General features: G+C 38.9%; 4 protein-coding genes across 6 annotated transcripts; 2 read left to right on the forward strand and 2 right to left on the reverse strand.

Moving 5' to 3' along the window:
• Positions 1–5,205: 5,205 nt before the first annotated feature.
• On the reverse strand, positions 5,206–6,036 carry LOC133727144 (auxin-responsive protein SAUR76-like). The gene has a single exon (XM_062154767.1). It carries the CDS (start codon positions 5,927–5,929, stop codon positions 5,558–5,560), a length of 372 nt encoding a protein of 123 aa, XP_062010751.1. The 5' UTR covers positions 5,930–6,036; the 3' UTR covers positions 5,206–5,557.
• A 22,041-nt stretch (positions 6,037–28,077) lies between these two features.
• LOC133714523 (uncharacterized) lies at positions 28,078–36,594 on the forward strand. Of its 3 annotated transcripts, none has more exons than XM_062140647.1 (11): positions 28,078–29,028; positions 29,157–29,433; positions 29,619–29,804; positions 29,893–30,045; positions 30,181–30,663; positions 30,994–33,186; positions 33,589–33,791; positions 33,882–34,037; positions 34,339–34,573; positions 35,325–35,632; positions 35,720–36,594. In XM_062140647.1, the coding sequence occupies exons 1-11, from the start codon at positions 28,268–28,270 to the stop codon at positions 36,018–36,020; spliced, it is 5,256 nt and encodes a 1,751-aa protein (XP_061996631.1). In that variant the 5' UTR covers positions 28,078–28,267; the 3' UTR covers positions 36,021–36,594. The 3 variants fall into 3 exon arrangements, with proteins under 3 accessions (XP_061996631.1, XP_061996638.1, XP_061996646.1); XM_062140654.1 differs by having other exon boundaries at positions 28,890–29,028; positions 29,203–29,433; XM_062140662.1 differs by lacking the exon at positions 28,078–29,028 and having other exon boundaries at positions 29,294–29,433; positions 29,619–29,763.
• A 1,775-nt stretch (positions 36,595–38,369) lies between these two features.
• On the reverse strand, positions 38,370–42,748 carry LOC133714537 (sucrose synthase). The gene is made up of 11 exons (XM_062140676.1): positions 42,602–42,748; positions 41,815–41,948; positions 41,569–41,695; positions 41,304–41,455; positions 41,012–41,204; positions 40,589–40,924; positions 40,396–40,491; positions 40,125–40,298; positions 38,964–40,036; positions 38,732–38,870; positions 38,370–38,634 (listed from the first exon to the last, which is right to left on the reverse strand). Exons 2-11 carry the CDS (start codon positions 41,913–41,915, stop codon positions 38,605–38,607), a joined length of 2,421 nt encoding a protein of 806 aa, XP_061996660.1. The 5' UTR covers positions 41,916–41,948; positions 42,602–42,748; the 3' UTR covers positions 38,370–38,604.
• A 9,372-nt stretch (positions 42,749–52,120) lies between these two features.
• On the forward strand, positions 52,121–52,879 carry LOC133711291 (NDR1/HIN1-like protein 1). Its single transcript, XM_062137437.1, has one exon. The coding sequence runs from the start codon at positions 52,235–52,237 to the stop codon at positions 52,877–52,879; it is 645 nt and encodes a 214-aa protein (XP_061993421.1). The 5' UTR covers positions 52,121–52,234.
• The last annotated feature ends 2,092 nt before the right edge of the window (positions 52,880–54,971 follow it).

Consider the following 54,971-nt stretch of genomic DNA (forward strand, 5'->3'; position numbering starts at 1 on the left):
TTAACAATATTTTTGGTTCGATCAACTGAATTATGAATCAAATCTTAGCAACTAAAATTAATTAACAGCCATATTAATTAATCATCGCTCACGATCACGAGCCTGATTCATTTTTGGAAATACATACAGATGAAGAGGGCCTCTCTATCACAATGAATTCCCATGCAGATTATGTCGTGACTCTTAGTGTGCATGATACTGACAACCACTGCAGCAAATTAACTCGGCTCTATACACATATTTTGACGTTTCCTGGTGTTCTCTGGCCTCCAATGGAATTAATAATACCACGAAAAGCTTTCTATGGCGAACCCTACCCGCACGTACTTTCCACTAGACCTCGCGATCGATAATATATTTGCTACCCTCTGAGTCTCCCATTCAACTCACTTTGATCATCATCTCCCTTCCACATTGATCTGATTCCGTTACCTTTCTGGGTCGCGCCAAACACATTCCTCCAAGAAAGATTAATCACGGAATGATAACCTGCATTTCCGTTTGTTATATGTATTGGCGAGGGCCGAGGTTCCAAGACTTTCTCCTATGTGAGGTTGGAATAAATTAAACACTTCTCTACGAGGCATTTCAACTTTTAATAGGTTTCAGCTTTTAAAGCAAGATAGATGGTCAAAACCCTAAATTCTTTGGGACAATTAAAATACGTACAAGCTAGTAAATCGGGTGAAGCTACCACCTTAGGCACAAGCTAGATAGTTGGGCATGTGCTATGATATAGATGGTTTTCAGCATCTTGCTTATAAATATTATGGTATACGCATTATCTTTAGCGCTTTAGATAGGAGGAGATAGGTTTATAATATGACGCTCAACGCCCAATTAATATCATCATCACATATTGACATATTGTCAAATATGTGATAATCAAAGACATGAAATACGTATGTGTGTGTGTCTATAATATTTTATAGACACACACACATACGTATTTCATGTCTTTGATTACAATATGTCAATATGTGATGATGATATTAATTGGGCGTTGAGCGTCATATTATAAACCTATCTCCTCCTATCTAAAGCGCTAAAGATAATGCGTATACCATAATATTTATAAGCAAGATGCTGAAAACCATCTATATCATAGCACATGCCCAACTGACAGGATCAAGAGAGGATGTCCTTAAACTCTTAAAGTGAGGATGTTTTTATTTTTAGCATGTATTTTAATAATCACACCATTCATTCTCTAGTTACATACACACATATGAATCCTACAAAAAATTAACCAAATCGGAAAACGTTTAACCATTTGATTAGCACAATGTTCGTTTTAATTTTATCTAACGGATTACAGTTGTTTACAAACTTTTGAGTGACCAAATGATCATGGATTTGGTTGATTTTTTGTAGACACAATTCTTGCATAGAAATCTAAAGGGTAAACGGTTGAAATTATTGAATTAGATCATATACTAGTGTAAAATAGTAAAAATCCTCAAATATTTAAAGTAAGGATGTCCTCTCTTCATCCTCCCTCTACCCACACACACAGTAGTGTTGTCACAATGTTTATGATAACAGTCAAACAGGGTAAACATTGAGAATAAATTGATAGAACAAATCTTACTAGTCATTATAGTATTGTGCTTATGAAAAGTATTATCAAATATTTCATTGCGATTACAAAGCTCAAACTCATGACTTATCTTAATCTTCACTTATCCTCATTCTCTCTTCTAGTCTACTTACATAACCTAATTTCAAAGACTTAAAAAGTCTTACAAAGACTTAAAAAGTCTTACGAGGATTCAAATCTCACAGGGGCAACATCTCCAAATGAGCTTCATTGGTACTAGATGTCTACTTAGAGCAGATGCACCAATTGGAGAAGAGGGCCAGTTTTTTTTTTTGGTCATAAAGAAGAGGGCCAGTGACCAGTCTTAGCCATGCAGCCGGAAAAGATTGTCAGGCAATCAATGGGGGCCACCTGGGGACCACTTGCCCAAACAATTGGTTTGCTAATCCTCAATCACAAAATTGCCTGACCTTTGGTGGTGGGCTAGCTCCACAAGTACGTGGGTCTGCTACCAACAAGTCTTTTTTCTTTCTTTTTCTTTTTCTAACCCGTACTTTTTGTGTAATGTTATTTAATCGTAGTCGTTGGATCCTTCGATCCAATGGCTGTGATTAAATAATAATAGTAATTTTGATTTTTCCCTAAAAAATAATTCGGAAGGTAAAAAAAAATCTTAAAATTATTTTGTTCAAAAATTCTATAAATACCTATTGTGTACAAATTTAAAGTGTGAATAGTAGATGAGCGGATACATTGTCTTTCATTAATGCATTGTGTAAGCTAGAGACAATTAACAATTTGAGATAAATAGTAAATTGGTTAAATTGATAGTACCAATTTAATTGACAAATCAGCAATGACCCTTATTTCCAAAATTAATATCAGTCGTCTCTTTCTTTCTTAACTGACATATCAAGTTCGGAAAAGAGTTTCGGAGACAAAAATTCCATGCGTCACATGGAGGAGTCGTGGAGGGAGGGACCTGAACAAACAACTTCAGGAGGCCCAAGTCGATTTGACGAGCCTCTACCCACGTGGGCTGGTTTGTCACTCTGGCTATCTGACATGGACGAAATGACGTAAATACCCTTTCCGTCTCTCAGATGCTGCATGTCCGTCCACCAAAAGAGTGAAAGACAACAAAATCAATGCAGGGATGATTGGGATTATGGGGGCATCCAATATCATGAAAAAAAGCCGCGAATAGCGGCCGTCTTCTTCTGCGACAGTAGCTTTGTCTTCTTCCATCACGACAGTTCGGTGGCTACGGTGGCATTTTTGTCTTTCATTCTCCCCGCCCCGGTCTTGCGTGGAGTCCGATCACTCTGAATATATATGCTGCCGGAATCCTAGATATAAATAAGAAGAGTACTGAGGCAAAGTCGTGTAGCGTGAAACAAAGCATTAAAATTGATTAGTTATACTAGGTGATTTAGGTATGGTAATCTCAATTTCTATCACTATATATACATGCTCGATAATCTTTTGAATTAGTGGAAAATCACTTGCCCAATAATCAATTAGTTTGTAAACGAGCAAAAACACTCACCATTAACGCTGGTATATATATACGTACATATTAATCTTCTCCATAAATTGTCTTCCCTACATACCTTTATAATCATGAAAGACATATATAATGGCGTAGCAGTATCATATACGAAAATAAGCGTAAACGAATTAAGTTTATCGTACTAGTATCAATATCCTCGATCACCTTTAATTTGACAGAGGTGTATGGAAGTAATGGAACTATCGAAGCAAGCTCAGAGTGTGGTATCATATATATGTCCTTTTGAGAGCTTTAGGGTTGGCAATCACAGGTTGGCGATAGACGCGTTACTGGTACTACCTAATTATGTATTGAACAGACAAAGTCGATCGATCTGTGTCTTCCACTTAATTTGAAGCATAAAGTCTTCGATCACTTCTCAATTAAAACCTCTTCTTCTTCTTTTTTTTCTTTTTTTTTTCCTGCAAAAACCCAACACATGCAAACAAGAAGCTTCACTAATTAAGCGTGTGGGTGTGTATGGACATATCGATGGGTCGCAATTCTCAAAGGCATCTCCAACTACCCCATCATTAGCTTCCTGTACTATAATTAAGAACAATATTTCTGACTTTATATGCTGAAGAATATTGTAAATCAAATGTAATATTACTTAATTTATCCGAAAAAAGTTTAATATTACTTAATATCAAAGCAAACTTTGATATGGATGGAACTAAGTATTAATAATTTGTTTTGCCGAAAGGAATGCCTACTGTAAAGTTGCTGACTTCTTCTTGCGGTTTCATAATACGACATTTTTCTTCATGCTACCAACTTAATTGTACATTCAATTTTTATATATTACTTTCTAATTAGGTAGACCTAGCTTTCTTATAGTTAGTTACAAGGGGAGGTTACAAGGGTGTATTAACTACTTATTAAACCTTTAAATATATCAAGTCATGGTGATTGACTTCTTAGTCCAAAAGAAAACAAAACCCCAAATTTCTAACCTTTATAAACCCTAAAACTTTATATTAAGCACTGTTGGCATTTAAAAGAGATATTCTTGTGTGATATGTGTCAAGCTCTCCCGATTCAAGACACTGTGAAACTCACCACAAGGTCCATAATCAACGAATCTGAGAATAATTAATTTTTGAATAGAAAATTGGCTTGCTGGTAGCTAGGCTTTATTTATTATTTTAATTATAAATTTCTGGGAATAAAATAGTGATCGATATCAATTTGAGTATAGACAACTCCGACGTGCTACACTGTTACCTAGTTTTCAATTAGCTAGTCTGCATTACCACTTAATTAATTAAGGCTACAAGGTTTGTGGTCTTATTGAACGATTTGCAACCCTTTTATCTCAAGTAAATGTTGGTGATGTTAAAAACAGTTAATTACTTGGCATGTTCACCAGCTGATCCATGGTATTGTGCTGTTTCTCTTCAATAAGGAAAACTCAAAGAGAATTCACAAAGGTACGTAGTAGCAATTGGAGAAACTAGACAATCACTTGTAAAAACTAAAGGCCTGGCTTGTTCTACTTTGGATAATGTACGTCTAAACTGCTTCGGTTATAATGATCTGCGCGACCGGGGACTTGGAACCAGAGCACTATTAGTAGTACTGCAAAATGGTTACATTACTTTGGACGGACACATTACCTTGTACTCATGCAGAGACATATTATGGTTAAAACATGCACCATACTTTGGTGCACTCCTAAAGTTGGATCCCACACATTCACATAATTGAATCTCGATCTCCTAAAAATGTGGTACAGAGTTAGGCCGGCACAAAAATTATTACTTGGAGGCGTTAAAATATGGACAGTTTTAAATAGTAGTCGTAAAACGAATTCGACGGTTCATTACCAAGGCACTCTAATAATGCTGGCGATATTCAATTTTGACAGAGACTAATTCGTGCTCGGGAGATCTTGTCAGAACGCTTCCTCCCCCTGGCCACTAAGAATATATTGGGATTTAATCCCAATAAGCGTCGGCGGGATTCGAACCCGGGTGTGGGGGTTCCACACCTGGAGGCTCTTACCAACTCGACCACCTGTGATGGTTGAGAAATAGTGAATCTGAATATATATATACCAATCAGGTAACTAATATGAAATTAATTAAAAAAAAAAAAAAACATGTACATATACATAATGTGATCAACCCATAAATATCAGACCAAAGAGAGAAAATGTATTAGAAATATAGATTAATACATATCTTTAAGAACAATGGTAAAGATTGAGCTGACGAATGTCGACCAGCTCGATCAGAGCCTCAGATGGATGTGAAATATTGGGTTAAATCATCCTCAACCGTGCAACCAAATCACACTCTTAATCTCTTACCTACAATAATTTTTAAAATTAAGAAAAAAAAGAATGTACAATCCTCCTCATCCTCTTCCTTCCTTATTCTTCTTAATTTCTCAGTCACTTTCAGCTTTCACCTAGTAGTAATAGTAGTTACCATGCATATACATTCCTTCTTCTTTCTCGATCAGCAAGCGTAGAACTCGACGAGTTCGTCCATCGATTCCGGCTGAGGATCGGCGTTTTCGAGCATCCAGAGCAGGTGCTCGAATAGCACCACCTCACATGCGACATTGATTGTGTCGTCGTCTGAGGATCTCTCCGCCAGTTCCTTGAAGAGGGGGTGGTGGACGACGTCGGGGCCCACGAGGTAGCGTCTTCGGGACTTGCCGACGTAGACGGCTTGGATGTCTCTGGAGGAGACGACGTCGTTGGAGGAAGAGTAGCTGTCGTCGTCGGCGGAGGCTACAGAGTTGATGCTGTGGCGGTTGCTTTTGCTGAATGAGTTCCACTTCTTGAGGACCGACTTGAGCTTCAGTAGCTTTCCACCTTTCGCCATTTTTAGAGATACTGTAAAGAAGCTTAGTTTTCTATGAGAGAGAGAGAGAGTTTGAGGAGGTGTTGATGGGTTGTGTGTGTTTCTTGGTGAGGGATTTGGAAATGGGAAGGAAGGTTCGTATATAAAGGAGGGACTTGGGGAAGGGACAGGGGCGAAATGGTAAGTTAGGAATATGGGGGTTGAATGAAGCGCATTGAGGGGATGTGTTAGTGGCGGCGATTTATTATTGTTAGTTTGTAGGCTCAAAACACCGCCATCTCATTACTAAAGTTTTTATTTATTGTTGCTAATTCTTTCTCAAACCATATTTTGGGAAGCTGTTACAATCCCAAAATTTGTTGATTGTACTTTTTTTGTTTTTTGAAAGAAAAGAATTCATGCCCCCAAGAGGATATGAACCAAGGTCACAAGGGAAATAACACATCACTTTGCCAACTGACCCATTTCATGACTTTTCTTGTCTAGATTGATTGTATTATTACAATAAATTTTTTTGAATACACACCTCTAATTACTTAATACATATTCTATATTCAAGTTTTAATGTTAGTTAAAAATTAAGAAAGGTCGGAATAAAAAGCGTCTCAAATGACAGTTCGACTCATAATAATTTAATTGTTGTATATGAGTTGTTTATTTGATTCCTAAACCTTAAAGAAAAAGAAAAAAAAGTCTAAAATGAGTATTCGGGTTCATGCGCCTGAGGCAGAAATTAGTCTGGCTTTGATGGAATACTATCGCAGACTTTGATTTGAATACTAACTGAGTGGATATATTGTTAACTCGCTATTCGCTAATGTAACCGAAGTGGCTTACTACTTCATCTCCGATAAAAAAATGTCTATAATTAAGCAAGTCAAAATATTATCACTTTATTCTAGGATGATGTAAAAATGCTTGCGAATTAACTTAACTGCCGTTTTGATAAGTAAATGAGTAGATTCTATGTACCTTCATTTCCAAGAGTTTGAAGCAAACAAATTAAAATCACAATGACGGCAGGCGGCAGGGATTGAGGGGTAAAACAGCTGCACTCTTCGGTTGCTTTTGGACTTGGAAAATGATTTGTGGCCTCAATGAGGCCTAGAATTTGTAGCCTCAATTCTAGATGTCATGTCATGTCACCTAAACACATCACATATTTGCCAAATCATGTCATGTAATTCTTGAGTAAAAATACTATCTTATCATTCCAATATCTAATGGCTCTAAATTATTTTGGTTTTTTTTTTTTTTGATCGGGTTAGTTGTTAGTAACAATTATTTTTGTTTTCATCTAAAAATAAAATATTTTATTTTAGTTTTTTTCTTTTTCTTTTTTTCATTATATATATAATTATATATATATATATATATATATATATAATTCGGCCAAAAAAAATTATATACAAATATGTGTTTGTGTGTATAAATATATATATATATATATATATATATATATATATAATTATAGGATTTTTCTCAGGTAAGGATGTCCTTACCTATATATGTATATATATATAATTCGTACAGAAAAATTTATATATATATATATATATATTCGATGTAGAAATAATATGGTATAAATATATATATATATATATATATATATATATATATATATATATATTAATGTCATAATTCTAACCCACAAAATTAAAAAAAAAAATTGATTAGAAAAAAAATCAAATTTAAAATTGATTCCACAAAAATGGAAAGAAAATATATTAATATCTTAATTATAACCATCAAATTTGGTAAATTGAAGTAATATTCAACTCTTTTAATAAATGAATTTAATAAAATTAATGGAAGATTAGTTACCTTACACTAACAAGTTAATTAGAAAAGTCAAAAATTAAATTGGATCCACAAAAATGGAAAGAAAATGTATTGAAATCGTAATTAAAACCTATGAAATTTGGTAATTGAAGAGGTAAGAAAATATCATTAATAAATTGAATTGATAAAATTCTAGATTCCATCATTTCAAAATTTCTCGATAATTTAATATTATCTCATCCAAACGCAACGTTAGGAAGTGTTCCTTAAAGGTCAAGTGAGACTTCAATAATACAACTGTTCGTTTATTTTTACATGAAAAAACAATTATAATGTTATTAATACTATGTAGAAATTCAATGAACAATAGGTGTATAACATAGCAATAATCAAAGAAAAAGTGCAATTAAGGAAGGTGTAAAATAGAAGTCATCGTCCACATTAACATTAAAGTCAGCTAACATGTCTTACACGAACAAATAAGTAGCTAATAATGAGCCAGTAAAGTTTACTGGGGACTTTTCCTTAATGGCATATTTACACTGAAATAGAAATCATCATCCACACTAAAATTTAAAGTCAGCTAACATGTCTTACAGTAACAAAGAAGTACTAAGTAGCCAATGATAAGCTAGTAGAATTCACTGGAGACCTTTACCTAATGGCATATTCACACTTAAATAGAAGCCATCATCTACTGAAACTGAAAGAGCTAACATGTCTTGCACGAACAAGCAAGTATTAAGTAGCCAATGATGAGCTAGTAGAGTTCACTGGAGACCTTTACCTAATGGCATATTCACACTTAAATAGAAGCCATCATTTACTGAAACTGAAAGAGCTAACATGTCTTGCACGAACAAGTAAGTATTAAGTAGCCAATGATGAGCTAGTAAAGTTTACTGTGGATCTTTTCCTAATGTCATAATTACACTAAAATAGAAGTCATCATCCATATTGTCTTACAGTAACAAATAAGTACTAAGTAGCCAATAATGAGCTAGTAAAGTTCATTGGGGACATTTTCCTAATGACATAATTACACTAAAATAGAAGTCATCATCCACACTGAAATTTAAAGTTAGCTAGCATGTCTTACACGAAAAATAAGTACTAAGTAGCTAATAATGAGCGAGTAAAATTTACTGGAGACCTTTCCCGAATGGCATATTCACAATAAAATAGAATCCATCATCCATTGAAACTTAAAATAAGCTAGTGTGTCTTGCACGAACAAGTAAGTACTAAGTAGCCAATAGTAAAGTTCAACGGGGAATCTTTCCCTAATAACATATTCACACTAAAATTGAAGCCATATATCATTCACATTGAAATTGAAAGTCAGCTAAGTACTAACATGTCTTATACGAACAAAAAAGTACTAAGTAGCTAATAATGAACAAGTAGAGTTCACTGGGAACTTTTTTCTAATGAGATATTTACACTAAAATACAAGCTATCATTCACATTTAAAAATCATTATTGTCTATTGAAAAAGTTGGGATCAACAAAACCAGTATACTTTCAAAAATTAATTTCCTCATGTGCAATATATTGTATTCCATATTAAGCAATTTCTTTTCAGATATCAACTTCCCAATCAATTTAGATATCTAGGTTTTCAATCACCAGATTTTATGAGTTAAAATTACGATTTGAATACATTTTCTTTCCATTTTTGTGAATACAATTTAATTTTTGACTTTTCAAATTAACTTGTTAATGTAAGGTAACTAATCTTCCATTAATTTTATTAAATTTATTTATTAAAAGATTTAAATATTATTTCAATTTACCAGATTTCATGAATTATAATTATGATATAACATCGTATCTCTCACAATAAAAAATTGTACGCGCCTCACGCGCCCGTCGAATTTTTCTCCAGAACCCTAGATCGGGCTTCCGCCCTTTGAGCGTTGCGACTCTGGCGGTCTCTTTGACTCCGGTTCAGCGACTCCTTTCCGGCGGCGTTCGCTGTCCGTGACACCATATCCACTCTACGAGTGCGATCAATTCGGGTCGTCGTTTTACGTCGTGCCTTTTACTGTTCGTCTGTGTTGTTCATCGGCGATTGTCAGAGATGGAAATTCTGGCCTGGAATTGTCGTGGCATCGGCAATGAAGCTGCGGTGCAGGGTTTACTGAAGCTGATTCATCAACATCATCCATCTTTCATCTTCCTGAGTGAGACGAAAGTTTCGGATCCTTCGTATATGAGAGACTTGCGATTGGAGATAGGGTATCTCAACTGTGAAGCGGTGTTCAGCCGGGGGCAAGCAGGTGGTTTGGCTTTATTCTGGAGAGATGGTATTGACGTTCGCTTCCGGTCGAAGTCGAACCATCATATTGACGTGGAAGTCCGAGAAGATGATGGCTCTGGGATTGCATGGAGGTTGACTGGTTTTTACGGTCACCCTACCCTTTCTGAACGTCACCGGACATGGTCTCTTCTCCGGGAGCTTTGCGAGCAGTCGGCCCTCCCATGGACTGTCATCGGCGATTTCAACGAAATTCTCCATTCCTCTGAGAAGGAAGGAGGTTGTGTACGCAGAGAGGGTCAAATGCAACAGTTTAGAGATGTGTTGACGTTTTGTGAGCTGTTTGATTTTGGATATTTTGGATCGCCCTTCACCTGGAGTCGAGCTGGAGTTAAATGTAGGCTGGATCGGGCTGTAGGTTCAGCATCCTGGACGGATATTTTTCCATCAGCTAGGGTTTCAAACCTGAAACCAATTCATGGCGATCACGTTCCTGTTCTTCTTGGTGCGTATCGTTCTCATCCTCCTCCTGCTGGTCAACGTCGGAGGCCTCGTTTTCGTTTTGAGAGTTTTTGGGTGCGTCACGAGGCCTGTGCAGAAGTGATCAAGGCAGGGTGGGTTAGTGATAGCTGGAACCAACCTATGTTTCAGGTATCCCAGAAAATAATGCATACTCGGTTTGCTCTTAATGATTGGCAGAGGTATACATTTGGACATAGGGGTAGGGAGATTGAATTCCTTCGAGGTAGATTACAATCTCTTCTTGCACTACCTATTTCGACTGTTAATCAGCAGGAAAGCCTGGAGTTGTCCTCAAAATTGGATGGTTTGCTAGCGGAGGAACACGAGTACTGGAAGCAAAGGTCAAAAATTACTTGACTTGCTGAAGGTGATCGTAATACTAAATTTTTCCACAGGAAAGCATCTAATCGACGATCCAAAAATAGATTGATCGGGTTGTTTGATAATCAGGGGGTCTGGCAGTCCACAGAGAAGGGTTTGGAAGCTGTGGTTATTGATTATTTTGGTTCGATGTTCAGTGCAGGGGATGTAGATATCTCTCATATGAATTCCGTAGTGGATTTAATTCAGCCAAAGGTTACCACTGAAATGAACTCTATGCTTTGTGCTCCTTATACGGCTGTGGAAATTAGAGCTGCTCTTTTTCAGATGTACCCAACCAAGTCACCTGGACCGGATGGCATGCCTCCTTTATTTTTTCAGCAGTATTGGGACACCATCGGTACTGATGTAGTGGCGGCAGTTCAGAGTTTTCTCCATTCTGGTCAGCTGCTTGCTGCCATTAATTACACTCATGTGTGTTTGATCCCAAAGGTGCAAAATCCTACCTGTATGTCAGAATTGCGTCCCATTGCACTGTGTAATGTCATTTACAAGATCTGCTCTAAGGTGATTGCTAATAGATTGAAGAGTATTCTGTCCCAGATTATATCTCCTTTTCAGAGTGCCTTCATCCCTGGACGTCTGATTACAGATAATACTCTTTTCGCTAATGAGGTATCACACTTTATTCATAATAATCGGTCGTCTGATGGAGTTATGTCTCTTAAACTAGATATGAGTAAGGCCTATGATAGAATGGAGTGGGTTTTCTTAGAGGCTGTGTTGACTCGTCTGGGTTTTGATGAGAGTTGGATACATGTTATCATGCAGTGTGTTAAGACTGTTCGTTATTCTTTTTTGATTAATGGACAGCCTAGTGGCTATTTGACACCTACTAGGGGCTTGAGACAGGGCGATCCCTTATCACCATATCTGTTCCTGCTCGGTACTGAGGTGTTTTCAGCTCTTCTAGAGCATAAGGTTTCTCAAGGGCAACTTCAGGGAGTTCAGATTTGCGTCGAGGCTCCTACTATCCACCACCTTTTGTTTGCAGATGATAGCCTTCTGTTTGGTAAGGCTAGTTTGGAGGAAAGTTCTCAGATCCAGGATGTCTTGTTGGATTATGAGTTAGCATCAGGTCAGAAGGTAAACTTTTCCAAGAGCAATATTGTTTTTAGTAAAAAAGTGTGCACTTCTTTACAGCAACAGATTGCAGACTCACTGGGTGTGGCTATTGTGGATAAGCATGAAAAATACTTGGGCTTACCTACTTATATAGGGAGGAACAAGACTGAAACCTTTGCTTATTTACAGGAAAGTTTAAATAAGAAACTTGAGGGTTGGCAAGGCAAGTTACTAAGTAGTGCAGGGAAGGACCTTCTCATACGGGTAGTGGCTCAGGCTCTTCCTTCTTATACTATGAGTTGCTTCTTATTACCTAAGAATTTTTGTGATTCATTGCATCAGATATGTGCCAAGTTTTGGTGGGGCAGTAAGGGTGAAAACCGCAAGATTCATTGGCTATCTTGGGATCGACTATGTCAACCTAAAGAGGTTGGTGGCATGGGTTTTCGTGACTTATATGCACATAATTTGGCTCTCTTGGCTAAGCAGGGATGGAGGATAGTGTGTAATCCAGGCTCTCTTTTGGCTCGTCTATATCAGGCCAAGTACTTCCCCGATGGGGATTTCTGGTCTAGTGGGCTTTCTTCATCTCCATCTGCATGTTGGCGGGGTATCCATGCGGCTAAATCTATGCTAAGTAGGGGTGTTCGCTGGCAGGTGGGGAATGGACGGCGAATAAGGATTTGGGAGGATCCATGGATCCCGAGACCTTCTTCTTTTCTACCTATTATCCGGCATAGGGATGGGCCGGAGCGAGTTTCTGACTTGTTACTCCCAGGTTTTTCTTGGAATCTGGATCTTCTTAATCAATATTTTATGACTGATGATGTTGAGTTGATTTTATCTATACCTCTTAGTCAGAGGGATGTCCCTGATCGTCTTATCTGGCATTATGATAAGAAAGGTAGATTTTCTACCAAGAGTGCTTATGTATTAGCTTTTGAGGAGTTTCATAACTATGGAGACGTTGCTACTAGTTCGGAGAATCTCTCTTCTTTCTGGAAAAGGATTTGGTTTGCTCAAATACCGGGCAAGGTTAAAGTTCATTGGTGGAAAGTGTGCTCTTCTATCCTTCCCACATCTGCTTTATTGCGTACTAATAGGGTTTCTGTTCAGGATGGTTGTTGGTTTTGTAATGATCATGATGAGTCTATTACTCACATAACAAGGGATTGCCAGTTTGTTCGGGACTTGCTCTCTCTTTTCCCTGAGCTGCATGGGGTGCTTCAGTTTGCTTGTATTGAAGGTATGTCAATCATTACTTGGTTGGCCTCTTGTTTTGATATTCTATCTAAAAAGAGTGTGGCTCTCTTATTTATAGTTGGATGGTTTGTTTGGAAAGAGCGAAATCTGAGAGTGTGGTCAAATAAGTTTGTTTCCTTGACTCACCTACAGTTTCAAATTAGATCATTTGTTATGTTGTTTCAATCTACTTTGGCTGCACCTCGTACTGCATTAAAGGGTAGGGCAGTTTGGTCACCACCTCCTTCCGGCTGGCTTAAGGCCAATTGTGATGGAGCCTTTGATTTCTCTTCCAAATCTGGTGGATTAGGAGTGGTTTTTCGAGATGCCATGGGTGATATTATTGGTGGAGTTTGTATTAAGGTCAACTCTGTTGTCTCACCAGATATTGTTGAGACCATGGCTTGTAGGGCTGCTTGTTCCCTAGCAGTACAGTTACATCTTTCTCCTATTATATTCGAGTCAGATTGTCAAAGTTTAGTTTCTGCTATTGAGGCTGAGGGGGAGGAGACTTCATCCTTGGGTCGTATTATTGAGGACATCAACTTTTCTCTTGGGATGTTAGCTGGCTCTTCTTTGAGACATGTGTATCGTGAAGCTAATATGGCGGCCCATAATTTAGCTAAACTTGCTTTACACTCTTCTGTCAATCTTTCATGGAGTGGGCTTGTCCCTCCTGATATTAGAAGCTTTGTGGCTTCTCATTGTACTCTTTGATTAAGTAATATAATTTGGTCGTTTTTCCCCTCAAAAAAAATGAATTATAATTATGATATATATATATATACACACCACATTAATTCTCCATCGAAAATATATAAATTTTTTGGACGAATTATATATATATATACCCATACTTTTTTTTGAATATGTATAATGAAAAAAAATCCAAAATAATGAAAAAAAAGAAAGGAAAAAAAACCGAACAATATTTTTTTTAGAAGAAAGTCAAAATAATTTAGAGCCGTTATATATTCAACAACATATATATATATATATATATATATATATATATATATATATATATATATATATATATTGACTAATTATAGATAAATATATATATATATATATATATATTCACAAAAATATATAAATATAAATTTTTTTTAGACGAATTATATATATATATAATAAAAAAAGAAAAAGAAAAAAATAAAATAATATATCTTTTCGAGAAGAAAGCTAAAATAATTTAGAGCCTTTAGATTTTGAAAGGATAAGATAGTCTTTTTATTCAAGAATGACATGACATGATTTGACAAATTAGTGAGGTGTATAGGTGACATGGCTTGACACCTAGGATTGATGCCACAAATCTTAGGCCTCATTGAGGCCCTATATCATTGCCCTTTGGACTTTTGAGTTTTAAAATAAATCATTTCTTTTTCTTTTACAAGTTTTTTATGGTTAAGGTCCCCCTTACCTCCTTTAGATTTTCGTGCATATTCTTCTGGCCTCCTAATTCTTGTAGTTTTCCGCACCTCTTCAAGATTGTAAAATTGTAATCTTGTATATGTTGTAGAGAAACTGAATTTGAGAGAAATTTGCTGTCTATTCTTATTGATAATAGGGGCCTCTTTATATAGAGGATTACAATGCATAGAATCTTAATCATACAAGGAAAGTAATCGTACATTGAATAGGAATCTAGATCCTTCTAATTTAACCCTATTACCACTAGGTCAAGTAACCTAGGGTTTGGGCCAAACACAAATTAGGGTTTACTTGAACACTTTCCCTTGTGTTGCCCAAACGCGGTGCTTCTCTCGTTGCCTCGTTAAAAACCTTGCCGAGTAACAAAAACCCAGTGGGACAAAAATAACCTAGGTCGAAGGGGAAAAAGAGCACAACACACCCTTCACGTTTCGAGACGAACATGTAGACATCTCCCCCTGATGTCTACGCCTCCCCCTGATGACTACGATCATGGGAGTTCAGATAATTTTCGCAAGCCAATTCTTGCCACATGTTTCTCGAACGTGGATTTGGGCAATGACTTAGTAAACAAGTCTGCCACATTGTCCTCAGATCGAACCTGGTTCACTTTGATCTTGAGGAGCTTCTGTTGTTGTTGATTGTAGAATAATTTAGGCGATATGTGCTTGGTATTGTCGCCTTTGATGTAGCCTTGCTTCATTTGTTCAATGCAAGCAGCATTATCCTCATAAATGCTTGTTGGCTCATCTGTGGTAGACTTCAAACCACAATTGCTTCGAACATGCGTAACTATGGACCGAAGCCATATACATTCACGAACTGCTTCGTGAAGAGCAATAATCTCTGCATGATTCGAAGAGGTAGCGACTAAGGTCTGCTTTGTAGACCTCCAAGATATCGCGGTCTTTCCCATGGTGAAAACATAACCAGTTTGGGAGCGACCTTTGTGTGGGTCAGAGAGGTACCCAGCATCAGCAAAACCTTCCAAAACACTTATATCGTTTTGGGATGGGGAGAGGGAACGCAATCCACCATGTGTGGCGTCCCTGGCACTTGATGGGTCCGAATCCATCTTCTCTCTGTAGGGATAGAACAAGCCCATATCGATCGTACCACTTAGGTATCGAAAGATATCTTTAACACCAGTCCAATGGCGACGTGTTGGTGCAGAGCTATATCTAGCTAGCAAGTTCACAGCGAATGAGATATCCGGTCTTGTGCATTGTGCTAAGTACAATAATGCTCCTATTGCACTTAGGTAGGGCACTTCTGCCTCTAGCACTTCTTCATCGTCATCTTTTGGACGAAATTGATCCTTCCTTGGATCAAGACTACGGACGACCATTGGGGTGCTTGAAGGCTTAATCTTGTCAGTGTTGAAACGCCTAAGCATCTTTTAGGTATAAGCTGATTGATGAATCAGGATACCATCTCTACGGTGCTCAAGTTCTAAACCGAGGCAAAACCGTGTTTTCCCAAGATCTTTCATCTCAAACTCGGATTTCAAGTGTTCAGCGGTTTCCCGTAACTCTTTAAGGGTGCCAATTATGTTCATGTCATCGACATAAACCGCTACTATTGCAAATCCGGAACTTGTCCTTTTTATGAACACACATGGGCATAGTTCATTGTTGACATATCCATTTCCAATCAAGTAGTCACTTAGACGGTTATACCACATCCGTCCGGATTGTTTCAATCCATATAGTGAGCGTTCAATCTAATCGCAAACGCGCTCCGTGGTTTAGAGCCACTTGATTTGGGTAACTGAATTCCGTCTGGAATCTTCATGTATATCTCTATATCTAGATCCTCATATAGATACGCAGTAACCACATCCATAAGCTGCATGTTCAGTTTTTCGGAAACTACCAAACTGACAAGATAGCGGAACGTTATGACGTCCATTACGGGAGAATAGGTCTCCTCGTAGTCGATTCCAGGGCGTTGTGAGAAACCTTGCGCCACAAGGCGAGCTTTGTACCTTACAATCTCGTTTTTCTCATTACGCTTTCTAACGAATACCCATTTGTGACCAACTGGTTTGGTGTTGGGCGGTATTGGCACAACTGGTCCGAATACCTTTCTTTTCGTTAGAGAATCAAGTTCTGCCTGGATCGCATCTTTCCACTTTGGCCAATCAGCTCTACGTTGGCATTCATCAACGGAGCGTGGTTCGATGTCATCGGTCTCAATAATCTCACGCGCCACTGAATACGTGAATACATCATCAATGATGATGGAGTTTCTTTCCCACGTCCCATGTACACTAGTGTAATTAACAGAGATCTCTACGTTCTCAGGGATAGGTTCTGACATTGAGGCGTCCCCCAATGATGTCTCTTGGACATAACCATAATCCGGAACATTCTCATGGGACAGATTTTGAGTATCGATGATCAAAGGATTTGTTTGTGCCTCATTCGCTCTCTTTCTAGGGCGAGTATCCTTCGAACCAATCGGTCTACCGCGCTTTCTTGCGGGACCTGCGGCCATAGATGCCACATCATTGCCATGTTGGGCAATGGCGCCATCTCCTGGTGTCACAGGAGTGGCTTGGTGTCTAGTATTTGGGACATCGATCCTTGCAGGCACGTTTGCAGCAGGTATGTGTGATCTCGTCACTTTGGCAACATCAGAAAACGCATCCGGCAGAGTGTCTGCTACGTTCTGGAGCTCGATTATTCTTCGCACTTCAAGTTCGGACTGTGCGGTACGGGGATCGAGATGAGACATAGTGGGGACAGACCACGACAATTCCTGTCGTTCCTGTTGAACATATGTGTTCTTATCTCCCCCTAACGATGGGAAGACTGTCTCATCAAAGTGACAATTCGCAAATCTAGCGGTAAAGAGATCGCCTGTCAAGGGTTCAAGGTAGCGGACGATCGTTGGAGATTCATATCCAACATAAATGCCCATTCGTCATTGTGGACCCATCTTAGTACGCTGTGGCGGCGTAATAGGCACATAAATGGCACACCCAAAAATGCGTAAGTGCGAGATATCAGGCTCGTACCCAGTCACTAGCTGTAACGCAGAGTAAGATTGGGTGGCAGTGGGTCGTAGACGAATTAGCGTCGCTGCATGCAATATTGCATATCCCCAAGCAGAAACAGGGAGATTGGTGCGCATAACCAATGTCCGTGCTATCATCTGTAGTCGTTTGATAGCGGCTTCTGCGAGACCATTTTGGGTATGAACATGGGGAACTGGATGCTCTACATCAATCCCCAGTGACATGCAATAGTCATCGAACGTTTTCGATGTAAACTCCCCAGCATTATCAAGTTGAATTGACTTAATAGGATGGTCAGGGTAGTGAGCCCGTAGACGGATAATCTGGGCGAGGAGTTTAGCATAAGCAGCATTTCGAGTGGACAATAGCGCGACATGTGACCAACGTGTCGACGCATCAACCAATATCATAAAGTATTTAAAAGGTCCGCATGATGGTTGAATTGGTCCACAGATATCCCCTTGGATTCTCTGTAAGAACGGAATGAGTATTTTGGGATCCTTTGCGTAGGACAGTCTCGGTCCTAATTTCCCGAATGAACAAGCTTTGCAGAAAGAGCGAGGGGCCATAGAAGCAACCAAGGAGGATTTTGGTTGGGCCTGAGCGACTGTAGCGCTATTAGAAGCAAAATGTGTGACTACATCTCCCATCATGGCATTCGAGCCATGGGAATTTTTGTTTATGGCGTCATGGTCATTGGGAGGAACAACCATGGCGTCATGCTCATGGTTGGCGCCATTGATGGCGTCATCACATGGGACTTGGGCGGCTCTATGGCGCCCCAAGACGGCTGCAGCGCCAGATGCTGCAATTGTTGCGGTCTTGCTAAGTCCTGGAATCAATTTTCGATTCTTGCTTCTTCTCACTCTGAAGAATGGATGTCCGTGTGAAGTCTTTAGTATACGGAGCATCATATCACGACCAGGATGTCCTAGTCGGTCATGCCAAAGCCAATATGTGTCTGAATCCAAGAGATCTTCTCTTATGACATTATTGGATTCAATAGGTCGAATTGTAGTGACATAAAGTCCACTAGATTGACACATAAGCTTCTCTAAGATGCGCTTTCTTCCGCAATCATTAGAGGTAATGCAAAGGAATTCTATTCCGTTCTCACTATGCGTTTCCGCATGGAATCCGTTGGCTCTAATATCTTTAAAGCTCAATAAGGTTCAATTTGCCTTAGGAGCGTAGAGAGCTTCAGTGACTTTAATCAAGGTGCCATTAGGCAAAAGGAATTGGGCCATTCCATGTCCTTGAACTAAACCTGATGGCACAGCCATCGTAGTCACAGATGAATATGTAGGCAACATCTCCAAGAATAATTGCCTATGTCGTAGAATGGTGTGTGTAGTCGCATTATCCGCAAGACATTGAAGTTCATCCATTCAAAGAAAATCTCGTAATTAAAAAGGAGTCATAAAGAAAAGAACTCAACTTTTATTAATAAGCCAAACGGAATTACATCATCGTTTCTTTAACCAATATGGCAATTGCCTACATCTCTTGGAAAATAAAAAGACTTAATCAAAATCGCCAGTTTCTGGGTCTTGATCCTTGTAGTCTTCCACCCTTAGATCGAGATCACCATCTTGATCTTCTTGTTCCATGTAATTTGCCTCCCTTGCTTCACGATACATCTTGTATGCGTTTGCAACGTTCTGGGATGCAGTACACTTCTTTGCCCAATGTCCACTTGATCCACATCTGAGACAAGCATCATTATGGTCAGGTTCCCTTGATCGAGGCGCTCTGGGAGCATTTTGAGGACGGTTATTGCCTTTGGTGGCGTTACCACCATAACCGGAGGCTTGGCCTCTCTCTCTCTTCACACGTTTACCTCCACGGTACCGTGCACGCCTATCTTGGCGGTTTCCTTCCTCTTTTGGGCGAGAATATGGACCAGAACGTCCAGAATTATCCCTATTCTTAGGGTTTCGCTCCTTGCGTCCTCCCTTGGAGGCGCGACTATAATTAGACTCCGGATTTGACTTGGTTCCCACGGGTCTAGAGTTATAGTTCTTCACAAGTATGTTGTCGTGTTTTTCAGCTACGTTCAAGGCACCAATTAGCTCATGAAATCTTGTGATGCGTCTAGCATTGACATCAATCCGATAGTTTTTGGCTATCATCAATGCAGAGACGGGGAAGGTGGAGAGAGTTTTCTCGATCAACATCGTATCAGTGATGTTCTGTCCACAGAATTCCATCATAGACTTGATACGAAGTGCTTCTGAATTGTAGTCAAGTACAGACTTGAAATCACAGAAGCGGAGGCTATGCCATCTCACTTCTAAGTCTGGAAGCAGGGAATCACGGACGTTGCCAAAACGCTGCTCGAGTTCTACCCATAGTCTTCTTGGGTCTTCCTCATTGAGGTACTCATTTTGGAGCGCGTCATTCATGTGCCTTGTCATGAAAATGATGGCTTTAGCTTCATTCGCCTCTCTCGTAGCTCTATTTGCTTCAAAAACAGCAGCTTGTTGAGGAGTACGCACGTCCTGACTTGGCTCTTGGATCGTACTCAGGATCCCATCAGCCTTAAGATGCTGGCGCACATCACGGACCCACTTGTGGTATCCAGCGCCTGTTGTCTCTAGTGGAGCGAAGCTCAACTTGTTCAGGTTACTCATCCTGAAAAACAACAAGAAAATAGGGTTAGTTTCGGAGCGAAGAAGGCTACCACGAAAAACTATAAAATTTCTGAGCGGAGTCGCTTCCAAGAAATTAGGGATTTTCTGAGCGTAGTCGCTTCCAAGAAAATCGGATTCCAAGAGGGGTTTTTGGATTAGATGGAAACGACGATGTATGTGGTCGATCGTTTTCTTCTCAACAAACTCTAAGTTTGGAGGACTCTACAAGATCCAAGCTTGGAGTGAGCACGAACCCCCACAGTTCGGCTATTGGTCTCCCCTATGAAGAAGAAAGGGGGGTAGAAGAAGGGATGTTGGAAGTCCTCGAGAAAAAGAAGAAGAAATTGAAAAACTTCAAAAACGGGAACTTTTAGAAAAGTTTACCTTGAAAAGATGCCGGAATTCTTGACCGGAAAAGATGTTGGTTGGGCTGTGCAGTGATACTGCAGGGTCGCTGCGAGGATGTCGCGAGGACGCTACGGAGATGCCGCGAGGACTGTTTCGGGGATGCGACTGTTGCGGGGATGTCGCGAGGACAGTTGCGGGGCTGCGGGGATGCGACTGCTGCGGGGATGTCGCGAGGCCGCGAGGACAGTTGCGGGGATGTCGCGAGGCCGCGAGGACAGTTGCGGGGATGCTGTGGGGATGTGACTGCTGCGGGGATGTCGCGAGGCCGCGAGGGCAGGCGAGCGCGCGCGAAGGTAGAAGGCAAGCAGTGCTTGCGGGCGCTACAGGGGCAGCGAGGCTAACCTGGTATGGTTAGCGATGAGTTGCGACGCGGGGGCTGCGGGGGCAATAGTAGCGCAGGCAAGGCAATTCTGGTGGAGCTTGATCAATTTCTGGGGTTTTGGTTTCTAAAGCTAGGGTTAGGGCTCGTGCTGATAACGTGTTGTAGAGAAACTGAATTTGAGAGAAATTTGCTGTCTATTCTTATTGATAATATGGGCCTCTTTATATAGAGGATTACAATGCATAGAATCTTAATCATACAAGGAAAGTAATCGTACATTGAATAGGAATCTAGATCCTTCTAATTTAACCCTATTACCACTAGGTCAAGTAAGCTAGGGTTTGGGCCAAACACAAATTAGGGTTTACTTGAAACAGTATAATCTTTTTGGAACATTTTGTTCCCTTAATTTATTCTTGTGAAGAGTTAAAATAATTAACAGTGTTGGAATGATTTTTTTTATACGTAATCAAGGCTAGGGTTTCTTGCAATCTAGTGCCCTTTGTATAAATTGACTTGCGCACCAATCTTTTTCATTATATTTCCATATCACTAAAGTTATTGTTCTTCATCATCGATTCCGAACGAACTTGACTGATTTCATTCCACAATATGAATTAAAAGATAGATATAAATAATAAAAAAATTGCTCGTGAAAGTGACAGACATGTGCTACGTCGTTTTCATAGACTTGAATATATTATCCATATATAGTTCATATTGGTTCTACTGTTAGACGATTTGAGAAGGTAAAAGAATTTAAAATGAAGAAGAGGTCTTCGTCTTCCAGAATAGAATCTGGGGCAAAAAGCCATTATAGGCCAACCGCTGGTAAGTGGTAACAACCCTAATTCTTAATATATTATCAAAGAAGACGATGAGAATTAATCATTATACTGTATAACTTAACTATAAGTTGAGAAAAAGTTAATACTCCATTGATATTATAACAGTAATTCAAGACCTTTTGAAAAAGATTCTATTTCTTTCCCTCCAAAAATGTGATGAACAAATTAAGAAAGCAAATTGTAACTCAATTATTAAGGTAAGGTGCGAAGATCATATAATATATTCGGAAACCAAGATTAAAAATGCAGTGTTAAATATTAGATGATATATAGTTTGGAATTTTATGGAAAATCTTGGAAAAGATATACAGTAGCTTCTGATGATCATGCAAATGCATGTGAACAACATGGACTTGGCATGTCCCAGAATACTTTGAGCCATGTCCTCGATTTTGATTATTTGTTTCTTTTCTATGAGCTAAATGTTAGAATATTTTGATCAATGTCTAAGTAATGTTAGTAATGTTTGTCATCCCCATACTTCTCCACGTGGATCTATTCATGTACCCATGTAACTATGCAAGTATGTTGCTAGGGATGATAATGGAATACCTCATTTGATTGTATCAGGCCGAAAACTAGTGTCAAATACTTTTGATTTAATATAAAAGATTTCATTATCATGTTTCAACGTCTTTCAGGGACGGAGTCGAAAATTTATTTGGTCAAAATAAGTACTTATTATGCATAATCAAATGGCAACATGAGCTACTAGAAGTGTTGAAACCTTAAATATGGGAGATCTATTTTTTTCGTGGGTTAAGATTAAAAATGGATATCAATCACCTGTTTACTTCAAAAAGAAAAAAATTATCAAGTTAAAAGAAAGGGTGCAGCTATTGCCATCTTACTAACTACTTTATTCACCCTACATTTTCTTCTCACCCTACAAATATTTTCTTAGTTTCATGTTTACTTTGTTCACCCATTTGCAGTACCCAAAATACCCTTTTCCAATAAAGGGTTTAACTCGAAATCTTTTTCTATTTGGCTTTCTCAATGTCTCTCTCAGTTATTTTTGGCTTCCTCCTCGTCTTCCTCAGTCAATCTCATCAAGTCTTAGTCAATCAATCTCATTGAGTTTAACGATGAATGAAAAGATTAAGAATGAAGTTTAAGTACATATTCTGTAGGGTAATAAGAAAAATTAATTGTAATTTTTAATCTAATATTGTCCTTTATTGTAATTTCATATTAGGATATTTTAATAATTTAATAAATCAAAAACTTGTAGGGTAAATAAATTAGTTAATAGGGTGGTAATAGCCGCACCCTATAAGAAATTAGGTGAAAATTAAGACAAAAACAAAACATAATATAGTCAGGAAGTGAATGATGACACACCTGAAAATTGGAGAGAAATATTTGATCGGAAATGCATGTAAGAATATAGTACAAATGCAATAATAGAGATTGTCTCCTTAAACCTTTGTTGTTGGTTAGGAACTAGTAGTTCCCAGTGTCACCCAACATGATTAATTTTTGAAAAATATAAGAAGCATGTTTTTCACAGTGCAGATGATCACAGATTCACAATCCATGCATCTTGGCCAAATACATATATGGACACCGAAATTAATCTTGTCATTTCATAAGCATGATTCACGTTCGGATCAATTAATGCATAATCTTGTTAATCATTAGAATTATACCAACATCTTTTAGTCTTATTTCATTTCATGTTCTCATTTGCTCTGCACAGATAAAATAATACAGTGTCTAATGACTCTAATCAGTAACCACCGATAAGAAGTCCCTAATCCCTCTAACAAGTAACACCCAAGACAAAAGGAGTTTAATGAATATTTAAAGCAAGCTAATTAAACATTTGTGGTCGAAACCTCGAGGTGTTCAAGATTCTTTGTCATGTTCTTCAATCCACATCAATCTCCATTAGTTTGTTAATTGTCTAACGATAGTTGAATGAAGCCCCATCAATAATTTTTTGTCAGTAATCAAATCATTCAGAAATTTACATAAGAATTATGCTAGTTGAGGCAGTCTGATTGCTCTCTAATTGAAACATGTAAAATAAATCTCATGTTTTTGCAGGTCTTTGTTTTGTTGGGATATTTTGCAGGTTGGTTATGTGACCAAGAGCATATTAACCAAATGTCTTGAGTGATCAACAAAGACAAAGTGCAGACAAGATGATAATGTCTCTTTAATAATGGTCCGGAGTTTAGGCTCAAGATCATGTGCTTAAGGGAATCCGGTCGAGCTTAATGATTAGTCTCTAATTATCATACTAATCTACGTACGATGGATATGTCAGTGTCATCTGATCGATGGCAACGGAATGCCCTATCATCGATCTGTAATACTCAATCCACTGATCGATTATTACTCTTCGGATCATATTGAGCGACAATGTGAGATGGTCCTCATGACAATGCAAATCACTTTCGGTTCTCATCTGCTCATCATATGAGTAACCACTAAACAATATGTTAAACAACAACAAGCGTGTCCCATGGTCCACCATTAATTGTACCTATATATTGTTCCAACTTAATCACCTGATAGGTGTTGAATTTTAATCACAAAAAGCCTCGGTACAATTGGGTGTGATCTACCAACTTATAAGTTATATTTTGTTTGTCATTTTTCTAATGTGGGATATTTCCTCTCCAACACGCTCCCTCACATGTAACCTAGCTCCAGACGTGAAATTAATTAACAATTCAATTCCACATTGGAAATTAGGACACAATTCTCATATCGGAGACTTGGTCAATGTAACAATCCAAGGCCCACATTGGACACTTGGTAACTATTCAATCGGAATATTCCGATGGCAATATAAGAGATCCAAATTCAGCCTCATGATACCATTGTACCGATATTATGCCAACTTAACTACCCGATAGGTGTTGGGTTTTAATCACAAAATGTCTCGGTACAATTGTGTGTGATCCATCCACTTATAAGTTCTATTTTATTTGTTACTTTTCTAATGTGAGATATTTCCTCTCCAACAATATATAACCAGTTAGAAGTAACGACTTTGTAAATCAAGCTACCCCATTCTGCATCAAATCGGAACATCCGGTACCCACCTTCACTAGCAGGGGCGTAGGGACACTAGGGCGAGAAGGGTCAATTGACCATTCTCACTAAGGTGCCATTGGTTGAAACATTTGATACTTATATACATACTTATATTTAATATATTAGTTTGACCCGTCTGACATGTTCCATTCACCCATAACTTACATACTTATATTTAATATATTAGTTTGACCCGTCTGACATGTCTCATTCACCCATAACTCCACAGTTTGGACGTACACCACCATCTTTTAATTTTTTTTATTATATTTTATTCATATGCTTTTCATTGATCAATTAATTAATGACAGTTTCGTTACATATATATTTAGGTTTATACACTTATTTTCTTCTCTCATGCTCATTCTCTTTTCTGTCTTCTCTCGTCTTTCCACTTCTTTTCCTACGAAACGCAAGTCGAAGTCTGCTACTCTTTCTTTGATTTTTAGTAGATTTATGAATCAAGGCAACATTAATCAATATATAAGGTAATTCATCAAATCTTAATTGTAATTGTTTTATAAAAAAATTGTTATTTTTGAGTATTTTATGACTTATGATTTTTTTTTTCTATCAAAAGAATGACATATAGACGAATATATGTAATTTTTTTTAACAATCAATATATACAATTTTATGTTATTTGATGAAGTTTATTTTTGTATAATCATTACTATTTAATTCGATCTGACCCTCCTAGCTAACATTTCTGGCTACGCCACTGTTCACTAGCATCCCAAGACAGATCGAAGTGTACGTAAGGTGCCTGACATTGACGGATAACTTCTCTGGCATGGTTTCACAGTGGTAAATCAAGTATAACTGATCCAGCAAATTAAAAGGTTCATTGGTAAATCTAAAATGGAACTCAAAGTGGAATCTCTGGGATGCATGCATGACACAAACACAACCCTGCTGAGGCTCCTTTCTCTTTGTACGTACTTTTGTCCATCAACTTCAGCTTCGACAGGGCTTCCATCTTCTGAAGGACTTCATTCCGGCACCCTTAGTTTCACTAATGACACGTCTCCAACTCGATCTCCACGTACCATTCACTATCACTTCATTTTCCGATCCTTGCCAGTTTCACTTTCACAACTCACAAGGCACTTCGGCCACTTCCACATCATTCATTTCATCTTCACACCCATCTTCATAATCCATCTCATTTGTAGCTTGCAGTTATCGCTTTCGTACATCAAAACCAGAATCTTCTTCCCCTTCGACCACCATCACCTGAACCACCATCCGAAAAGGGTGAGAACTATAATTGGCAACTATATCTTCATCTGCTCCGTTGGACAGTTGGAGAGATAGTACTCGACCTCTAGGCTTTTCTTGCAGTCTATTTTTTTGGTCTGAAGTCATCTCAAGCTTTTAAATACGCGTACGGCAAAGCTTAGGTGCTGCTGGGCCGCTTGGGCTTCTATTTCTTTGCAAAACCTTAGGTGTGCCAAACTTTGTGTTACCTTTTCAGGCCCTCTTTTTGACCACGGACGGGTTGATCACTATCGGCATTGACGATTGACCCCGTGTTAAGCCTTTCCCTCCTCTAATAACCAATTTATCAGGCCCAATATTAAAACTGCAGGTAGAAAAGACTTGAATTGCTTTTCAAATTTTTTGTAAATTGACATGTATATGTGAGAAACCTCCAAAATAATCTTTCAAATTAGTTTTTACGAATCAATGTTTGCTCGTTATTGTTTTGCAATTTTTATCAACAGCCAAAATTTTCATCAAAACTAAAATTTCGAACCTTGTTATTTATGGTGAAAATATTTTTCTAATTGTACTTTTTTTTAAGAAATATAGTGATGTCTTAGAAGTACATAGAGCGAGGCAAAACATCGAACGTGAACAAGAAAAATATAACTAGATGCACAAACGCATATGAAATAAAAACTAAAAACTAAAAAGAGCAAGACCAAATGCTAGGAGGCATTGAATAATGCATTGCATGAGTTTTCTGAGCAGTGAAATTTATAACCGTAACCGTAATTAGTGATATGAATCACCCAACTTGTGAAATCGAAAAGATAACTAAGAGCAACTCCAACAGCTTCCCTATAATTTCTGTATAATAAGGAAGCACAAGTTAAAACTTTAGCATTTTTTTCTTCTCCAACTCCAACAGATTCCCTATTTTACAACAATCTCTAAAATCTCCATATTCTTCCTTAAAATTTTAGAGATTGCTGTAAATATAGGGAATTTGGTCTTCTCTTTCCTCACTTTCCCTAAAATAGGGAAAGTTATAGGGAATCTGTTGGAGCAAAAGAGGCCATTTTTTCCCTAAAGTAGAGAAAAATCAAAATATGGAGAAGCTGTTGGAGTTGCTCTAAATGAATTATCCCAACACAACAAAAGAGTGAAGCTTCCACCAAGAGATCGAAGCTAGCCAAAGGTGTCAAAAAGTCGATAACTAGCAACCAAACTCTCAAGAACAAGAACCGTAATGCCGGGTCCCACATCAAATACCAATAAAGATCGATGACCCAAATCAATGCATTAGTCATAAACTCAACTCCGATTTCAGACCTGACTTAGTGACCAGATTCATGTTGGTGATGAAATTTTTTTATTGGATTTTGACTCACCAATAATTACAGATTGGAGTGGGACCTGACCGGGAGCAATCGAGAAAATTTCTTTTTGATCATTGACTTGAAATTTGACCGTCGACTCGAAGAGGGAGAGAGGAAGGAGGGGGGTACATAAAGAAACCTTTGATGCCTATGTCAGTAAATTTCTTAGACAAGTGTAGTAAACATGTTGGAGATGAGATATTTTACCTGGTTGTTCAACTCTCTATTTATAGAGATTTATGGGGGCAAGAAGAATTGGGCGACAAGCCGTAATTACTACCGTACTCATTGCTGCATCACTACAGCATTTATGGCAACAATTATTGTCGCACGCATAGCTGCAATCATTGCTACACTTATGACCGAATTTACTGAAGTATTTACGGCCGCCATCACCACCCATCTCCGTATCCATGGAACCGATACCAGATGATAATTTTGTTCATCATACTCGATGACCGTACGAGTCGTTATCTTAGTATTAAAAGAAATAGACGGACGATACTCAACACGCAAAGTAATGGAAAATATGGACCGTTGGTGTCACACTTGGGATACACGTTCCCGGTAAAATCCACCTTTAACAGTTGGCTCTCCCGCCTCAAATCCATGACAAATCAAAATCGGATCCACCGACCCGACTTTCTGCCCACTTCGTTTTCCACCGTACGCTTCTCCTCCTCCAGCCTCCATCTAGAGAGCTTTCGCGCTCTCTCTCAAATCTCAATCTCAGATTCTCTATCTCTTCCTTTGTCTCCATCTTCTTCATTTCAAAATTAACCCTCACTCCCCAAAACAATGAGCCTGACCCCAAAAATGCCCACCCAAACTAACCACCGCCTCATCTCCTCCTTCACCCCTTATTTGTCGCCCAGCCACGTTTTCCAGATCCGCGAGTTCCGCGTCTACCGGCGCCGGAGACTGAAGCAGAACCAGCAGCTCAATCTCCGGAGCCAGCTCGGAGGAGGCCCTAGTTTCCATGACTTCGTTTCGCAATTCCCCTCCCCCAATTCATTGGAATTCGTCGCTCCGGCGATCGGCCTCGTCTCCGGCGCCGCGCTGTTCCTGTCTAATTTCTCGAATTCTTCTTCGGCCAAGGGGAATCAGAGCTCCTCCGACGAGGCGTCCGTGATCGGGGAGTGGCTGCTGTTGACCAGTCCGACGCCGTTTAACCGCTCCGTGCTGGTGAGGTGTCCGTCGATATCGTTTGAGCTGCTGGATGAGAAGCTGGTGAAGGACGACGGCAACTTCGTGAGGGTGAATTCCGGTAGAATTCACTTCAATATCGAGAGTGATAATGGCGTTGGAGACAGATTGGAGTATCAGCGACTGTGTGTGAGGACGGACGACGGAGGAGTCGTGTCGTTGGATTGGCCGGCGAATTTGGACCTTGAAGAAGAGCATGGATTGGACACAACCTTGATTCTCGTGCCTGGCACCGCCCAGGGTAGCATGGACCCAAACGTCAGGTCGTTTGTGTGTGAAGCTCTCGTCCGGGGCTGTTTTCCGATCGTCATGAACCCTAGGGGTTGTGCTGGTTCGCCTCTCACCACGCCACGGTATGCCTCCTCGCACTCTTCACTCTGTGTTTTGTCGATTGAATACTACTTTACTATGCAAATGTGGTGGAATTGATAGGGAGTTCGGAGAGAATTAGTTGATGATAGGAAGACTATATTTTGTGTAGGTTATTTTCGGCTGCTGACAGCGATGATATCTCCACTGCTGTACAGTTCATAAATAAGGCGAGGTCAGGGACCACTTTGGTGGGTGTTGGCTGGGGTTATGGCGCAAACATGTTGATAAAGTACCTGGCTGAAATCGGGGAGAGCTCGCCGCTTACAGCCGCGACCTGCATAGACAACCCTTTTGATTTGGTGGAGGCCACCAAGTCCTCTCCTCATCAAATGACCATTGATCAGCAGCTCACTGATGGACTCATTGATATTCTGAGGTCGAACAAGGTATTATATTTAGAACTTTTTTGTTTTTGTGTTTTTTTCAAGTGTAAATGCTTTACCTTTGAATCCTGGTCCAGAAGAAATTGCTACTTAGAATGAGGTGTCATCAAGTTATGTTAACCATTTAGTTTACATGATTTATTCCTGATTGCTAGTAATGTATGCTTGATGCTTACGTGGTTTTGTAGGAACTATTTCAAGGAAAAACAAAAGGGTTTGACGTAGAGCAAGCACTTTCAGCAAAATCTGTCCGTGAATTTGAAACAGCAATCTCCATGGTATCTCATGGTTTTGATGCCGTTGAAGATTTTTATTCGAAATCAAGTACAAGAGGTGTGGTTGGGAATGTGAAGATTCCTGTTTTATTTATACAGGTGCCTGTAGTTTTCAACTTCATGCCATGCTTTTGAACTTTGACAATAATATTTGTTTATTCATATTTCAACCCTGTCAATTTATCAGAAAGACAATGAGTCAGCACCACCATTCTCAATTCCACGCAGTTTAATAGCAGAAAATCCATTTACAAGCCTACTGTTGTGCTCCTGTTTGCCTTCTCGTGCTATTGATGGTTGTAGATCTGCTCTATCTTGGTGCCAGCACCTAACCATCGAGGTAATAAATATCTATTTTCTCTTTGATCTTGGAAAAAGTGGTATGTTAACCACCTCATGGTCCTCATTATTAAAGAAGCCCATGGAGTCTCACTTTGCACTCTAATATACTGATGAGAATGAGTGTGATGTGCAGTGGCTCACAGCAGTGGAGCTTGGACTTTTGAAGGGTCGCCACCCTCTTCTTCAAGATGTGAACATATCCTTCGAGCCTTCAAGAGAATTAGCTCATGAAGAACGTGATACTGCTGCTAGCTTCTGCTTAAAATCCAGAAACGATTCTTCAAATGGATATTCCATGAGCGAGTCAGATTCTTTAAATGGATATACGACAAACACTACGAAGAAGATGTTTGGAGAAACTGATACTGCTGCTAGCTTTTGGTTAGAATCTAAAAAGGATTCATCGAGAAAGTCAGAGGCTGAACAAACAGGGTTGCAGGATGTGGAAAATGGTGCACTGGATCAGATTCACTCTGATGATCCTGAGTTGGTCAATGAGGAGGGAGTCAGTCCTGCAGATGGTGAAAGAGGTCAAGTGTTGCAGACAACTCAAGTTGTTATGAACATGCTTGATGTAACCATGCCGGATATTCTAACAGAAGAACAGAAGAAGAAGGTGGTGCTTTTAAAATTTCCTTTTCACGCTATGGTTTCATATATGTTATCACAATAATGTTAATGTCATTTTTTAATTTGGGTCTCTGATCACCTCTGTTTACACTAGGTAACTGACTTAAGCATAGTATATTTTATTGTACAGGTCTATTTGAATGTCAAATATTGTATCTTCCAAAATTTCTGTGGTTTGTTTCCTATTTACTCCTCGGTGTTAGGAAGGAGCACTGTTTAGGCTCATTACTATACCAGTACTATACAAGCAATTGTGTCATACTACTCTTTCCTTTAGTTATATTTTGTGTAACATGTTTCTGGTATACGTGCCCAGGTCTTAGCAGCAGTTGGTCGAGGAGACACACTAATGCAAGCTTTGCAAGATGCAGTACCGGAAGATGTTCGCGGGAAGCTAACAGCTGCTGTAACTGGTGTTTTACATGCTCAAGGTCCAAACCTAAAATTTGATCAGCTCCTGGGTGCTGCTCGAATTCCTGATATATCATCAGGTTTGAAGTCAAAGATCCAAGACGAGGGAATTTCAAGTTCAGAAGGTGCACATGAAGACCATTTTTCTTCTGATCTGTTGAATAAGTCTGATGATTTGTTGGATAGCTCTGTTGACAGTCAACCAGTTGTCAATAAGCCTCCTGGGGAACTAGAATCGGAGTCTTATCCCTCAGAGCAATCACCAAAAATTTCTACTGTAGATCAATCATTGAGCACTGATGGAAGCGATGATTCTGGTTCTATCATTAAGGATACTACTGAATCCGGAAGTTCTGACCCTGAACATCTTAACAATAGTGAGAAGGGATCAGAGCACACTAAGCCTACCAATTCCACTGGAATTGCTGGTTCTGCTGAGGGAGCAATTGTTGAGGAGGAGAGAGACCAAGATGGTAGAGCTGCTGAATTAGACACAAAAGATGAGGAAGGTAATGATAATCAAAAGAGGGAAAACAAGAATACGCAGCCTGTAATTGATCAAAGTAAGTCTAATACATCTGCACCCAATGCCCCGGCACCCAATGCCCCGGAACCTAATGCCCCGGCACCCAATGCCCCGGCACCCAATGCCCCGGAACCTAATGCCCCGGCACCTAATGCCCCGGCATTTAGTGTTTCTGAGGCATTTGATGCCTTGACAGGGATGGATGATTCCACCCAATTGGCAGTTAACAATGTTTTTGGGGTTTTAGAAAATATGATAACTCAATTGGAGGAGAGTTCTGAACATGAAAATGAAGTGAACAAAGGTGATTCTGCATCTGTAAAGGACCATCCTGGTGGTGACAATAGTCAAGAAGATTCAGAAGCCAGTAAGTCGGACCAGAGTGTACATATTGATGGATTAAGCGATATTTCTGTATCCAATGGGCATGTGAATGCCATGGACCAGCAGCCTGAGGCATCAAATGTCTTGGAAGAGAAGTGTGCTCAAAGCCCTGTATCAGTTAATGGAAATGGTATCAGCAGTTCACATAGAAGTGACAGAGTTAACCATGTAGCTGAGGATAAAAATGAAACGAGGGATCAGGTGGTTAGTATCAATCGTGTAAACAATGTACCACCTTGCTTAACTGCAATACCACCTTGCATAACTTCGATCTCTAGTGGGGTGCATAATTATCTTCTTTCAAAGGTGCGTGCCCAATCACTAGATTTAGATTCAACTGCTGCTCTATTGCTGGACTATTTTCCAGAAGAAGGTCAGTGGAAACTTTTAGAACAACCTGGACATGTTGGAAGTTCTGTTGGCGATGTGGCTGCTCAGAAGGTTGAGGCACATAAACCTGTTGATGATGAAATTATTGAGCCATCTTATGTAATATTAGATTCAGAAAAGCATCAGGAGCCAGTAAAAGAATATGAAGCAGTGGATAGTGTGGAGAAGAGAGTTGAAATCGGTGAAGATGAAAGAGAGGACTTTGGGGAGTTTGTGAGAAATATTATATTGGATAATTTGACGGTTGAAGTTGGTCGCAGACAAAGTGCTGCTGACATAAAAAAAATGGAACCCTATCTTACCAGAGAATTGGAACAAGTGGCTAATGCTGTATCGTTTTCTGTTGGACATGCCTACGATCCACGTTTGGAAGTTAAATACCATAGTATTGGCTCAGAAAAAGTTGGTACTCTTCATGGAGAGCGTGTGATTAAGGCCATATCATCTGCTGTTCAAGAGACTAGCTTCTTGAGAAGTGGAGTGCCAGTTGGTGTTATAGTAGGCTCAAGCTTAGCTGCACTGAGAAAATATTTCATTGTGGCCACGGTGCGTGATAGTGGCCAAATAGAACCTCCGATCAATAGTCAAGCCAAAATGTCTGGAGAAAATGATCTAGCTAAGGTTAGAGGCACAGAGATTCACCACATGCCTGTTGACAAATGTGATCATATTACAAGGTTGGACAGTTTGGTTGATAGGAAAGAGGAAAAGACGGAGTTGAAGAATATAAACAACAGTGTTATGGTTGGTGCCGTTACAGCTGCCCTTGGGGCGTCTGCTTTATTGGCGAAGCACCAGGTAAAACTTAATTTCTTAAAACGAATTTTGTTTTATTATAATTCTAGTTGTATGCATAAATGACCATACAAGACTGAGTTTTGGCCTTTTGGGTTTTACTGGACTAGTTCTAGGCGACAAGTTGTGTTCTTTGAGATTTTCTTGCAGCAATTTTTCCCTTTCCAATAAGAAGCTCTGCGAATCATAATTTTATGGTACTTAAAATGGTTGGCTTTGATTTTCCATCCCCTTGTCTTTGCCTTCTTCCTGATGGTGTTTCTTTAATTCTTCTGCTGAAGTGGATGCTGCCTAATAGGATGTACATGTGGTATTCCATTGCATTCTAAATGATTTTTTTTGTCTCTATGCAAATATCCTTTTTATGAAGACAGAATTCAGCTGACTTTATGTACAAACATACAGGATTCAATCACAGGCAATGAAACTTCTGAGAGTTCATTCGAGTCCATCAAGATGAACGATAATGGTCAGATGGAGCCTGACAATCATGAGGACGCATCTGACAAACACCAAAGTAACATTGTCACAAGCCTTGCTGAGAAAGCTATGTCAGTTGCTGGCCCTGTCGTACCCAAGAAACAAGATGGTGGACTGGATCAAGAAAGGTATTAGCACACAAAGAATATGTTCGAAATACACGCAGATTTATCTGCTTTTGCTGTCTTTTACTAATTTAGTTACTACTTTAAAAACAGATTGGTCTCAATGTTGGTTGATTTGGGACAAAGGGGTGGCATATTGAGGCTAGTTGGCAAACTTGCTTTGCTCTGGGGTGGTATGCGTGGTGCAATGAGCTTGACTGACAAGCTAATCCAATTTCTTCATCTATCTGAGCGTCCCTTGATCCAGAGGTATTGTGCGAATTGATGCAGATTTTAATACTGCTTTAGAAAGAAATTTTTGGGTTTTTTTTTCCTATTTCTTTTTTCTTTTTCATATTGTTTGGGATACAAATTGGTTTGTTGAAGAAGGTACTCCGATGTCTATTATGTAGTAAAATTACTAAGACTATGCGAGTCGGAATTTTTTTATTTGTATTATTACATTATGTGCTCAAGAATACTCTGGTCTCTATGCACTTGTAGTTGAGTTGACTTCTCAGCTTAATTATTGTTTTACTGATGCTCCTCTGTGCTGGTTTTGTATAATTAGGATTTTGGGGTTTGCTGGTATGACGCTTGTTTTATGGTCACCAATTGCTGTTCCACTACTTCCAACATTTATGCAGAGCTGGGCAACTAATACCCCCTCCAGAATTGCTGATCTTGCTTGCATTATTGGCCTCTACGCTGCATTTATGATACTTGTTATGTTATGGGGAAAAAGAATACGTGGATATGAAGATCCACTTACGGAATATGGGCTTGATTTGACGTCATTGCCAAAGGTATGGGTTAGCTGAAACTCTGGACAAGAATTGGGTATGTGGTCTGGGTTATGTATGTCCATTCATAAGCTGGCTAATTGACAATTTAACTTGTTTTTACATGTTCACGTCTTTGTGGGGGAAAGCAATGTTGTTTAATTAAGTTTCATCTGGCATAGATTATGGGAAACAGTCATAAATTTGGGGGTCCAGGTAAATTTTAGGGATATAATGGGTTCTTCCATGACATTTAAGTTGGATATAATATTAATTGGATAGTTCCCGTTGGCTTTCAGTTTTGACTGGAAAACTATAGATGGAAGTCGAATCCCAACCCAACATCCAGTCTTATTTGATGCTTACAACCTCACAAGAAGTTCAAAGAAAGAGTCTTAGACTGCTTGCCAGTTAACTCTCTTTTTCCCAATAGCATTAAGCCAACTATCTCATTAGTCAATACTCAATATGCATGTAACTAAGATTATATACAGCAGAACAGGTGTTTCTTATACAGGAAACAAAAAATTCAGTATAGTGAGATTTTAGGGCACAAATGATTCTTGGTATTGGATTTTACTGCTTGAATTCAAAGTAGTGCCATGACACCTGTTTGCCACCTTGGATTTGCCAGAAATCAATACCCACAATCTCCCGTACAGCATAATTGCATAAATGATGCTTGCTACCTTGCTAGTTGCTACTTTTGTACAAATTAAGATTTTGTCAGTTCCTCACTCCCAGTGATATGATTCTTTTAGCTCCTTGCTTGCAGTTGTTCGATTATTTCAAGGGGTTGATTGGTGGAGTGGTGCTTGTTTTGTCAATACAATCTGCAAATGCATTACTTGGCTGTGTGAATATCTCTTGGCCTTCTACTCCATCTTCTTTGGACGCTATGAAATTGCTCTCAGTGTATGGACATGTACTTAAGCTGGTTGGTCAAGGTATTATGACAGCAACTGGTATTGCTCTTGTGGAAGAATTGTTCTTCAGGTCCTGGCTGCCTCAAGAAATTGCTGCAGATCTTGGATATCATCAATCTATAATTTTATCAGGACTTGCATTCTCTCTATGCCAGAGGTTGCCTTTTAACTTCATTCATTGCCTTCTTGATTCTGTGACTTTTTGTCTTCTTTAGTCTCATAATTTCTTTTAATGGGATGTCAGGTCTTTATGGGCAATACCAGGACTGTGGCTGCTATCTGTGAGTTTAGCAGGTGCTCGGCAAAGAAACCAAGGCAGCCTTTCCATTTCTATTGGCTTGCGCGCAGGAATAATTGCCTCAAGTTTCATCTTACAGAGGGGTGGTTTTCTAACCTACCGGGCTGACTCTCCCCTTTGGATTATTGGAACGCACCAATTCCAACCATTTAGTGGGTTAACTGGTTTTGCATTCGCTTTATTCTTGGCAATAATTTTATACCCGAGAGAGCCTCTGCCTACAAAGATTATGGAAATTACAGACTGAGGAATGAATATACCAGAGACTGATGAACATGCTTTTGACAATGCCGAGGCATTTTGAATGGTGCAGCATCAGCACGGCAGCTTCATTGTTGACTTGTTGCTTACTGATTCTGCTGGTTTTAGGTGTTTAAACCCCGAAACCAGGAACAGCCTCGGGTTACGGGGAAGCAAGTATGAAAAATTGTACGAAAGGCCAGATTCAGAGGTAGAAAGGAAAGTTGAAAGTGCTTCATTGTAGCTTTTGATCTCTCATGCCACAGGGTCACCAAGGCTGTATACATACAATCTCAAAGGTGGTAGGCAAATTCTGTGAAATGAGCTCATGTCTTCAATCTTTATGCCCATTGATTGCCTCAAGTGCTCTTGAGTTTCTTCCTCGTCACCATACGTGTATATAGAAGGTACTGCATATAGTCTAGGTGTCGATTTTACTGTACATCTGTAATTCTAAAGTCCAAAAGCCAAAAGTTGAAGGCGAGTTTTGTTGTCGAAAGTACGTATCCATCATATGTTTCAAAGTAAATATCAACTACACATCAACTCCAGGAAGATGGCATTGGTGTAATTGAGAGGCCTTCATGCAGCTTCGGACTAATATAGACTGAATTCGGAAATACGTCATAGTTTCATAATCCAAACCCTCCATGTTCTAAACCACTCTTTAAACATCGTTGCTACAAAAAATCAACATTATTCATGCTATTGCAAAATATGAAATGTTTATTCACACTAAAAGAATGATGGAATTAGTGTAGACAATCGTTTCTGTTTAATCTGCTGTGTTACCATCTCTCTCCTTGTTCCTAAGAAATGGTACAATTTTTACCGCATAGCTCTTTACAGAAGTTACAGTAATTATTTCTCTACCAAGTTCCTGAGGAAATAGAAACACCATTTCTGATTCAGTCACTGTCCTCCTCATGAACCATGAAAGACGGAATGCCTGTGGTCTCTAGCCATTCACCTGCTTCGTGCAAGAACAACCTGGCGGAGAACTGTTTCGCAATCTCTTCAGTACAATTCTTTCTATACCCTTGACCCTATGCATTGTGTCTGATCCAGGTCCAAAATTCAAGAACTCAATGTACTCTCGACAGTGTCCATTCTACTATACTCATCCCACTTTGACCACCCTTGTGGGTGTATCATGTCCCCTATATAGGTCTTCATCACTATTGAATAGTTCCTCCTAGGCCTACCCAAAAAATTAGTGAAGTTTTTCCTCTCAGCCTTGCTGAAATCAGGCGCAGCCACGATGGTACAATTCTGCAATGAGATGCCGGTGTTTTGGTTCGGGTCTGGTCTCCCCTGTGCAGTGATCATCACTTGCTGACCAGGAATCAGCTTCCTAACAACCACCAAACAGTTTTGGAACACCACAGCGGCACTGCCAAAGATGAAATCTATAGTCCCTTTGATAAACGCATTAGCGATAGAACTGTCTAAGTGAGTGAGCATAAAGTGTGTCCTGATATAAGCTGAAGTTGCAATGATAGAATGCAGAGTTAGAGGTCACTCTCATAGCCACAACCTGAAACTATTGTGAACCTGCTGTGTTGGTAATGGTCAAGTCCCTAGCCAAAAACGTGTCCCCAATTACAGCTGCAAAGAATGTAACTTCCACTCACCTTCTTTTCTTTGAAGACTTCTTGGTACTTATAACCCTCTTCTGCTCACTTAGTACTAATTCTTCAATGTTTTTAATCATTGCTAAGCAATTACTCATCATATGAGAAATAGGAGTCACTAAACCCTGGATTTGGTCTTTGAAGTTTAGACCCTTTTAATTTTCCAGTCCAATTCGAAAAACCCATCAACGCAAGTGTTCACATTTGTCACCATAGGACCCTTTTGAGGCTGGCAGATCATCAAGAGCCTCACCAAGTTCATAGAGTGTTTGATCAAACATCTACAGGCAATCTTTGAGCGCATTCTTTCTTGAAGATTCAAGTCTTGGAAGAATCAGAGGGTCTTGATTTTGTTCTGGGTTGATTGTGGCTTCAAGAAAAATGGTGGTGATGGGGTGCAATAGAGGCCAGGGCTGTGAAGCAAAGAGGTGGGTGGGTATAGGGTGGTGGAGCAAGCTTTCTTGATTTTTGGGTGTTTGAGGTGTTGGGAGGTTGAAGATGAGACAATGAAGATTGAAGCAAGAAGCAAAAATGTTGAGAAGGAATAGAGTAATAGCAAGCTCATCTTGATGAAGTTTCTTGATTGCTTCATTTGGGTTTTCGAGTTCAGGGTTTTAGAGGTCATGTTCTGAAAGATGTTGAGGCAAGTAATTGGGAATTTCTATTGGACCATACCATACCAAGCATGTAAATAGTTAAAGTGAGAAATGGGCATAATATGATTGGACAGCAAAAGTTGAATTCAATTGATGAATGGGGTGAAACCCAGGTTCAAACGTTCCCAAAATTACAACCAGCAATGACGAATAGAAATTGAAACATCAAAAGGAAAGGGAAAACCGAAACGCTTATAATCACAATATTTAGTTATTCTCCTAAACCGCCAAGGAAAACTTGATGATGACTCTCTCAGTCAACAAATTGCTTCCGCCTCTTTTATTTACTTGAGCTTGCGCTTCACTCCTTAGCAAGAGGAACAGACTCAGCCTGAAAATGTAAATACGAATTTGGTAAGTAAAAATGTGTGAGAAAAATTAAGGATGGGGAATTCTTGAGAGGATTTGATCTTAAGGGAAGAACTTACCAGCTTTTTATACTTGAGAGCATAGAACATTTCAATGTAGCGACGGCTCTCAAGGCGATCAAGGTTGGAGACATGCTTCCAGAAGCCATAAACTCCAGTCAAGGTCAAGAGCCTTTCAGAGTAGATTTTCCATGTGTACCTATACAACAAGAAACCGAATATTTGATCAGCTATAGAACAAACTAAGTCAAATAAGTTGTAATAGATAGCGATCAAAATATGCTTTGCTTACTTCTCATAGATACGCTTCAAGCCTCCCTGGGAAATCTTGTCCCAGTGAGAAGGGTCTTTCTTGCACTTCTCAAAGAAGTCAACAAGGATCTGAGCAGCTTGCTCACCGTGGTATGGATCAATATGGTACCCAGATTTGCCGTTCACAATAATCTCAGCCGGGCCACCTTTGCAAGTAGCAAATGTGGGCAAACCACAAGTCATGGCCTCAACAACAGTCAAGCCAAAGGCTTCATACACAGCAGGCTGCACAAAAGCTCCCTTGCTGTCAGCAATGACACGGTAGAGTTCACCGTTCCTCACGCGATTCATCTGAGAGGAAATCCATCTGAACTGCCCATTCAGCTTGTAGGTGTCAATCAGCTCATACATCTTCTTCAGCTCAGCTTTCTCCTCATTGTCCTGGGACTCCTTTCGGCGATCCCCAGCAACAACAACCAAGTTAACCAGCTCCCTAAGCTTCTTGTTCTTACCATACCACTCAACCAGCCCAGTGATGTTCTTTACACGGTCCAGCCTTGCCATTGTGAAGAGGACTGGCTTGTTCCTGTCCTTCAACACACACAAGTGTTCTTTGTTCTCCTCTTGGCTGTAGATGAGCTCTTCGATTTCAGGGTGGAAATGTGTCAACCTCTTTTCCTTCTCGGTGTAAGGGAAGTAAATGTCCATGTCAGCTCCCGGTGAAACAATGTTGAACTTGGGATCAAAGACATCAATCCCATGAACAACACGGTAGAGACCAGGCATGGTGAAGGCGGTGTGACTCTCATACTGACCAACAGTATCTTTGCTTCCAGCAATCTCCTGGAAGGTACTGGTGATAATGAAGTCAGTGTGGTTCATGGCGATAAGATCAGCTGTGAACTGGCAAGAGAAGTGGTACTTGTCGTCTAGTTTCTTCCAGTAAAGGTCTGAATCAGGGTACTTTGTCTTCTCCAAAGCATGGGCAATGGTGCACTGAGTAACACTCAATTTATGTGCCAACAATGAGGCCACAATGTTACCGTCACTGTAGTTTCCAATAATGAGATCAGGCTTGCCCTGGAACTCTTTAGCAAGTTCTGTTGCAACATCCTAATATCACCAAACATGGTTAGTCTTAATCAGAGTCAAATACATGCCAATAAAAGCTACTGAGTAAACTCAACCGAACAAGATCTACCTCGGTGTAAGTCTCTAGGTATGGCCACACTTCGAATCTTGAGATCCATTTGCGGACAATTCCCTTCTCGGTTCTAAAGGGAACACGAAGAATATCGGAATGTTTGGTATTGTACACCTTCTCAAGACGCTGACCACAAGTAGTTCCTACGGCATCAGGAAGGAGCCTTGTCACCTGCGTTGTAGGAAACGTCGTAACATTAGATAAAGGTACAAGATCATTGAACTAGATGAACTAATGAGCTGAGCTAAATCAGATCCAGAAAACTAACAACAAGAATGCGAGGGATGATATCTAGCCCTTGTTCCTTGATACGTTTAAGCATCTCATTCTCCAAAGCACGAACTTGATCCAAGATATAAACAACCTAGAAACAGCAATCCAACGTAAAGAAATGTTAATGAACTTGAATGAACACAAAAAAGGTTAAACAGTGAAGAACATTAATATGCTCATAGACTAACCTGACCACCAGTGTCGGGGTACCCCAACACATCGTCTTGGGCAAAGTAACCATGAGGAGTCATGATCACAACATTGAACACCATGGGAATTCTGCCAAGGAACTTTTCTAGATTGCAAGGATCAGGTGCCTCAAGGAGCTCCAAGAGGAGTTGGATCATTTCGAGCACGCGCCCAGCGTTGTCTCCCCAACCTCTCTCCAAACCAAGATCCTGCAACTTGATCTCAAAACTCTTGTATGGGGTTTCCGGTGCGAGTGTAACCAGTAAGTCCTCTGCCTTCCTCAGAACATGTTGAAGTGCATTCACATTCTGAATTCTGTCATTCAGCATCATATTCTGCACAAACAAAAACACCAATCAATTTTCAGATGTCACAAAAATTAAACTACAACAAGGGTAGATCAACCAAAAATACATATATACCTTGCCCTTGTAGCAGTGAACTCGGAGAAACTCAAGCAGTGGGTGCATGCTCTCCTTGTCATGGAAGAGCTTTGCAGATAGGTGACGGTTGAGGAACTCGACACCATTTCCAATAGATTTGGAAAGAGTTGGTTTGGGGAAAGAGGCATTGAATGGTTCAAAGTCCAATTCAAGCACAAAGTTGCCATTGAGACTGCAATTCACAACAGTAGCAACACATATTTAAGATGATAAGAACTACAAACAAATCAAACATCGGTAGGAAACTGAAGTATAACCAAATCCAACCCACCTTCCATCAACAAGCTCCTCTTTGAAGTGCAAGTACTCAGACACAAGCAACTCCTCGGCAACAAGTGAGTGCACATTAACCCGAATGTACTCCCAAACTCCAGGCCTGGGACGAACAGCGAGTGCCACCCATGGAGGAAGAACAATAGCTTCCTACATTAACCAAAACACCCCAAGTTCAGAACAAAACAAAGACATCATAAGCAAATAATGACTACATATATCGAAAATTAGCGAAAAAACAAGTGACATCTTCAAAGGTTTACCTGGGTGCTCTTCAGAACTTCCCCAAATGCACCTTCCGACAATTTTTGTCTGCTGGCTTCAGGAATTGCTTCAAACTCATCAATCAGCTGATGGGGCTGCAAAAACCCTTTTCCCTTGGCTTCAATCCTACAAGACCACAACCCCACACATATTAAACCCTCTAAAACTACGTAGCTTTCACTGATCCAACCAAACACAAACTAAAAAAAAAAAAAAAACTCATTGTGATGATCATAGACATGTACCTTGAAAGAAAGCCCAAGATCTCATTGCGGTGAGCAGAAAGAGTGTCATCCAGCCTCTCCCTGAGGCTGTGGACACGGCTCAGAACACGCGAGTCAGCCATTGATTGCTTCTTAGTGGATCAGAGAACCAAATTCTGCAAAAACAAACCAAAATGTAAGTGGATAATCTCCAGACAACTGGTCAACTCTGCAACCTTAATATATATATAACCTATATATTATCATTGTAGAACGACTACGATTTTTCTCTGTTATTCAACACCGACCAAACAACCCACCACAATATACAAATGTTAGACTAAGATTGCAACCTCAAGTAGTGCTAGGTGGAATACTAGAAAGATCCTAGTGGTCTGTAAGCTCAAGAACCAGTGGTTTTTAACTATTAAAATATCAGATCAGAACAGAAAAACAAGCAGAGTGGCTTCCAGATAAAAAAGTTCAGACCCATCATTAAGACCAGGGTTTACAAAACCAAGGGTTCTCAGCAAAAGATGAAAAAGAAAATCTGACAAACAACAAAAGGGAGAGGCTGATAACGTTTATGGAAGAGAAAACAGTGCTCTGAAAGCAAAGTTGGAGAAACCCATTTTCGTTTTTTTGGCTTGTTGGACTCAAACAGAGCCCTCCAGTCAAAGAGATGAACAAGAAATAGTATGGAAATGAAAACAAAGAGATCTAAGTGCCTCAAAACCGAAACAGAGCATGTAGAAGGGTGTGATCTACATGATCTGAGCAAATGAAGCTCAAGAAACAAAAGGGAAAACAGAGAACAGAGTAACAGTACCTAGAATAGGTAAAGGAAACGGAGAGAAATGGGATGTGAGTTTTGCTAACAATGTTGGTGGGTGATTTATAGGGGGAGCGCGAAAGAGAATGGAGTAAATGCCAGAGACTTTTTTTTTTTTTTTTTTTTTTTTTTGACTTTGTCAAGGGGAATCTAAAGGCTTCCTAGGCCTAAGATAAAACTCCTTTGACGCATGTGAAATGCTCCAACTGTGCATTGCAGCACAGTGCCTCGCCATTTTGACAGCTTCGGGGTTCGAACTTAGGTTAAGACTTGAAAAAGGGGGTAGACTCCAAAAACTCGCTATAAAGGTTAAGACTTTATCCACTAAACCAACCCCCCGCTTGCCTTAATTCTCACAGAGTAGAGAGATTTGCGGTGACTGGTAAAACTAGTAAATAATTAAAATGGGTTAGACAGAAAGGAAAGAGTATCCATGGATATTCAAGAAGCCTCTCTTTTTGGCCAAGGAAAGTAAATGAGATACCACAAATTCAGAAATGGTGTGAGGTAAGGTAGGAAAGAAATCCTAGCCTGTGAAGTATTGGGGATTTGGGGGGGGTAGGTTGATCCGTTGATGATTCACATGTTGGACTTTTTGGCCATTTTGAAGACTTGTAGGTATTCCCTATGAACATTGATAGTGTCGCAGTGAAAAACCCTACAAAAAACATAAAAACCCTACACATGTAATCCACTAGAATTTATGGGTTTAATGTAATCCTATCCTATCTCTTAATCTTTGGTATTGGATCCTTTTTTTATTACTTTCCTAGTTTACCTCCTAGTTTGTACCGAAGACACATATATACCGTACACATTATAATAATGTGAAATGAAGAAAAAAAAAATGTAGGAAGAATCTTCAAGATCCGATGGCATATTATTTTGCTAATCAGAGAAGCAATTATGGAGAACTTCTCTAGAATTTAATGCAACTATTTTGTTGGTAAGTTTACCTTAAAATGCCCCGGGATATTTCCGCTAATGCAAAACGCAGAAGAAGAAGAAGAAGAAGAAAAAAAACGAATGGAACGCAGAGTTTAATTAACTCAATGTAAGCCAAACGCAAAGAATGAGAGAATAGAAGGAAATGAATGAGAATGGGATGAAGAAGAAGAAGCTTAGAGTACCCTTTTATATGAGAAAATATAGAGAGAGAGGAGAGGGGTCTTGTTCCTCACCTTTCTAGTCTTTACTTCAATTACAATCTTTAATTAATTTTCAAATAGCCCGCACTCTGTTTTGGTACAAAAGAAAACCACCATTACGGAGCTGTGGTTTCGGTGTTGCTTTCTCAAAACCACCCTTTCCTCCATTTCCAACTTTCCCCAACGACCCTAATTATTTTGGATTATTTTATCTGGGTTTTTACTCATTGGTCCTTCACCCCCTTTTTCTAGCTTATTCCGCTCATCTCTTCTATTGTACCATCATCAAAGTTTAAAGTTTTGAATAAAGAACCCCATCGTTGTCCTTGGGATTAATTTATAAAAATCTGGAAAGTCCAACTCTGTAAAACTTGGTGTGGTTTTTTTTTTCCAATGGCTTCTGTTTTCTTTGACCCCAGGAACATGACGACTAGTTTTTGGCGGGCGTTTTTCGCCGCTTCTGATCCAGTATTTGACAGCCACGTGACAGTACAATGCGGGCATTTACGTAATTTTATTGAATTTTCTATTGAATAATAATGGGAAATTTTGTTTCTAGACCATAGATTTAGTCTAAATTGTGTTTCTGGTCCTCTGATTTTGTAAAATTGTGACTCGTTTGGTTGAGTTAAATTCAATGATGGAGGATCGTGAATTTATCACTTATGTGAGCACTTTCAACATTCTATTACATATGAGTGTTGCTATTGGGACCTCCAAATCTGCTCACTTTACCTCACTTTATTATGAATTATTAAATGACATATATAACATACTATAAAATGACTATTAAGGACAATAATTATACCAACAAAATATTACATTGATTTTCTATAGACTATTGGAAAATATTAGATTGCATTCTTTATTATTTTCCTGATCTATTTTAATTTTCCAATTTCACTACATACTCATTAAAGTATATATATATATATATATATATATATATATATATATATATATATATATAATAAGAGTTAAAACTATGATTATGTGACATAAAAATATATGATATACATGTTGAACGCGTATTGGTGAGGGAAAACAAAACAAATCATATTATGACCTAAATCTAAGTCTATCCATTATATTTACAAAAAACAAAAAATGAGCTAGCAATTTTTAAATATAAATATTTAAATAATTAATCATGAGGTACATAAAATAAACATTAAGAAAAAATTATTAATCTTCATATTTTTTTGCAGAGCTAAAACAGAAAAAAAAAAAAAAAAAATTAAAAAACCACAAAATAGTTCATGTTATTTTCTTGTTGATTAGAAATTAATTTTTAAAACTCAATACCTTGTCTTTAATTTTTGTTATTGAAAAAAAAAATTATGCTGTCTGATTAAGGAATGGATATGTAATTAAGATTTATAGAGTAATTAATTCATTGAATTAACTAAGTTTTTATTTTAAAGATAATAGTTTGTTTGCAAATTATATGAGTGAGGTTATTTGAGGAAATTCAATGAGGTTTAGAGAGTAAATTTAGTATTAGAAAATTTGATAGGAGGTGTAAAAAGCATAGGAGGTCAAGTGAGTAAATTTGGAGGTTTCAATAGAAAAACTCTTACATATGGTGTTTTTTACTAAATGATATATACAGAAAAGAACAAAAGTTTACCATTTAGCTATTTGTCTTGAATCAATGAAATAATAGTTTCACAAAGTATCTGGACGGCAAAATATCGAGAATCTTTTTAATGAATCCGCAGATATTTCATCTTCTTTTAGTTTTTTTTTTTTATCAAATACAACAACTAGTTTTTTAGTCAAATTTTAACTAAAGTAGCTAAAAAGTCATTTTAGTTAGCCACTTTAGAATTACGTCTGCATCAATGCTCTCTATTTTAGCTAGTTTTAAATTTATATTATTTTTTAAATGAATATTAAATAGTTTAAATGTATTTATAAATTACATAAAATAACTGAAAATGAATGTTTTAAATTATAAAGAGTCTTATTCCACTCTCTATATTTACGAGCGAGATAGCTAAAAGAAATGAAATATCATTTTCTTTTATTTTCATCAAAATAAGACAGACAACACCGTAAAATGTAAGGACCGAAATGCAAATAGAACAATTGGCTAAAAGAAAAAGGGGAGGTAAAAGATAAGAAAACGGACGAGCGTTACAGGCGCGCGGGTTACGTTACGGTGCGGTGTCGGGAAAAAGCAAAAAGAAAACAAATTCCGAGATCTTGTTCATGGGGATTACGTGGCACCTTTTGATTGGATATTCTGATGGAATCTCACTCCCTCATATGAGACCAGATTATTACAGTCTGAGGCGATAGGTGGAGTGGGTAATTTGGGATCCGATGAGGGCAAAGATTTGTGCATATCCACAAATACTGTGGGTCCCTGACACGTCGGACGTGGGGCCAGGCGAACTAAAAAATTTGGTGGAGTGGGGGCAACAAGATGGAGACAAGAGGCTAGGGTTTCGATGTCTGATGTGGCAAATGGCGCCGGCAAATGCTTGTTTAACGTAATCACTTGGTTTAGGCTTTAGGGTGATTAAATTACTAATCTAGAAAATTAGGAAGCAAGCAAATGTTAATTAACGTGATTAATTATTTGATTGGTGGATTGAAGTCATTGAACTGATGAAAATATAATCCAGTCCCAGTGGGGGGGGGGGGGGGGGGGGGTGTTAGTGGTATTTGGGGACACAGATTTTATTTGAGGTCATGCTTTAATCACGTGTTCCCTTACTTTAATTATTGGTTTTGGATTTGAGGATTTTGATATTTATATTATCAAACTATATGACTTTCTTTGTTTTTAATTAAGGCAAGGTAGTGAATTATGACATGTTGATAAGTTATAGTTTTAACATTGTGAAGGTCATGGATTCAATTTTCACTGACATATGTAAGGATGGGGTGAATTAAAAATATATATAAAAAATAAATTATTAATAAATAAATGTAAGGTAGCAAATTAATCACTTCGGTTATGTTAGCGAGTTGATAACACACATACGTACTCAGTTAGTATTTGGATTGAACGTATTCAGCAAAGCCAGACTAATCTCCTGATGCAGGCACATGAACGTTCAAGACCGTTCACAAACTAGTAGGAGTTAAGACTCAAATGCTAGACATGGGGGGTTTCCATGCAATACCGTTTAACCAACCTTATGACACCACGTAATTAACCATTTGACTTTCTTTTAGTGAGGTTTTGCCAAATGGTTTTTTAAGAAAATGGATGGTTTGAGTTTCTTCATTTTTAAGGTTTCATGATGATAATTTTTGAATGATTTTTAAGAAGAAGCTCAAGAAAATGTGCCATAGTAGGTTAAGGAGAACTAAGTTTTTTCTTTATTATGAATTAGAAAGTAAACAAATGGGGCGAAATTGGTAACCATCTATTACAAACCACACTTTCTTACATGCACGTTTCAATTAAAAAAAAATCATAGAAGGGAGTGTAGTTTGTAAAATAATGGTGTCAATTTCAAACCCTTAAAAAACAGTTAGATGATTAAATCATGTAACTTTGAACATACTGGTATGTGTTACAAATCGCGATACTATGGTAAGCTGAATCACTGAATGATCGATGTCCTTCTCGTGGAGAAGAATATCAATGTGGGTTGAGTTTATGTATGAAGGTAAAGACGTCAATCAATTTGTAGTTGTAGTTAACCGATAGTGGAATCATTAGCAAGTGAGCCGCCTGCAGTTGGTAAGCTTGTTGGTCGCCTATTGTTATTGATTGGCCGGCCAACGAGACTGGCAGTTAATAGCAATGTCTCGAGCGTGCTCAATTATTAAGCTAAAAAGATTGAGGTGAATCGATAAATCACTAGCTATATAAGATCAATAGTCGGAGTGAAGTAGGATCACCACTCGATAGGGTCGAAACTAATATATAGTTGGTCGGAGCGCTCAGTAGTCACCCAATGGTGTCAACGATCAACAAGTGGTGGATCAGGTCCTTGGCTGACTAATGTGGTTGAGGGTGGCCGGTCAAGGCGGTGGTGACTGGTGAGTCGATAAATTTTATGTCCAAATTATTAGTTAGTTTGTGAATTAATTGTTAATTACTTAGTTATCGGAGTCATCAATTAATACCGATCAAGTTTAATCAGTTTATAAATTAATTGTTAATTATGTAATTATCGGAGTCGTCAATTAATACCGATCAATTTGTTGGTCCAGCAACGGTTGTGAGGTCATCCATGCATTAAGTCAATCGATGCATACAAATACAACATTTATATCTACCGTATTTTTGGATAATTGGATAGTCATGTTACTCGGCTCTCAAACTGATAAGTCAGATAAATTTTTTGACTTTGAAAGTTAAGTAGAACAAAGGAAAAGTGAAGATGGAACTTAGCCTTTCTTGAATTCATGGACATATATGGAGTTTAGGACCCCACTCCAAGCTGGATTTGGTACGTACTGCCATTTAAACACTTTCCATCAGCACCCAGCTCTGTTCTACCTATGGGACACCTTCAATCTCTTATGGAGACATGCATGGAGTAATGGTACAGTTCTGCTCCCACAGATTTAGGTCAGCCATTAAAATGTTTAATTCGAGTTGGCATATATGTAGACCTATAAATAGATCGGATTTGGATCGGATCAACTTAAATTCAAACCCGCTCCGTTAACCCGGCAGATCATTGATAGCTCGATCCAAATCCGTATCCGCTGAATTAACGGATACCCGATCCGCTAATCTGACCAATTTATAATTTCACATATTTTAAAATTTTAGGGGAGTGTATTGTATTTGGATTTTTGCAGATTTTTTTTAAATGACAGACTTTTTGAAAAGTCCACAAACTCTTTAAAAAGTTGATACACTGTTATGGATTTCTTAAAACCATTGATTTTAGCAACAAACTTTTATTGATTCATGAAAATCTATATACTTTTTTTTGAACGCGTGGGGTGTCAGTCCATTAATAGTAAAGTAGGAAACATTACAAATATGACTCACCCGGACTCTGGGCAATAACAGAAGAGAGCCATGAATGAGTAATCTAAAGCCCTAGACTACACAAACATAATGTAACCATGAGATGAAGCTCAAATGCTGCAGAAAAAATCCGACACTACTAGGAAGACCTCAGACAAAACATCAAGAAGTCATCCCAATTTATTCATGTTCCCAAAAACACCCTACTCTAGGGCACTCTTGAGAGTGCTTTCCTTCGGCTCAGGAGCGTTGCTGGAGGACGGTATCGCCTCCACAGTTATTGAGTTGCTTCAGGGACCACTTCCATTCGACCATCTTCTAATGAAGGAGAGAGTTCAATTGCCTTGAAAGTCCTCTTCCGCCGAGGTTTGGATGCCTCAATTATCAGTTTCCTGGGCTTCAAGCTAGCAGGTTTAGGGTTGTTCTTCCGGCCCGTGGGGCGCCCAACCTTTGCCTTCTTAGCAGGGGACACCAGAATGATACCATTAGTGTTCTTCAGAGCTAATTCCGGCTCAAAATCTAACACAACCGAATCAGTCGGAGGGGGCACAACATCGGTCCGCTTGCGCTTTGAATATTGTACCAAAGCCATCGTTGCAGATCTTTTCTTCCCTGTAATGGAATTATCGGCCTGATCATCAACCTGCATGGGCTTCATGCTAGGTACAGTGACTGGAACTGGAAGCTTGGCCAACTGAGCAGCGAAGGCCGATCCAGAAATACCCGGAATATGAAGTGATCTATTCATAGCAGAGAACAAATTCGGTGCTGGAGATTGTGCCAACACCTCCGCAAGGCTCGGAGCTCGCTGACTATCAGATGATGAAACCCTAGCCGAGCTAGGGTTAGGGTTATGGCCGACTGAGACCACCACTGCCTCTGGGGCTCCAGTACAACCAGACCGTGGATGCTCCATCATCCCACAGACACGACAGAATCCAACGAGACGTCCATATTTGAATCTCACAGTAGCAGATGCTCCAGACGTGAAATCAAAAGTGGAAGGAGGGAAAACCTGACGCACCGGGGTTGACAAAACATGTCGGATCCGAACCCTCGCCGTACCCTTCCAAATCCCTGGCCTATCGAGGTGCAACATCTCCCCTAGCGTGGCCCCAATGAGCACTACCGCTCCCTCAGTGATGAGAGCAGGAGGGAGTCCTATGATCTCAATCCAAACCGGCACAGAGAGGAGCGGGACAGCCGCGACATTCTGCAAGCCGTCAAACTCCGCCATAGCAAGCGCCCACTTACCAAAGAACCACGGAGCACCATCCACAATCCTTGATCGGTCCTCCAATTGAGAGAATTGAAACACATACCCGTTTTGATGTGCCCGGACAGACAGACGATTACCAAGCCCCCAGAGAGAGGTCATGGTGCCCATAAAAGCCTTGGGATCGGCGCGGCGATTAGCCGTAACAGAGAGCAGTTTACCCACCGCAAAATGGTGGGAGGACACAGCAGCAGCGCCAGCCGGGCCAAAGGACGTCTGACCGTCCTCCGAGATGGCCAAAGCCGCAGCGAGACGAGCGGTGACATGATCAACCATGGTGGAGGCCGAGAGAGTGCTGAGAGGAAGAAAAGTTTGAGAAACCCTAGCAGAGAGTCCAAAACCGAAAACCTAAAATCTATATACTTTATTATGAATGACTTCTACAGATTTCCTAGGATGTACAAAATATATAAAAAAAATAATAAAAAATAAAACAAATGCAGCCCAAACACAAAACAAAATAATAACTTGTTGTCTCTTCAATGCTCCAGTATCTTCTAATAGAAATTGACTCAAATAAATGATTGTTAGTCTGTCTAACGAGTTTGTTCTCATTCCTAATCTCCCAACAACATAAATATACAATATAGATCACTTGATGTTTATGGTTAATTATTCTCATCAATTTTGTTTTCGTCGATTAACATATATGGTAGCAATATTGGTAAATGTCTTGATCTATAATCAATCAATTGAAATTCAATTGTTCAATCTTTTTTTGAACCATAATATAAATTCAAATTAATGAGAATAATTAATTAATAAGATAAAATTTAGTATGGTTCAAGGTCTTAGGGTTAGACCACAATATTTGAGTTTTAGGGTTTCATAAATCATTTTTATTGCTATTAGGGTTCGAAGTATCACAATTGAAAAAAAATAAAAAAAATAAAAATCACATTCAACAACTACAATGAACATGTTGGGTATCAAAAAAGGTTGATCGATATCATAAAAGATTAGAGAAAAGACAAAAAATTAAGAAAGAGAGATGATGAAAGACAAACTTCTTCGTGCGTAGAGAGAAGAAATTTGATAGACCTTTTTTTTTTTGAAGAGGAAACTTTGATAGATTTTTTGAAATCTTTGGTCTGGAGGCTGGAAAATTATTAGAGTTTGGTATGTATAGTTAACACTACAAAGTCCATGATTATCCATGATTTTCTAATTCCATAAGTATGAATGATATTTTGAATACCTCTGTACTTTTATTCATTTTTAAAAGTTCTAATTGAATACCCCTAGATTTTGGTGGAATTCATGAAGTCTTTAAAAATCCTAATTGAATACCTCAAGACTTTTATGGACTGTTAAAAGTCTATATTGAATACACCCAAACTTTTAAATTCTATAGATTTCTTTAAAAGTTCCACTAATTTCATATACAATACACCCCCCTTAAATAGTAATATTAAATTTATATCATGATCTCTCATAAGATATTAATAAAATATTAAAATAACATAAAAAGTACCACCAAAAGTATAATTACATTATCAAAATTCTTAATGCTTCTTGAAATCTTGGGTGATGGACTGTCCCTTAGATTTCTGCAAAAAATTTGTATTAGAAATTCTTCATATTTTATATTTTTAAAAAATAATATTATATTAATAAAAATAATATTTTATTATTACAAAAAGGGGCCGGATCATTAACGGATCGGATCGACCTAAATCCTTATTTGATCCGTTAAATAAATGGGTTAACGGATTCGGATCATTAACGGATCAACGGATCAAAATTTTCAATCTAAACCCGTCCAATAGCCACGGATCTGGAGCGGGTCCGGATCAAAATTTTCGATCTAAAATTTAATGCGGTACCCTGTACGTATATCTATACCGTCATTATTGGTCTACACATACGACAATATTTTTTTCCCCCTATTTCTCCTAATTATCAAACAATACTAATTAGTAATTAAATCTGAATAAATCATATTTGGAAAGAATTTCACTATCGCAAAACCCAAAAAAACTTTTTTCTGAAAACGAATGCAAATGGTAAGCGTATATGTATTGATCCATTTTGGATTTTCTTCATTAAGATTAATAAAGAAAATAAACAGAATTTCCCTGCCTATTCATTGAGTGATAGGATATCGATCAGATCATTTTTAGTGTAACCTCGGAAATTAAGCAAACGAATCTCATTAATTAAGGAAGTGATCGAGAAAGTCTCTCCCACGGCCACTCTAATATATTAGGGTTAGGGTTTTACGTTTCGTTTTGCAAAACCCCCTTTGTTCCAACATGGGTGACGACGACAAAGCTCCTGCTGCACCTGGTTTTAGCATCCCTAATCCCGTCATCTACAGCGTCCTCGGCTTCCTCGGCGTCTTCGGCCTTACGGTCCTGACCATCTTTCTCAGTCTCCGCCCCTCCAAGCCCAGCTTCACCATCCAAGACATCACCGTCTCCTCCTTCAATGTCTCCACCAGCCAACCCTACCGCCTCTCCACCAACATGCAAGTCACCATCTCCTCTCGGAACACCATGTCCCGAGTGGCGATCATCTACGGGGAGATGGAGCTCTACGCCACGTACCGCAACGAGCAGATCACGTTCCGGTACTCCCTCCCCGTGACGTACCAGGAGCACAATGAGTTCGTGGTGTGGTCACCCTACCTGGAGGGCCACGTTGCGGCTATTTCCCCAATTTCGGGGCCCGTTCTGATGCAGGATCTGAACTACGGGGCGGTGTTGGTGATCATCAAGATTGAAGGGCGGTTGAAGTTTAGAGTGGGTGCGTGGACGTCGGTGTACTACCGGTTGTACGGGCACTGCCCGGCGATGATCCAGTTGGGGGACATGGACACCAAGAAGGATTTCGCAGTGTCTGCAAAAGAGTTCAAGTTTCTGTTGGTGCAAAATTGTCAGGTCGAGATTGCTCGGTAACTCTCCCTAGTAGTGTTGCTGGTTTTAGGTATTGTAACTTTTATTGTTATTGCTTTTGACTAGTTTTGATGAGGGATATGAAGTCAAGACCGAAAGAATTGACTAGTTTGATTTTCTTTTATTCAAGGTACGAATTTGAAGTTGGGTTGTAATTGATATGAGAGATTGTCTGAGATTAGTGTGTTGCATTTCTTTTTTTAGGTTAAGACATGTCCAATTTACAAATCATCAAAATATTACTGTTCTCGCATATGATTGGCTGAAAGAATTAGATAATATTATATGGATATTTAGGTCATGTCTTAATTGATCAAATTATTTACGCTTCCACCGATCTTCGGAATTTCAAAAATGAGTAGGTATTCTAGCATAATATATAGCAATGAATGATGATGCATGTGGTGGATTAATATGTGGAGCCATGTCATTTTCCATGCATTAATATGAATGAAATCATAAAATGTGGTAGTACTTATTGATATTTGTATAGCTAGCCATACATTTTTTTTTTCTTCATGCGAGGTGCTATTCATGAATTGATTGCTTCGATTATAACCTTCTCTCCGATATTTCAAATGGTAATGGAAAAACCTGCGGTGGCCCCTATCAAAGCTTATTTTTCAATCAATCTCATCAGTCATTATGCATGTGCGACACTGGACTAATGGTTCATCTTCCTCAAATCTTCACATGCATTATCGAGTCTGCCTGTTTCCCATATTTAGCAGAAAAGTTATGCATTATTTTTCTTGGATCTGAAGCAACGATTTGAAAATTCACATGACCCATTGATGAAATGTGCCAACAACATGAAATCCACCCTCCAGCAGTTAACTGCAGCCAACTAATAATGAAAAATCCCTGTCATTATAGTGAGAAAAGAAAATGTGGCTATAGTTTTTGTTCCCTTCCTATGGGATTGGTACATGATGGAAAACGGTCATTTATGTGAAGTTTAAAAGGTGATTAATAAATTAAGACGCCTTAGGTTTAACTTCTCGTTACGTGATAAGCTTGTTGTACGTATCTAAAATGATAGGAATTTTAATTTCTCATCCCCACGAGAGAGACAATGGAACTGATTTTTCTTTTGTAAACCAAACAACATAAGAGTATCTGCTGATGTAATACAAAACATAACCTATCAATATATTTTATTAAATGATGTGATCGACAATGTCGTATCAACAACCATAGACGTAGTTCACCCAGTATTATTAAAATAAAAATATTTGCATTCGATCAGCTCTTTCACAATAATAAAGTTAGATAGCCAGACTGAAGAAAGTTAGGTCATGGAGCTAGGTGCTCAGTGCTCGTCTCTATACCCAAAACTCACTCCAAGTAGCAGGTTGTGTGAATGAGTTAGTGGGGCCGATCTCAAATTGATGGCATTTCATTCGTTGTTCGGTGAATATCCACATAATAGATCATGTTACTTTTCTTGCACTCAAAGCCTAAGTTAATTATATAGATTCATGGAGCATGCTTTTCCTTTTTGTTTGGTGGATGGTTGAACTAAACCCACTTAAATAGTTAAAATCCCAATTAACACTGTCCGACCCATTTTTAGGGTTAAATAAGATTGTAATTGTACCAAAGAATGTACTGGATCAAATGGTTAAATCATTCTAAAGTGGTAGGCCGAGTGGGGCTATGGAAAAATTGATAATGCAAGTGAAAGGCTGCTATTCCCTGTCCTTATCAAACAAGTGATCGATCTGAGCTAGATATATTCAGATATAGCTAGCAACGTTATCTGGCAATTGGAAATTAACGAGCAGCATATATATTCAACATACTCGATCACTCGTCTGTATTTGTCCTCTGACCAACTCATTGTATTTGTCCACTTCGGACCGGGGGTTTAAGCCCTTTTGGTGGGTGTAAGTTCAGACTTCATGAGAGAACATGCTTGTTTGTTTGGGTGATTAATAGATCGAAAATCGTCATATGGACGAGGTAACAAGATAAAGCCAAGTATGCACTTCTTTTGTTTTATAAACATGAGTGGAGTTTTGCTTATTAAGTTGCATGCATGTCATGGTATCATCGAGGGTCAAACCATATACATCCTAGTGGTTCGACAGTT

This window comes from Rosa rugosa, chromosome 1 (genome assembly GCF_958449725.1).
Source record: "Rosa rugosa chromosome 1, drRosRugo1.1, whole genome shotgun sequence".
NCBI lineage: Eukaryota > Viridiplantae > Streptophyta > Magnoliopsida > Rosales > Rosaceae > Rosa > Rosa rugosa.

Coding starts and splice junctions, on each gene's coding strand:
- LOC133727144 (XM_062154767.1), bottom strand. CDS start 5,929: ATGGCGAAAGGTGGAAAGCTACTGAAGCTCAAGTCGGTCCTCAAGAAG.
- LOC133714523 (XM_062140647.1), top strand. CDS start 28,268: ATGAGCCTGACCCCAAAAATGCCCACCCAAACTAACCACCGCCTCATC. Junction 30,046..30,180: donor GCCAGCACCTAACCATCGAG/GTAATAAATATC, acceptor TGTGATGTGCAG/TGGCTCACAGCAGTGGAGCT. Junction 34,574..35,324: donor ATTTGACGTCATTGCCAAAG/GTATGGGTTAGC, acceptor CCTTGCTTGCAG/TTGTTCGATTATTTCAAGGG.
- LOC133714537 (XM_062140676.1), bottom strand. CDS start 41,915: ATGGCTGACTCGCGTGTTCTGAGCCGTGTCCACAGCCTCAGGGAGAGG. Junction 40,299..40,395: donor TCATCCCTCGCATTCTTGTT/GTTAGTTTTCTG, acceptor CCTACAACGCAG/GTGACAAGGCTCCTTCCTGA. Junction 38,635..38,731: donor CTCTCAAGTATAAAAAGCTG/GTAAGTTCTTCC, acceptor TTACATTTTCAG/GCTGAGTCTGTTCCTCTTGC.
- LOC133711291 (XM_062137437.1), top strand. CDS start 52,235: ATGGGTGACGACGACAAAGCTCCTGCTGCACCTGGTTTTAGCATCCCT.